Source organism: Papaver somniferum, chromosome 4, assembly GCF_003573695.1.
Source record: "Papaver somniferum cultivar HN1 chromosome 4, ASM357369v1, whole genome shotgun sequence".
Classification (NCBI taxonomy): Eukaryota; Viridiplantae; Streptophyta; class Magnoliopsida; order Ranunculales; family Papaveraceae; genus Papaver; species Papaver somniferum.
Window position 1 is genome coordinate 802,595 of NC_039361.1, and position 72,089 is coordinate 874,683.

The 72,089-nt window shown below is 35.6% G+C and overlaps 2 protein-coding genes and 2 long non-coding RNA genes across 7 annotated transcripts; 2 read left to right on the forward strand and 2 right to left on the reverse strand.

Annotated features, from left to right (window-relative positions):
• Positions 1-1,094: 1,094 nt before the first annotated feature.
• LOC113273405 lies at positions 1,095-2,430 on the forward strand. Its single transcript, XR_003322382.1, has 3 exons — positions 1,095-1,234; positions 1,738-1,902; positions 2,221-2,430. It is a non-coding gene; the product is annotated as an uncharacterized LOC113273405 (long non-coding RNA).
• A 1,524-nt stretch (positions 2,431-3,954) lies between these two features.
• Positions 3,955-7,030, reverse strand: LOC113274542 (hsp70 nucleotide exchange factor fes1-like). The gene is made up of 6 exons (XM_026523916.1): positions 6,883-7,030; positions 5,540-5,682; positions 5,383-5,433; positions 5,068-5,289; positions 4,819-4,921; positions 3,955-4,589 (listed from the first exon to the last, which is right to left on the reverse strand). The coding sequence occupies exons 1-6, from the start codon at positions 6,972-6,974 to the stop codon at positions 4,238-4,240; spliced, it is 963 nt and encodes a 320-aa protein (XP_026379701.1). The 5' UTR covers positions 6,975-7,030; the 3' UTR covers positions 3,955-4,237.
• Positions 7,031-7,111: 81 nt separating this feature from the next.
• LOC113274541 (pentatricopeptide repeat-containing protein At1g11290, chloroplastic-like) lies at positions 7,112-11,143 on the reverse strand. Of its 4 annotated transcripts, none has more exons than XM_026523914.1 (6): positions 8,951-9,368; positions 8,537-8,620; positions 8,392-8,457; positions 8,148-8,289; positions 7,937-8,063; positions 7,112-7,741 (listed from the first exon to the last, which is right to left on the reverse strand). In XM_026523914.1, exons 1-6 carry the CDS (start codon positions 8,955-8,957, stop codon positions 7,580-7,582), a joined length of 588 nt encoding a protein of 195 aa, XP_026379699.1. In that variant the 5' UTR covers positions 8,958-9,368; the 3' UTR covers positions 7,112-7,579. The 4 variants fall into 4 exon arrangements, 3 of the variants coding, with proteins under 3 accessions (XP_026379699.1, XP_026379700.1, XP_026379698.1); XM_026523915.1 differs by having other exon boundaries at positions 7,112-7,767; XR_003323059.1 differs by lacking the exons at positions 7,112-7,741; positions 7,937-8,063; positions 8,537-8,620 and having other exon boundaries at positions 8,213-8,289; positions 8,951-11,143.
• Positions 11,144-23,286: 12,143 nt separating this feature from the next.
• LOC113274543 lies at positions 23,287-28,959 on the forward strand. The gene is made up of 3 exons (XR_003323060.1): positions 23,287-23,403; positions 23,489-25,867; positions 25,950-28,959. It is a non-coding gene; the product is annotated as an uncharacterized LOC113274543 (long non-coding RNA).
• The last annotated feature ends 43,130 nt before the right edge of the window (positions 28,960-72,089 follow it).

Below are 72,089 nucleotides of genomic sequence, written 5' to 3' on the forward strand. Positions count from 1 at the left end.
TTGCGAACAAACCGAACTCTATTGGCTAAGTTCGGTTATTTTGGAACTCAATGGCCACAACAACACAGTTCGGTTAGACTGGATTTTTTTTTTTACGGTTCTAAGGGTGGAGTTTGGTTACTTTGTAATTTTAATTTTTTTTGCGAAAAAACCGAACAGAGAGTTCGGTGACTTAGTTTTAAATCCAATAGAACCGAACTGTTCTTCGTGTTCTTCATTTTCAAGAAGTTCGGTTAGTAAACTAGGGTTTTTTAGAAAATCGACCTAACCGAACATGGCTCTGTAACTCCTATTAAAATCCTATTTTGATGATTTCTATTCGATTGAAGCAATAAAAATCACATTAAAGCGAAGGGTTTGTTGGAAAATACCTCAGGAGTGGTCCCATGGCAGAATCAGGTTGCGGCTGGCGTCTTTTATACTCGATAAAATTATTATGTAACCGAACTTAATTGTGATTGCATTGATGTTGTTACATTTCTTAAATAGGCGGTGGTGGTGGGAGGAGGTGGTGGTGGTAATTGGTGGTTGGTGGTGGTGATAATCGGAGGAGGTGGTGGTGGTAATCGGCGGTGATGGGCGGTGGTGGTAATCGGTGGTTGGTGGTGGTGATAATCGGAGGAGGTGGTGGTGGTAATCGACGGTGGTGGGCGGTGGTGGTGGGAGGAGGTGGTGGTTATATATATAGGTGGTTATTAGGTTGGTTTTAAATTAAATTAGGTTAAGGGTAGGTTAGTCATTTCAACGTTTTAGGACACCCCTTATCATTATAGGGAAGGTGTCCTAATAAAACCATGGTCCCCTCAAAAAAACCATGGTTCCTAAAAAAACTCATTCTTTTTAAAGTCTATCACATGGGCCAAAATCTAAATCGTGAACTAAAATCTGTACCATAGCCCAAGATAAATCCCTCAACGCAAAACGTAAAGTGAAAACTACGGTCACACCCATTTTTCATTCTTTTTCCACTGTCAAACCCACCGTCCCAAATGTTCACGGGCGCACCCATTTTCTTTCACAAAATTTTTCTCACGCCTAGAATTTATAAAATTATATTTTGGTATTTGTTTTAGCCGAGTTACTTCTCAATTCTTCTTCTTCCTCTCAACTCTAATGAAACACCAAAAGAATTCGCAAACGTATCACTGAAGCCTTCTCTAAATTGGAGAGATCATATGAAAATCTTCATCAGTGATGGTGTAATTATGGCTTAACAAGGAGAGATGTGAAATTGGTAAGATTTCTTATCTAGATCTCTTGATAAAAAAAGTAAATTTCAGATTTGATGGATGAAATTGGGGTTGAGGTTTCTATATGATTTCCGCCTCAAAAACAAAGTTACATCAAGGATCAACCTTAAAAGGATGAACCCCCTTCTCTTTCCTTGATTTTTCTTTTGAAGTAGTCAGATCCGGTGATTTTTGAAGACAAATTTTAGAAAAATATTTCATGAAAACCCAGATCCTGTTTTACATCAAAATTTGATTTTCTCTCAAAACAAATTTCAATTAGAGATTTATGATTAGCCAAACTGGATTTACAAACCCGTGTATTTAATCTCAGAAAAACTTAGATATTGAGATTTGCAAATTTACCCTGAATAACGGGAAATCTGAAATTTTCGGTAGCTTGCATGTTTGTTTTTTTCATTTTTTTTTATAAAATATGCAAAATGCAATGCAAGTACTATTCAAATATCAATACATGACTCACGAGACTTCATAAATGATTCTTTAGGATGGGGTGCGCTCCTTCGTTAATGTTGTGCAGGTGCTGTTACAAGACCATTACCACTCTGGAATCATCAACTACAGCTCTCGGTTCATCATTATTCGAGGAAATGCAGTGAATAGTATTTCAATGGAATCATCGTCCAACCATAATTAGCTACCTGCAACTAATGTGAGGATCTGAAATATCAAGTTAGAATTTAATTATTAGCTATCAATAAGCAGCGTGTACTTCTTTTGGTTGTCTTTAATTAAGCATGTAGGCGGTGTCTACTGGACATCGTTGATTAGTCTCTGCACTATTTGTATCGACGTATCGATTGAGACTGATATGTACTACGTACGTGTGTGTTGTTGCAATGTTTTTCAATTTAAGAATTTGGATGAGTCATATTCTTAATTAACCTTGGTTCAGTGACGTTTGGGTCAGTTAATATATCCAAAATTCTGTTGTGTGTCTAAAGAAATGATTGCATGATTTGTTTTGCAGATACAAAAGTGACTACATAATCTATCATGGAGCTGAAAAATGGTTGCATAACCTATTATAGTAAGGTGGAGTGTCATCTCAACCGAGAAACAACACAGCAATAACTGACTTTTGGTGGGTCTATAATGTGTCTGCTGGTGTAAGAGAGATTATGAAGAGTTGTCATGCTCCTCAATAATATATGTATAACCTGTCATGCAGTCGAGAAAATGTGCATTACTTGTTATGCAGTCGTCCAAATGGATGCATAACCTATTATGCATCTACAAAATTTGTTGCATAACTTGTTATGCAGTCCAGAAAATCGTTGTTTAGCATGTTATGCATCAACTTTTTTGTCACTATCGAAACCAACAAAAACAAAGACTGCATAACTTGTCATGCACCAATAATAATATCTGCATAACATGTTATGCAGTCGTGAAAATGGATGCATAACCTGTTATGCATCCGAAAATATGGCTGCATAATGCATTATGCATCAATTTTTTATGTACGCACTAAAATCAACTAAAACAGTGGCTACATAACTTGTTATAAATGCATAACTTTGTTATGCAGTCGAGAAAATGGTTGGATAATTCGTTATGCGCCTGCAGAATGTGTTATGCATCTTTTTTGGTGGCTGCATAACATGTTATGCATTCGTGAAAATGGATGCATAACCTGTTATGCATCTACAAAATTTGTTGTATAATTTGTTGCATAACTTGTTATGCAGTCCAGAAAACATGCATAACCTGTTATGCGTCCGAAAATATGGCTACATAATGCATTATGCATTGAGAAAATAGATGCATAACCTGATATGCATCCGTAAATATGGATGCATACTGCATTATGCATCAATTTTTATATGTACGGATAAAATCAACCAAAAAAATGGTAATATAACTTGTTATAGATGCATAATTTTGTTATCCAAATGCATAATTTGTTATGCAGTGGAAATGGTTGCATAATTCGTTATGCGTCTGCAGAATGTGTTATGCATCGTTTTTGGTGACTGCATAATGGTTAAGTATCAAGTTTTCAAAAAATTTCCCTAAAATGAGGATCACCTCCGATTTTTTCGTTAAAAACAAAAATTTGATATTCTTGTTTGTACTCGTTGCGTAGCTCTTTTAAAAAGATTTCCAACGATATAGAATTTGTAAAATTCTAAGGCGCGGATTTTTAGATATGTTATGTCCAAGTTGCCCTGTCAATTATACCCCTGAAAAATTAGGCTGCATAACGAGTTATGTCTGAAAAGATAGTATGCATAACCAGTTATGTATTGATTCATATAATAATTTCATATAATTATGGGTGTCACGGTATACAAAATTAATTGTGGGTCTGAGAATGAGAATATTATTTTTTTTGGGTCTCCCCCTAATTTCCCCAAACGTAAATCATGACAAAATATTCTACGCCTTAACCCAAAATGTACCGCTGTAAATAATGGAACTAGTTGAGGGCACACACACAGTATTACAATGTAAGTCATGGTTAGGATCAAACGTGGTAGGATTGATGGATCGATATTTTCAACCTAAATGTTAACTGGTTTGAAAGCTTCAATAGAAGGTCTTGGTCAAAGGGTCAGACCAAGCCTTGATTTAGTTATCCACCCAGGTACCAACCAGACGATCTGATTTTTTCTATAGAAAATCAACAAAATGTGCAAAAAATATACTGGGCTAATCCAGTCGTGTTTAGGTCCCAAAAATGTGACCAGAGCATGAGAAGTATGCAAAGTTGGTTGCATGGTTTCTTTTTTCTTTTTAAATTAAGGCAAAAGGTTACAGGATACTGGGATTACATTCTTTAATATCAGTAATACCAGAAAAAACCCATGACCCCAAAGCAAACTGTAACTGTTCTACAGCAGAGGCGGTTTATCTTCTTATCTTGTTTCCTCTGACCTGTGCTTTTAGTATCTACAGTCAAGGCTTGCAGGGGGAGGTTGGAAGAAGTTGCTGGCAACATCAGGTGGTGAAGCATCTTCACCTGGAAGAACGAGTAAACCCTTCTACCGAAGAGAGGATGGCTGGTTATAACAAACGCTCCATAACAAGTCAATTAGGCGTCTTTCTTCAGTGACTGCACCGAGCTCTTCCTTTGCCATTGCACTGATGTCTTTAACTCTATGCTCAAGTATTTGTTTCAACATTTCACTGTCTCTGCTGGCGACACTGCTGGTGCTGGTCCGAGATTGTTCATCTTTAGCAAGCTCAAGAAGACCCCCGAGTGCTGCTTCTCTTACCTCTACATCTTCACTGGACACAAGTTGCATCATTGTACGAGGAAATCCTAGTTCTGTTATCACATTGCAATCTGAACTGTTCTCTTGTAGCAGGTACTCAACCAAGTTGAGAGCTTTCCTGGTTGATTATATTCAATTAGGTTAGTTTTAAGTTTAGCATACCGATAAAGAGTCAATTAACGGGTTAACTGCAACGATCTTACATACCCAAAAAAGAAGACATGGTTAAAAGATATCCAAATGTAAATATGGGATTTCTAATGCGCAGGCAACAAAATGAAATGGAAGGGTTTGTTCCGGCTAGTAAGGATTATGAATGAGATTAATCAAGTGTCAGTGCAAAATACCTTTGTAATCTAACATTATCTGAATCCAATGCATCCCTCAACGCTCCATAACCATTTGCCAGCCTGAATGCAGTAACTCCAGGTTTGTTGTGTTGAATCAAAGCTGAGAGACATCCATAGCAAACACATCGGAAGTCAAAATTCTTTCAACTGACGCCAGTTGACATCAACCACACTCAGTATAGTCAACAAATAAATATATCAAAACCCTATGGGATGAATAGAAAACAGACAATATATATTACTTACAAGATATTGCACCAAGAGCTTTGGTTCGAGCAGTCACATCGGGATCTGAGGTAAGATTAACGAGCAGAGGTTCTAGACCGTTCACTTCCATTACAAGTTGCTGACTCTTAGGATTGTTTTGAACTATGGTCGTTACAACCTCGGCAGCCTTTGCTCGAATGCCTGCACTCGAGTGCTTCAGGTGTTTAAGAAGGGGGACTAAACCACCAATTGTATGCAAATCTGGGATTACATTCTTTAATATCAGTAAGCCATTAACTTACATAACAACACAAATCACATATCACTAAGTTCTACAAAGGCATCAAAACTTACCATTTGCCATGTCAATGGATTCAACATGCTCTTGCAATTCATCCAACATATCTGCCAAACCAACAAACCATAAGCAAAGTAGTGAATAACTAGACCGACACAAGGATAACAAAATAAAATCCAAAACGATACACATCTCATGGTAAAATTAGTATACCTTCTATCTCTGCAGAAGTAACACCTTGTTCTTCCAATACATTCTCAGGAGTCTTCATAACAAGAGTAATCTGTTTCATTCTTTTGACCACATCAACTGTCTGAGACTGCATAGCTTCCATGAACCATCTTTTATCCTCCTCACTGCAGATTCAACAAAGAATAAATTTCAGCCAATGCAAATTTACACATCAACATGAAACCACACATCAGTTTCTAAGTTAGAGAACATGAGGTTCAGAAAGATCACTGACACACATTGGGTGCTCTTTTAAGATTCATTCCCAGCTTCGAAATCTGACTCATATTCTTCATCAAGAGCTACTATGGAAACTAATGGTCAGTCCACGCACTTGCAAGTTTCTATTGGCTAAATAATTCCTCGTATCAAATCAATTTCAAATTACTTCAACGATGGAGGACAAAGCTATTGCCTGTTTGGACCATAAGCATAATTGGTAGCAATACTTTCAAAGACTCATATAAGGCTCTTTGCAAATAAGTGAAACAGTTCTTTGGTGGCGCTTGCCTCGGGGGGCTGAGCCTGGATGCCAACTGTGCAAGTCAGCTCCTAAAGACACTTCTTGCCAATTCTTAGACTACTCAACATCAATTCTTCCAACTAGGCTCCCGGAAGTAAATAGTGTCTTGATAACTACAATTCTTAGACTACTCAACATCAGTTCTTCCAACTAGGCTCCCAGAAGTAAATGGTGTCTTGATAACTATAAAGGCGATAAAGATGTTCTCCTTATCAAGAAGCTCTCACTCTAAATTGCTGCTCGTATAATATTCTGATTGAAGAGGTATAAAACTCGTCCTTAGCTTGACTGAACTTATCCTAAAACTAGCTTCTTGTAGTCTAAATGTGGCAGACACTAATTTTGATCACCAATTACTGCACAAATGGGGTCTCACAGGTGCATTTTCCTACAAAATCCTATTCTGAGAAAACTGTCAAACACTGATGACGCATATAACAGCTAGCAAACGATGCTAAACCCCAAGTTCTGAGTAATAGAAAAACTTTCTTCTACAAGAATTACGGCAATGGATTATTCAAATTTTGGTAGAATCTGAAATTCCTATACAGTGCCTTCTCAGAACTAACACTACCACTTAAAGCATTCCTACAGAAAAATTCTGTCTTCGAAGAGAATGTTTAATTTTCAACTCCTGCCATGAACACAATACAGAATTTTCATAAGGTGGTGGTTGTCTATGGTAATGGTGCAAGGTGGTGGATTACAAAAAGATAAAATTTGTATTTGACCACCAAAAAACCTAAAAACTTTCCATTGAAACTACCAACAAAATTGAATCAAAATAGAGTGAGAAACAGACCTTATATCACGAGAAGGACGAGTCCCATCACTGTGAGCTAAACTCCATTTCAGTATCCCCTCCAAATTCTTTGACCCTCCTTCGTTTGCCATCAAATCTGTTAAACCCTAATTTTTTTTTTGAAAGAAAAAAAACTCCCTCCCCTTGATTTCTGAGACCCGGAAGGAATATCTGGGCCACCTAAAATACTCATGGAGGTTTGATGTGGAAATCATTTAATAGACGGTTGAGATTATGTAACTAATTGGGAAGTGCATAATTCCAAACAGAGTGGACTTTGGAAGGTCTTGGTCAAAGTGTTTGACTTTGGAAGGTCTTGGTCAATGGGTCAAACCAAGCCCAAAGACAGGCCTCAGGTCAACTTGTAGGCTAAGGGATTGTTTCACAAGGCCAGGTCTAGATTAGGGCCTCAATCTTCATTTCTAGCCATCAACCATGTGACAGAATCAACCTGCAGGTAAGTATTATTTCTCCCAGGTGAAGGTTGAGGGAATCAATTTCTTTAAGAATGTAAATAAAACAAAGGAATTGAAACCTTAAAAATTCATTCTTATTGAAATCATTCGATGACATTGATATAACAATGGGAGTTTCATTATAAAGCAAGAAGATTCCTCTAAAAGAGGTCATGCAGTCTGCATTTCTAGGTATAGTATTCTGAAGGACCTGGCAAGATGAAGATCAATACTCCGTCCTACTACTGTTTCTTGATATCTGTTGCATTTGATTTCTGACGGAGAAAGAAAAATTTCCATCTTTGGCATATCCATAAACTTACTATTGTTTTGACCATCGACCTTAGCGATTTCTTCTCGTGGACAAGGTTGACACATTCTCTGGTCGTTGTTTGCACATCGCCCTCCAAAAATCAAGACCATTCCATATCTTAAAAGGTAAAGAAAACAGAAATAAAAACAAAAAATCGAAACTGAAACTGGGTACGTTCAGAAACTGAGGTATTTAATAATCAATAACTTTCTTTTGGTCGGGTAAGTTCACAACCGAACCCATGGATGAGGACACGATTTATGTGCATGGAGTGAGATTTACGTACAAGTTTATTGAACTTGAGGCCAATCTTGATCTCGCCCTTATATCTGTCGTCTTCAAGCACGACTTTATATCGAGATGGTTTCAGTTCTATAAACCCTTTATCAGTTATTACTCCTCCAAGATGAATTCTGTAAAATAAATCATAATGGTGAAGACAAACTTGGTTAAAGTGGTATATTCTTACTAATTACTAGTAATGGAGCAATACATACCTGGTTTCACCAATGAAATTGCCATCATTGGAGAATTTTGATGTATCCATGATTTTGAGCTTAAGGTGAGCCATGTTTTCCAGATCTGAGAGCGGGAATCTGAGAACCAATTTCTCATTCCATACAGCCTTTTTGTGATCACCTGTGCAAGAAAACATGTTATGTTCCTTGAGCAAATATTATAGTGGTCCATGAAACTTTGAGGGTGAAGAAACTGATGCGAGATATTGGTGAGCAAACTGACCTGAAACAGTTTTGCTTCTGACCTCTTGCTTACCACAATGAGCAATCACATAATAGCATGGTTTTCCTACAAAACATTGTAAATATTAAGTATGTTCTATAAACCATATGCATTATACATTAGGAACCCGCGAGATAGAAAGTACCTATAAAGTTCGGGTTCCTAATGTCCTGTGCACTGACAAGAAGAATTTCAACGATTCCTTCCTTATTCATTTCTAAAGATAGGCCTGAGAGGACATGAAGCATGAAACCTGGATTTATATAATGTGATCAAGAGAAGTGTGTAATGGTGGGGGTTATAATATTTGGTTTTATTTGAGAGTTACACTTAAACAAGTTTCAGAAAACAATAAAAACTCTACGATTTGCATGCAATGTTAAATAGCATTAATTCTAATCTCACTCAGCAGTTACACCTTTAACTGAAACATTTTTTTGAAATTCATGCAAAATTTCATTTACTGGAAGCAAAATTTGAGTTCCAGAACTATTTAGATTTTCCGTAATCGTTCACAATATATGTTGAACAAAGTTAAAAATTTCGATTTCAGCTGTACCTGCCATATGCTTTCAACTTCCAATCATGCTAAATCCAACCGTCTTTCTCAATTTCTTCTCTGTCAGCACTCTTCTGAGTCTCTCGGCATCCTTCCATTGGCCCACATCAGCATATATATTGGATAAATTCACATAATAGCTTGTATTCTCTGGATCCAATGTTGAAAGCCGGTCTGCCGCGAACTCTGCAATTTCGACATACCCTCTAACCGTTTTGCAACCAGCAAGTAAAGATCCCCAAATGCTTGCATCTGGCTGTAATGGCATCTCTTTTATGAACCTGAATGCTTCTTCAATTTTTCCTGTACGACTAAGCAAATCCACCATACAAGAATAATGAGAAAGAGCAGGGATTATACCAAAGTGTTCTTTCATATGATTAAACCACTTCCAGCCTTCATCTTTTAATCCACAGTGACTACAAGCAGATAGAACAGAAGTGAAGACAACTCCGTTCGGCTTTAACCCAGTATCTAACATCTTAGAGAAAGTTTCAAGAGCCTTATTACCACACCCATTAACCCCATACCCGTTAATCATTGAACTCCAACAAATTATATCTTTGTAAGGAAGAGAATTGAACAGCACTTCTCCTTGAGCTAACTGCCCAAATTTACAGTATAAATCAATCAAAGCTGAAGTTATGAACACATTTGATGAGTACCCATTTCTCATCACATTACCATGAATGACCTTCCCAAATTCTTGAGATTTCATTGAAGAACAAGCTTGTAACAAACTAACCAAAGTTGCCTCATTTGGCTCTTCTTTTGCTGATTGCATTTGACTGAACAATTCAAATGCCAAAAATGAATGTCCAGTTTGAGCATAGACTGAAATCATCGCACTCCATGCAATCATATCCTTCCGAGGAAGACAACCAAATAGAATTCTCGAGGATACAATGTCACCAAAATCTGCATACATTTTGAGTAGTGCAGTTCCAAGAGAAACAGAACCTTCTAGCCTGGATTTTATTGAATAGCAATGCAATCCATATCCAAATTTAACTTCTTCTGCCTGTGAACAAGCTGTTAAGGCATTCCTTATAGTTGTTTTATCTGGTTGAAAACCAGATTTCAACATTTCATGAAAAAAGCTCAATGCTTCTTTTGGATACCCATTTTCCACAGACCCACAGATCATAGTATTCCATGAGATTAAATCCTTACTCCGTAATCTATCAAAACTTAGAATTGAACATTCAAAAACCCCACATTTTGCATACATATCCATTAACGAATTCTGAATATTAGTAACTGTATACAATCCCCTTACTATACAAAACCCATGGATTTGCTTCCCAAGCGATAATACACCAAGATCAGCACAAGCAGGTAAGATACTCAAAATACTTACATAATTTGGTTTGAAACCCGAAACTTGCATATCTCTAAAAACATTAAGGGCATCAGCAAATTTACCATTTTTCATACAAGCATTAACCAATGCACTCCAAAGAACTAAATCCTTAACTTCTGCACCATAAAAACTCTGCCAAACCATTATCATATCATTATGTAGAGAATACAACCCAAGAAGAGCAGTAACAATCGAAACTTCTGATCCAACCCCAAGTTTAAAAGCAAATGCATGAACGACCCCAGTCATTTCTTCCCGATCCAAAGCACCCACGGCACGTATCACACTTAAAATCGTCACGTAATTCGGTCTCTGGTCATGTAAAAGCAGCATTGATTTAAACACACCAATAGCTTGTTCAGGTTGCTTAGTTTTAAGTTTTAACAAAGCTAGAAATACCATTATTCCAAGAAAAAAAATCATAAAAAACTTGTCCACAAGTTTCTAATTCCACAAATCTTCCAGGAGAGAAACTACGTTTCGAATTCAGTAAGCTACAACTTCTCTGAGGAATTTCATCAAACAGTTTACCGGTTCCATAAAAAATAGGATTTAGACAAAACAAATGAGAATTGGAAATGCAAGAGTTTGATCTTTGGATAAGATTCTTAATATACATCAAATTTTTGACCACGGGTTTGAAAGAATTATTATGCAAAATCATCAAAACTTTTTTGGGTTTTTGACCACGGGTTTGAAAGAAGAACTGAATGTAGTTAAAAACTTAGAGATCAAGGATTAGGGTTGGGTTTTGATTTGATTCGGAAAATGGAGTTTGTGAGAGATTAAGCACTTCTCTGCTCGTCTCTTCTGGTTTTGGGGGTTTTGAGAAGTTTAGGAGAGTGCACCAAATATCATAGCTTCGCTTGATTGCGAGCTGCCAGCCAACCAAAATGGTTCAAGTATTTCTCGAAGGGGGCTCGTGCTTAACCCCGTGCCTACACCAACATGGAATGTGTCGAGGGCCTTGAGGCCGTGTGTTTAGGCCACCCCTTCGACAAACTTAAGGGCAATTCCTATGACAATGTCCAAAACTATTTTTTTGTTGAGCTAGGTGGATGGTCAAACGCGAAAGCGCATTATGGAAAAAAAATGGGCGGTTGAACGACAAGCGTCAGGACGAAGCGTTGTCGCTGGCGTGCGTATGTAGAACGCTGGTGTTTGAACCAATGTCGTCAATGGCTACTTTTAAAAGGTTACCGGAACGGCTATTTTTTACCTCCATAAATACAACTCGAGTTTGATCTCACAAATTCACAACAATCTTTCATCCGATCAATCTTTTCTTAATTTCAATTGCTTTTGATTTTCAACCATGAATCCTGATTTAGGTTTTTCTGAGGAAGATATGGAGATGGATGAGATGTTGTATGAAGAAGAGGAAGAAATGTGTATGGAGTTTTTGCGTTAAATGAATGAAGATGCAATTCAAGATAGAAGGAGGCGAAATTTTATGTTGCAATTACAAATCGGGATCATATCAAAGCCTTTAGAGCCATATGAAGTTACGACTCGAAGATGGACGCTGTGAGATCGACATTTTTACCACGTCAAGATGATGCATGATTATTTTAATCATGATTGTGTCTATTCCGATGAGGATTTTCAGCGACGATTCTGCATGGGACGCAACTTGATGCAAAGGATTATTACCGAGCTTTGTGATCAGGTACAACCTTTATTTAATTATCAGTATGATGCACGACATGTATGAGGCTTTAGTCTCGAAAAAAGGTCACTGCGGCCCTCTGTATACTATGTTACGAGGTACCAGCAGATTCCACAGATGATTACATCCGTATTGGGAAAACAACCGCCTTTAGGTATCTCAAATTCTTTTGCGAAACAATAGTCGAGCATTTTGGTCCAACCTTTTTAAGAAAGCCTACTCAGGAATATGTTCAAAGAATAACTTCAGAAAACACCGCATGGGGTTTTCCAGGAATGCTAGGTAGTCTTGACTGCATGCGCTGGACGTGGCATGCGTGTCCGGTTGAATGGGCAGGCCAATATAAGGGTCATTATATTTTGGAATCTTTAATTACTTATGATTGTTGGTTTTGGCATGCTTTTTTTGGACTCCCGGGTTCAAATAACGATCTAAACGTTTTGTATAAGTCACCATTGTTTGAATATCTTAGGCATGGGATCGCGTCGCACTGTAATTTCACCATCAACGGTCATCACTACACTCAGGGTTATTATCTAACAGACGGAATCTATCCAGAATGGTCAACTATGGTTCAAGCTTATAGTTAGGTAGGTTTTGGAGCGACGACGTCTTGGGAAATGAAGTACTTTAACACCCAACAAATGAAATGCAGAAAGGATATTGAACGCGCTTTTGGCATACTGAAAAGGAAGTTCGCCATCATAGCTGGGCCGACACGCTTTTTTTATCTTCAAGAAATGAATAAAATTATGCTGACTTGTATCATTCTGCATAACAAGGTCACTGAAGAAACCAGACGTGACCCAACCTGGACTATTTTTCCAGATGAAGATTTGAGATCGAAACTTGTGGTGCAACATGGGCGTCCGGCAAGAGAATATAGAATTTCCACTGACAGAATCCAAAGCCGGGGAATCTATAGACAACTAAGAGACTAAGAGAAGATCTAACTAAGCACCTTTGGGTTTTAAAAGGAGCAAAACACGATGCGCGGGGGCGAGGCAGAGGCAGGGGCAGAGGCAGATAGATGTTATTTTTCAATTTAGTGTTGTTTATTTTAATTAATGTGTTTTTTAATTTAAAGTTGTTTGTTTTTAACTTAACGATTACACTTAAAATTAAGGCAATTATATTAAAAGTAATTTTAATTAAATGATTACATTTAAATTAAATTTAACTACTAAACAAAAATTAAAATCAGTTATCAAGACTATATTCATCTTCGTTTTCTTCTGAGGCATCATCTTCGTCTTCTTCAACATTCTCATACTGGCCAGTTTGTTGAGGGGATTATTGTTCCTCCATACCGAAAGTTGTCGTTCATTCATTGTTGAAGTGTTCAAGGAGAGTAGCTTGTTTAGCTTACAATCCATGTAGTACTGTTCTCGCGAAAGACGACTTTTTCGTTGTTGCTTTATAGCAATGCCACGGTCCCTGGCTCTATCTGCTTCTATCTTCAACTCGAATTCCTTGTGCTCAGCATAGTTGAACTCGTTTGAACCTCCTTCTAATAATGCTTGTTGGTTGCGTCTCTCGCTGCTTTTCCAGCTTTCTGACCCCCTCCTCTTATTAACATTATGTTGGTGTTAACGTCTAGATTGGAGTTGTGTTGTTCCTGACTGCTTGGAGACCCGTTATATGGAGATCCAGTTCCTTCAGGTGAGGAAGCAAGCCCACCATTCTGAAAATCCTGCGAGATTAGATCATATGGTGATCTTGCAGGCACTTGATTACCTTCCATCAAGTATGGATTAAACTTGTTAAGCACACTCAAAATGGTGAAACAAGTTTCATGTTGGAAACTCGTTTTGTGAGATCTTTGCCACTCTTCCTGACATCTTCGTTCCACTTCATGTTCACCTTCACTACTTTTTTTGTTGCGCCACATTTGAATGATCAAAGATACATATTCAGTAATGGATGCTGAAATTGTGTGAAAACGATGAGACAATCCTTCGGCATCACGTTTATTGATATTACCGGTTTCTTCACAAAATTTTGGTAAAAACATTTCATAAAAAGTTTATTTTTCTTGATAAATACCATTGACTTGATCTAATGTATATAATACATAATTCCTACAAATTGACCCGTCTTCATCCAACATATACTTGACACCACGAATTCTTTTGTTTCTTGGTTGTGATTGTGGTGTATCTTGTTGTGTATCTTGTTGTTTTTCTTGTTGTGATTGTTTTTGTGATCGTTGTTCTGATCGGTGCGATGAGGATGCCATATTTTTTAGAAATGAAATTTATAGAGATTTTTACTGGTAGATTGAGTTGATATGAGCAGTTGTGTTTTGAAATAAAGGAAAAGTGAGTATTGAGATGGTATAAAATTGTGAAATTTTTAGGTAGAGATGAAGAAGGTGTGAGTTTTAAGTTTTGAGATGAGGTGAATTTATAGGGAAACAAAAGAAATAACAGTCGTTGGCGGTTTTGGGTAAAACGCTCGAGAGTTAAGTTCAAACGCTGACGTGTGAAGGAAAACCGGGCGATTCTGGGACACACGCCAACGTTTGTGGTTCCAACGCCAGCGTGTTTTCCACAACCGCCCGGTGTTTCATCAAGCGTGTGCATGCTCTTCCATCTCACTCAACAAACCAACAATTTTGTTGGTTTGCCCATCCGTTTTTCATGTTTGTTGAGTCCATAGTGGGAGAAAAATGAACAAATCTCATGTTTTTTGAGTCCATAGAACTGCTCTAAGGATGTTCTAATTGCAGGAAATGACTTAGTTATTCTTTAATGAGGGAAGATCCACTCACATGGTTATATTCGCATTATTTCACATTTTCGGCGACATGGTTTTTAATAAAACCTAAACCTTAACGAATTTGAAGTTAGTATTTCAGGGATATGTTTCTCTTACAAATTTATACATACCTACCAAAAATGAGGACGTTTCGAAATATCGAACCTCAGTATCGATCGATCATTTCAATGGTGAAAATTCGTCAACGTAGTAGATGGTAGTGTTATACGTCTCGGAATGTGCTCATTTTTAGCAGGAACGTAGATCTTAAGAGGAACATATCCACCAAATATCAGTTTCAAATCCATCACCGTTAAAATTTTTAAGAAAAATGTCACTGAAAGATTGAGATAGTGTTAATATAAGAGTGTGAGAGAATCCTCACTACGAGAAAAACATCGATCAACTACACCAGAAAAGAGTTTTCATACGATATAAGGCGACAGATATCTATAGGTTGCACAAGGGGGGTTGTAGAAGGTCTTCAATTCTTTGCAACTCTTCAATAATAGTCGTAAACATAGTTGTCTTTTAGTTTTGTACAACACCTGCTTCAGTTGTGAATGTCTTTCGAAATTTCCTCTTAATGCCTAACACAAGTCTTACCTAGGTTGTGAAAATAACTCTTACACTACACTTGTTGGGATTGTAGAAAATTATTTGACAACTATGGTTAAAGTTGTATGTCATCTCTTTGAAAACTTTTGTTTGAGTTGTAAGTCATCATTAAAGGAAAAATTATACATTCTTTCACAACCTTTGTCTAGTGTAGTCATAATCTCTAACACAACATCATTAAAGGTTGTAATATTTGAAGTAGCAACTTCTGCTTTCAGTAGATGAATGTGTAACTACAACTTTTGTTAGGAGTTGTACATAAAATTATTTTGGAAAAAAATAGAGCTGAAATCGAATTGCCGAAAGTAATTCACATTCACATTGACCTGCTAGTGTAACAATTTACATTCATTCAAATGACCATTTAAATTATAATGAAATGAAACATGCATTCATAAATCCAAATGACCATTTATTTAAAAATCAATATTCATTGTACAATTCATAACTTAATTCATCAGTTAGACACTTAACTTTAGAAAAATATCCAAGTCTACAAGTCCTAGCTTAATAGGTTCTAATGTGTCTTAGCTAAAAGTGTAAAGCAAACCAACAAATCCTGAATCTCCACAACTTGTAGTCTGCTTTTTGCCCAGATTGGATAGATGCAGTTGGAGGTTACTTGGTAATTAACACCTGTGGAATTTCCAAGAGATTCAAACAAGTTGGTTTTCACGAGAAACACAAAGAGATGAGATTGATATCATGAACAGCAGAAGAAAAAAAATGAACCAGAATAACAAAAAGGGAAATGCATAGTTTGATTTTCAAACTATAACCAGGCCCTTGCATGGTATACCCCTCTCACCCATTGAACTTAAGGTATCTCAAAAACAACTCAAATTTCTAGAACACTTGTAGCATCAGGGACCAAAAAAACCACTCTAAAACAGGCACATGTTGCGGTGCAATTACACTTACTAGGCCTCGTATTCTCGAAAGCTTTAACCATTATGTCAAAGTGTGTGTCATTATGCTTTAACCTAGACCCCACTCTAAAATAGGCACATGTTGCGGTGCAATGACGAGGGTACCCAAGTACACCACAATGTTTTCGTTTGATCAAAACCTATTCAACATCCACTGTGTATAAACCTCTTTAAGCAACAATCACTAAAGAAATATTTCAACACGGTGTCCACTTGGAACAGGGTTAGTCCGAACTGGCCTAACAATGTGAGAAATCAAATCCAAGTGTCGAATCACAATATACCTAGTGTGATCGTCTATGGATACAAGATTGAGGCAACAACAAGATATTAACTTTGTGTGATCGTCTATGCATACCGGATCGAGACAATACAACAACAAGATGTTGACTTGATAATAGTTATGGTACAAGACCAAATCACTCTAGAATCAATATCAAGTGCCTAATTAACGTACAAGTGTATTTAATTTAATTATAATATTAAGATAATTATAATGCGGAAATAAAGTAAAGCACACACCAAAATTTTGAGTAATCAATGAATTAAGACGCTAAAAAAAGTAAACCCACAACTTCGTGTAGCCAAGACCAAGCAATCTAAATTCCTAGTTACTCAGCTTCAGCAGTATTCTTGTTTTAATAACATCTAGGAGAACCTAAGTTCTCATTAGACGTTAGAATACTAGACATCCTAGCAGAACATACGTTCTCTTTAGGACTAGATCTAGTAGATCTTCTAAATGGTTCACAATAGATTATTCTACCAATCTTTCAACTGGTTAGACAAGATTCATTTGGATCGTATTCCAAACAGTAAAGGATGAAAACTGTTTGGTTACCAAACCCACTTTCTAATCACAATACCGAAATATATGATAAAAACACAGTTACAAATTCTCTGTTTGTAGTATCTGTTACCAGATATGAAGATCCTAGGTTACGAGATCAAACAAGACAAAGATTACTGAAATAATCAATCTTGATTTCAAGTTTTATGATAAAATCACAAACAACTTGTAGATCTTAAAAGGCTTGTGTTTATCAAAATAAACAACCTTTTAATCCTGGAGAAATCAAGTCACAGAAAGTCACACCAAGACCAAAACACAAGAACAAATTCTTCAAATCTTCAAAGTCTTCAATCTTCAAAGTAACAAACTACCAAAAAAAACTTGATTCCTTACTGATTTGTCGCACAGGACGGAGTCTGTTAACAATGGAAAATCAATGATCATCTATCGTATAGATCTAGAATAATTTAAATGTGTAGAAACGTTAAATTTTTGATCTAGTTTGAGTGTCTTATATCAGAAGACAAGGATCATGGAATAAACAAGCTACGTGCAATCAAAGATTTAACAATCGTTAGTCAATCAAATCAATAATCGAAAACCAAAATAATACTGCAATTATCAAATTTCTCACCAATGGTGCTCTTAGAGCTTCTTGATCCCACAGAAGTCTTTAAAACGAGCGGTCGTAAGAGATTTCGCCTAATTAGGGCACTTTCCTCTCCGGATAGACGACTCCACCAGAAACAACACAAATGAAGTTTTCCTGACTCTTAGGATAGTTTGCAAGAAATGCAAACTCAAGTATTTATAGACCATGTTGTTTGGACAACAAGGAAATTACAAAACCGAAAGATTCTCAGGATATGCAATAAGTACTAATTTCGGTTTTCCTATATATTTCCAATTAACGTCAAACAATATTTACGAAATCTCTCATAAAAATTTCTATTATTAGTTTAGCATATTAACTGATAATCCTTTTATAGAGTATATGCTTTAATTGTTGGTAATTAAAACATATAAAATCAAAAATTATAATTAAATATTTTTCAATTATTTCTGTTTGGGATCACCTTGAGCATCAAGGAATATCTTTGAACAATTAATGATAAGAATTATGCACATGTTTAAATAATGTTGACATCTAGAAGTTTCCTATATTAGCAAACCCTAATTCCAAATTCACACACAACATAAAGAAATATGTGAATACTGGAAACTCTGTTTTGCTCTTGGGACCGGTTCTACCATGACTCCGAAACTAAGTTAGGATCGGTTATACCATGGCTCCCAATATAGGTTATGACCGGTTAACCTTGCTTTCCAATACTAGTTAGGATCTATTATACCATGTCACTAGATATAGGTTATGACCGGTTCTACCTTGTCTCCCAATACTAGTAAGGATCGATTATACCTTGTCACACAATATAGGCTATGACAGGTTCTACCTTGACTCTCAACATAAGTTAAGATCGGTTGTACCTTGTCACCTTGTATTAGTCATCCATATATTCTTCAATGAAAAACCCGACGAACACACTTATTGATTTCCTTTTCGATTATGAAACAAGTTCACACATCTACTTCCTTAAACCAATGTAATAATACATAGTTTCCTAGGATAAAATCACAGCTACATCCCACACATAATCAAATAACTAAATACATAGATTATGTTGATGTCGTTTTACGAAGTTCAAAAGATAAGTGTTATCCATCGTAATTCAATATAATTCCTTGATACTTTGATCATAATGCTATGACCAAGTCTAATAACTAGAGTGTTATAAATATAGCTTCTCATGTTATGTTTTCAATCTAAATGACTTGAATGAAAGAAGATAGAAATGGAACAAGTCAAGTCCTTAGTTACTAACCTCAAGCTGAAGGGTAATGTCTTCATTGTATTCAATCCATCTTCATATCTTTGTGAGTAACTGGAGCACAATATTTCTATCGTTCCTAGTCTGACCTACCTAAGTTGACTCTAGTTCACTTATCAAGCGACTCGAGTTTTAGAACTAAATATGACAACCAAACTTGACATACCAACGCTTGGTGGGTTCAACCGAGCAGTGCTCTAACACTTCTCCTTTCAGATTTGATCCTCTATCTCGTGGATGGTCTTCGTTGTTGGTTTGCAGCAGGAGATGATTCAAGATGATCCGACGAAGTTTTTTCCCTCCGTGGTTAGTGGTAAACGTATTCCGACTTAAGTTTCAACTTCAGTGTTTACTAAGGAAGTCAATCACTCTGAAAATTTGGTGGTTGGGTTCTTTGTTAGTAGGATATTTCCATATTATACGGTCAGGAATGATGTGAACAACGCGTGGAAACCTAAAGGTAATGTTAATATCACTATTAATGATGAAATTATGATTATCTTTGATTTAAATGATGCAGATGATCGTCGATCTTCTATTGAATATGGTGTTATTTCTATTGCAAATCATTTATTCTCTGTTCGTCCTTAGTATAAGAATGTTGAAAAGGATGTTACTGAGTTGTGTTCTATTCCTATTTGGATGAATATGAGACATGTACCTTTATATATATGGAACTCAAAGGGGTTAAGTATGATTGCAAGTAATGTTGGTAAGCCGATTATGATGGATAAACAAACTTTATAAAAACTCGCATGAATTATGCTAGGGTTTGTGTTGAAGTGACTGCAAATTGTGATTTTCCTACTTCAATTCCTTTAGTTATTAATGGTAAGGATACTATTGAGGCTAAAGTGGAGTACAAATGGAAACCCTCAAGATGTATTAAGTGCAGGGTCTTTGGTCATGCTATATCTCATTGTCCTAAGACAGTTAAGGTTCCTAAAGTGGTTGAGAAATAGGTTCCTAAGAAGGCCCTTGTTACAGTTGATGAAGATGGTTGGATTTCTAAATTTCATAAAAAAGGAAGGGATCCTAAGGAGACTGGATCTTACAGTTCTAAGGAGGAGGTTATTATTAAAGACATTGCTAAAGTCTCTCCTGATATTATGGAGGATGTTAAAGCTGTAAAGGTCAATCTTGAAAGATCATTTTTGCATGAAGTTCTTAGTGCTCAATTAAAAGAGAATAGTGACATGTTGGCTAACAACAAATTCATAATTATGGATAGACTGTCAGTTTTAAATCATAATGTTGTTTCTGAGCAAAATAAGGAGAATTTGGGTGCTTCTAGTTATGATTCTTTGGCCCAGGAGGATGGATCTGGTTCTAGAGTGCATTTCCAAAATAAGTCTTTTCTCAATTCCTCTATTGCTTTAAATATTCTTGCAAAGGGTGTAAATCTTAAGAAATCGGCTAGAGGTGCCTCAATTTCCTCCAAATTTAAATGATGTTTTCTATTGGTAGCTGGAATATAAGAGGGCTTAACGACTCTCTTAAACAAGTAGAAGTTAAAAATTTAATTAGAGATAATTATCTTTATATTGTAGGTTTTATTGAAACTCATGTTCAGGGAGTGAATAAATGTAGGATTATGAATGATATTTCTCTTTCTTGGAGATTTTTAAATAATGATCCTTCTGTTTCTTTTGGTGTAAATTGGGTGGGATGGGACCCTGGGTCTGTTCAAATTTCTCAGATTCATTATAGTGTTGAAGCCCCGTTTTTGGAGGTTTCTTCTAGTTCTTATATGTATTTTGTGTTTATCCTTGTTTATGGAAATAACTACTATGTGGATAGTGTTCCTTTATGGAGGTCTATAGTTGATTTTGCTGTTGTTAATACGAGGCCTTGGATTATTGTTGGTGACTTCAATTCTTCGCTCTATCCTTATGATGAAATTGGTGGTGCTCAAATGATGCCTTTCCACTATATAGAGATTTTTCAGATTGTGTGCATAATGCTCATTTGTTTGATTCGCCTTTTTCTGGTGATTTTTATAGTTAGACTAATTGTCAGCACGATGAGAATATTATAATATCTAAAATAGATAAAGCCATGGTGAACATTGAGTGGATTTATCAATTCCAACTCTCCAAAGATGACTTCTTTTTTCCTAGTATATCTGACCACTCTCTTAGTGTTAGTACTGTTTTTGAACAAAGAAAAAGACATTGACCTTCCCCATTTAGATTCTTTAATTTCTTAATTTGGGAGGAGTATTTCTTGAGGTTAGTTAGGAAGATTTGGGTGGAACCTGTAAAGGGTAATCCTACGTTTAAATTTGTTACTAAACTTAAAAGAATGAAGAAGAAAATTCAGTTATGTATAAAATTGAGATTTAGGAAGAATTCTGAGCAGGTGTTCGAGGCTAAGGATTGGATGAGTTCGGCTCAAAGTCAACTTCAAGATGATCCTTTAAGTCAAGACTTGGCTTTTAGGGAAAGATGTTATGTTTCTGAGTATATTAAGCTTGCTAAATATGAAGAATCGACTACAAAATAACAATCTAGAATTACTTGGTTGGATTTAGGGGATTCAAATTCTTCTTTCTTCCATAATTCCTTGAAGGAGAGAAGATCTAGAAATAACTTTCTCTCTTTATTATCTGATTCTAACGAGAAGTTAGTAGAGGATAAGGACGCTGCAAAGGAGTGTGTTCTTTTTACTTTAATTTATTTTGGGCTAGTGGGCTAGACGATCTTAATCAAGACTCTTTTATTAGGTTGAAATTTAATACTTTTATTTAACAGGATGATGTGGATGATTTAATCAAGACTATTACTAGACATGAGGTGGTGATGGCCTTAGCCACTATTGGCTCTAGTAAGGCTCCATGCCCTCATGGGTTCTCTAGTCATTTTTCAAGCTAGTTGGGAGGTGGTTTGTGATGACTTTTTTGTTGCAGTTATTAATTTCTTTGACAAGTATACTCTTCTGAAAGAACTGAATAGTATTTTTATTATACTTGTAGCTAATAATGATAATCCCAGGATTGTTGTTGTTGATTTCAGGTCAATCTCTTGTTGCAATGTACTTTAGAAATTCATCACTAAAATTATACTCCCTCCGTCTCACTATTAGTTGACCTATTTATTTTTAGTTTTTGTCCCATAATAGATGACCTATATCAGTGAACATGAAGATATTTCTAAAATTACCCTTCTAATTGATTATTATTAGTATAAGAAATATGCATAATTTGATAGGCATATTTATATTCATTACATAAATGTTTTAAAATGCTTTTCAATGGTATAAAGTTTGCGAACATTCATGGTGTAGTTTGAGAGATAAATCATTTCTAAATTTTACTAGTTATTATCCGTAAGGGTACAGTTGTAAAAATTAAAATACTCTTTTTCCTTCCTTGCTTTAATAATTGTGCAAACTTGAACTAGGTCATCTAATAGTGGGACGGAGGGAGTATCTCTTAGAATGGATAAGGTGTTGGGTGATCTCATTAGTGCAAATCAGTCAGCTTTTATATCAGTAAGATCTATTCAAGATAATATAACGGTGGCCCATGAGATTGCTAGAAACTATCCTAGGAAAAAGGGCACAATTAAATGTGTTCTAAAAATTGATTTGAAGAAGGCATATGACACTATAAGATGGGAGGCAGTTTATTTTGTATTTCAGAATATGGGTTTTTCTGCCAAGTTTATTAAGTGGATTAAATTAGAATTTGTTTTGCCAAATTTTATATTCTTGTTAATGGTTCTCCCTATGGATTTTTTGGAGCTAGTAGAAGATTAAGACAGGGCTACTCTCTTTCACCCTACTTATTTGTTCTAGTTATGAATATATTTAGTGCTTCTCTTTTCCAACAAGTTCAGATGCATAAGTTTGGGTTTCATCCAAGATGCAAGCTTACCAACTTAACACATCTCTGCTTTGTAGATGATGTGCTTGTCTTCTTCAAAGGTAATTATAGCACCCAAAGAAATTTTATTTAGGTTTTGGGCAATGAGCCCAACCCATTTGTGTAGTGTTGGGATTGTGCAATGTGGAAGCACTAATCCTAATATTTTTGGTGCATTGCATGTTGAACGCTAGGTGAGCCTTGAGTTCCTAGGAGTGTGCCATTAATAAATTTTGCCACTCCTTATTGCAAGGGAATAGCCGAATAGTCAATTTAGTGTTTCATGGAGTTGACTAAGAGCCCCTATTGGACCACCATCCATTTGGGCACATGTGGTGCTTTTATTTGAGTACATGGTGCACACATGTCATGAGGGGTATTTTCGTATTTTGCATCAAAAGCCTGATTTTAATAGAAAGTAAAAACCTCATTCATTTGTTCATTTCCATCGTTTTTATCTTCTTCATCTTCTACTTCTTCTTTTTCACATCAAGAGCAAATAAGGAGCTTTGGAGTTTTCAAACGCAATTTAAAACGTGCACCCCTTGGATTTTGGCATGCACTAAGGTAGGGGGCTTTTCTTCCCTTTGATTTACCTGTTTTTCTATGTGGTAACCAACTGATTTTGGTTGGCTTTGATTTAAATTTTCAGAAAATCCTCACTGGCTCTTACAAAAGATAGTGCTTTGATTCTCAATGGATTGTGCTACTTTTTGTTTCAAAGGTAGGGGTTTTTCTTCTTTGAATCTCTTGTTTTTGTTTGTGCTATTTGGACTTTAATTCCTTCCAGTTTCTTTGATTTGTGAATTCGTTAAATGGGTATTTCATATGCTGGTAAATCCTAAAGGTAATGATTTTACACAAGGCGCATGCATGGTTTGAAATGTCATATTTACTCTTTGTTTAATCTTTGCATAATGAGTTGCATATAAAATTTGAATGCCTATGAATGATTTTTGAATATTAAAAATGTATTTAGTTCATTCAAGTTCTGATTTTTATGAAAAATCAAGTCTTCAATTGAGTTTCTAAAATAGCCCATCAAGTGTTTGTGAAAAGAACCTTAAATTCCTGCGAAGGTACTTCTGGCCTGTTTTATTGAGACTTTTCGACACTGCTACATAACCCATTTGCTTTGCTTATCATTTTTAACTTGAATAGGGATTTCTTAGCTTTTCAAAGAGACCAAAATCTCTGAATTCCATCACTAAATGATTTTTGTACGAATGTTTGATCGGAGCCTGCCGAAACTACAAGTTTTCTGAAAACATGTTTCTGGCCTATTTTATTAAGACTTTTCGAAACAGCTATACAACTGGTTACTCTGGTTTATAATTTTTAAGTTAAAGAGAGATCTCTCAGCTTTTCAACAAGACCAAACTTGCCCATTTCCATCGCCTAATGAATTTTCTATTGTACACTACCAAAAACAACAATTTTTTGGAAACAAAGTTACTGTCCTGTTTTTTCGAAACTTTTACGCACAGCTGTGCATATTATTGCTACTGCTCATCATTTTTAAGTTAAAGAGGATTTTCTCATCTTTCAAAAGAGACCAAATTCGTCAAATTCCATTGCATAACGAATTTTGTGTGATTTTTTGATTATAGACTATCAAAACTGCAATTTTGCTGAAACCGCAATCCCTGTCCTGTTTTGTCGATACTGTTACGCATAACTATGCATCTCATTGCTACTTCTTATAATTTTTATGTTAAAGAGTGCTTTCTTAGCTTTCCATCAATGTGACACTGGCCGAGTTCCGTCGCTTAATGAATTGTATACGGATTTTCGATTAAAGATGGTCAAAACTGGAGATTTTATGAATATTCATCTCATGTTTATATTCCTTACTGTTTATGCTCAATGATTTGAGAAGTTGCATTCCTTTAAGTTATCTGATGATTGAAATGTTCTCTTGTAAACTTTGCTATTAAGCTTTGATGGATTAAGTTTGTTGATTTATAAACATGACTCTCAGTAGATGTATGCTTAATCGAATTTTGAGGATGCTGCCAATACTTACTTTTGTGTAAGTTTTAGTTATGGATTTACGATATTTTCATAACTTGGTTTTATGGATGTTTCCTTGACGAATACGGATTTGATTTGGAAACTAGTGTACTCTACTATAGGACCGTCAGGCCTTAATTGTCAACCCATCTACGGATGGCAACCCAGAAGACCGTTTGTTTGATAACGGTGGCTGGTATCGGACTACCCTGACGTTGGCGCTGGCCTTGTAAATAGTGGAGTAAATATTTATTTGAAACGAAGTGAATGGCAGCTTGCAAATGTTTGGGAAAGAATGCTTTACAAGGTTCGTGGCGTACAACATGGAAGATCAGATTTTACAAGCTCAACAAGGGAGACTGAGACTCAAGATTGGCAAACAGTTTCGAGGAAAAAAAATTCGAAGAGCGAGCATGTTCACTCAGGGAAAGAGATCATGATTGATTGTAAGTTTAAATTTTTTAGTATTTCATCGAGATCTAGTGGTGTTTTTTTGATGAGAAAACAAGGGATACAAAGAAGGTTCTTCAAGTTTTGATCAGTAATGAAGGAGTTATTTGGCTGAGTAATATAATGAAAAGGGAGTCAAAAAAGAATTTCTATGGCAAATGGTATTGGATCTTTCACAGAGGTAACGAACATATACTTTTTTCCAGGGATCAAAACAAGTATGGAGAGTTTCTCCGTGTTTCTTATTCATGTGAAAAGATAAAGCATTAGATGTGTTTTCCAGCTGAAAATGATTCATCCAGATGGATGCCTTTTGTTTATGGCTTTTCTGATATTTTTTTTGCAAAAGAAGGTTCCATCTTCACAGATTGAACCACAATCTGAGGCTGCACTGACCGAGTCACAATCTGCTGAAGATGTTTCACATGTGCAGATTGAGTCGCAATCTGTTCATCAAGTCGAATTAGTTGCATAGTTTGAGTCGCAATTTGCTGTTACTGATTTCTCACTTGAGAAATCAACACAAGAGAGTTGGAATCAGGCTATTATCATAGAAACATCTATTGAGGTATCTTCATGGAATTCAATTGGTTTGGAAATTGCGAAAAGATTTGCAATGGATGTTGGCTTTGATATTTTTCCTCTTGCAGCTAAGAAGGCCTTTTTCCTTCTTATTTGGACAATAAAAAGGTTCTGTTAAACAATGGTCATTGGGATTTTGATGGTATTTTCATTAGATTGATACCTTGGTGGAATGCAACTGTTGCTCTACCCTCTATTTCCTCAGAAGGTTTTTGGATGGAGGTTAAAGGTGTTCCGTTTGATTTATGGGGAAATAAATTTTATCAAGAATTAGGTATGATGTTTGGAGGTTTAATGGAGGTTCATGCTTCAACACTGTCGTGGAGCGACGCCTCAGCCATTAGAGTCAAGGTCAGGAATTTCAATGGGCTTAGTATTTCATTCGTTTTTTGATTTGAAGGTTCTTTCTTTCCCATTCGGATCTCTTCATTTAAGATCTTTGATGGTATTTTTGATCAAACAAACCAAAAAGTTATGGTTCAGAATTTGGAGTGCATCTCTGTAGATTCTCCAATTGATTCGGTTCCAGCTATGTCATTCAATGTAAATTGGCCGAAAAAACCTCGAAATATTCTTAGACCACGTGATTCTCGCCGGAAAAATATGTTTCGGAAATTTTCTTTCGCTGAAAAAGAAAAGGCAGTTAATGATAATTCGAATTTTGAATTTACCTACAATAAAAATGGAAAAAGGATACGGACTTCAGATTCGGATTCGGGTACTAATACTTTAAATTCGGAATCATCTGATTAGGTTAATGGTATGATTTTGACACGTGTGGAAGATTCAAACTCAGCAACTTCTTCAGTTTCAAAAGAAACTTCGACAATGGCTATATTACCCATTTTTCAAAATGAAGATGAAGTTAATGAGTATCTAAAAATATCAGTCTCTATTTCTTACCTACAAATGATAGATTCTTCAGGAACTTCTTTACCTGTTCCCCCATCTACTAGTCTCTTCCACAGTAAGAATTTTGATTCTCCAAGAAGATTTGATTTCTTTCTGAGTAGTAATGAAAAATGGAGTACTTTGAAATTAAAAGTTGATCCTCTTCTGAGACAAGATTTCGAGAAGGTTCTAATGCAAATGGTTTGTATTTGTCCAAAATTGGATATACACTTTAAAGGATCGCAAGTGGAGATTGATGATGCGATGATTGACACTTTAGGGGATTCATCTGTTCAACTTCAATGTGGAGCATAAGAAATTTTGCTAGTTTTTTTCGGTGCTGGTATTCTGGTTTATGGATTTCAAAACAATTTTTTGGAATGTTAGGTGTCTTAATGATCTGAATCGCAGAGACATTATAAAAAAGTAAATTGGTGATTGGAAGCCAAGTATAGTTTTACTTCAGGAGACAAAGATTCAGCAATGTTATGATTTTATAGTTTGGTAATGTTGGAGTAATAAAAATGTTAAATGGTTGGGTTCTCCTTCTCAAGGAAGTTCAAGTGGAATTTTATGTATGTGGGAGTCTTCTAAGGTTGAAGTTATTGATTCTCTTATTGGGCCTTATTCAATTAGATTGAATTACAAAACAATCTCAAATTATTTTGAGTGGATGTTTACAAGTGTGTATGCACCTTGTGCTTCTAATGTTGAAGAAGTTATACTCTTTTAGAGAGAAATTGAGGAATTTAGATGCTTTTGGCAACTTCCTTGACTTGTGGGTGGAGATTTTAATGAAATAAAGTTTACTCATGAAAGAACCTCAGATGGAGATTATACTGCTGGTATATATGCAAAGATTTAACAAGTTCATTTCCAAACATCACTTGATTGATCTTCCTATGCATGGTGCTACTTATACCTGGACAAATAATCAGACTCAGAGTATAAGAAGTCGTATTGATATAATCCTAATTTATGTTTCATGGGAGAATTTCTACCCTCAAGTTATGCAATAAGCATTAGCAAGACCCTGCTCTGACCATAATCCAATTTCTTTAATTTGTAAAGGAGTGAAGCATGGACCCTATCCTTTTCGCTGTGAGTTTTTCTGGTTTTCTCATCCCAATTTTTTTCCTTTTGTAAAGGAACTATGGTTGTCTTTCTCTGTTAAAGGAAGTGTTGTCTTTGTTTTTTGTAAGAAGTTGTAGTTGTTAAAGCCAAAATTGAAGGAATCGAGCAAGGAGCATTTTGGTGATCTGGAAAAAAGGCTAGAAGAATTAGAAGATGTTTTTGTGGAATTGGATGCTTTGGAAAATGTCAACAGTGGTCTCACAGAAACTCAATGGGAGGAGAGAGCTAATGTTAGACAAGAGTATTGCAAATTAACAATTCTAAGAGCTGAAAAATTGAGGAGTAGGGCAAGAGTAATTCACACTAAAGATTTTGAACATAATACTAAATATTTGCATAGAATTGTTAATGACAGGAGAAGGAGAAACTACATTGGCTCAATAAAAGTTAATGGCAACATGACTTCAGATGAGGATGAAATAAAGAATGGCATTCTGGATTTCCTCAAGAATATTTTTCAGACTCAACCTCAAAGAACAGTTAATATGGAGGGCATGAATTTTTCAACCATTTCTGAAGATTTGAGCTCTTGGTTAGAAACGGACATTGATGAGGAAGAATGTGTGGCAACTATAAAAAGTCTTGGAAAAAATAAAGCCACAGGAAGAATGTGTGGCTTTCCTGTAAGCTTCTATCTTTTGTGTTGGGATTTCATTAAACATGAATTCTTATAGTTAGTCTTATGGGCTAAATTGGAGGTGCTAGATTAGCACTTAAGTGTTACAATTCAAAAAAAAAAGTGTGGCAAAAACGTCAACACTAGTTCTCTCTCCTACGAGTTGCTAGCATGTGAACTAGCATGCTAGATAGATACGTCGTATGATTCAGCGCCTGAAAAACCACCTTTTCGCGGAATGGTTCAGCGCTGAGAGATTTATTTTTGAAATGACGGCTGAGATTTAAAGCGCTGAACCATTCATCGCTTGGCGCTGAGTGGTTCATCGATGGTCGCTGAATGATTCATCGCTGGGATGACGTGGACTGCTAATCTAGCTGCTAGATTAGCACTCCCAAAAGACTTAGGAGGTAGCCCTGACTGCTAATCTAGCTGCTAGACTAGCACCCCATAAGACTAAGGAATTGCAGGAGAAATCTTTTCTTGATTGGAGATTAAAAAACACTTTCATTGCTTTAATTCTTAAAAAAGACTCCATTGAGGAAATATAAGATCTGAGACCAATTAGTCTTATTCATGGGGTTTACAAAATAGTTTCTAAAGTTCTTGCTGAAAGATTCAAGCAAACTCTGCTTACTATAATCTCTCAGCATCAGACTGCTTTTGTCAAGAACAGACAAATCCTAGATGGTGTTTTGATAGCTAATGAGCTTATTGATTCTAGGTTTAGAAGTGGGAAGCCAGGTATTCTTTGTAAGGTGGATTTTGAAAAAGCATTTGATCATGTCAATTGGGACTTTTTGGATGAAATTTTTCAACAAATGGGCTTTGGTATTAAATGGAGGCAATGGATTAGATGCTGTGTTGAATTCACAAATTTTTTTTTTCTTATTAATGGGAGTGCAACAGGTTATTTCAAGAGCAAGATAGGAATTAGGCAAGGTGACAATTTCACCTTTCTTATTTCTTTTAGTAGGAGAAGCACTCACTTTTATGATTAAAAGAGCTCAAGAGCAGGGTATTCTTTCTGGTTTTCAAGTAAAGGATGGTGGTTTATTGGTTAGTCACTTGCAGTTTGCAGATGACACTCTCATTTTTCTTGATGCTGACATTGAACAAGTTATAAATTTAAGACTTATCCTTCTTTCTTTTGAGATGCCCACAGGTCTAAAAATCAATTTTGCCAAAAGTCAGATCTTTGGTGTGGGTTATGATGGAGATCTTAATGTTTTTTCTTCTCTTCTTGGTTGTTATAATGGTGTCTTTCCTACTATATATCTTGGTTTGCCTTTTGGACATAAATGTGGTGGAGTGGCTAAATGGGACAAAGTGGTGGACAAGTTTATTGCTAGATTGTCTGGTTGGAATAAACCTCTTTTGTCAAGAGCAGGTAAGATAACTCTCACAAATAGTGTGCTTGCTAGTCTTCCAGTTTACTACATGTCACTTTTTGAGGTTCGTGCTTCTGTTCTAAGGAAACTTGAGAAAATGATGAGAGATTTTTTATGGTGTGATAACAAAGGAAAGAAGAAAATTCATCATGTTAAATGTAATGCTTTGTGTAAGAAGAAGAAGTATGGAGGCTTAGGAATTAAGAATTTGAAGTTGGTTAATCAAGCACTTCTTTCTAAATGGTCCTGGAGATATGCTACCGAGAAAGATGTTATGTGGAAAATAATTATTGATGAAAAGTATGGTTAAAATGATGTAAGATGGTCTCCTAAGTTTCCAATGTGTACTTATGGTAGATCTTTGTGGTAGTCTATTATGAAGAGTAATTCCTTTTTTTTGAAGTTTGTCAGATTCAAGGTTAATAATGGTGTTCTGGTGAAATTTTAGCAGGATAATTGGTTGTATGCTCATCCAATTAAAAATTGTTATCCAAACTTGTTTGCTGTCTCTAGAGCAAAAGATCTTTCTGTTGCTGAAATGTGTGTGTCCACTGGCAACACAGTTACTTGGAATCTTCAAACTCCTAGGAGACTAAATGCAGCAGCAAGTGTGGAGTTCAACTTGCTTATGATTGATCTTCAACCTATTCAGCTCAATCTCAGTAAAGAAGATGAGCTGTTCTGGCCTTTCACATCAAACAATTGCTTTTCTGTGAAATCAATTTATGATAAACTTTCCTTAAAAGATGAAAATATGTAGGAGTCAGCTGTTTTTAAGTACATTTGGAGCCTGAAATGCCCTCCTAAGATTGGATTTTTCTTTGGTTTATTGCTCATGAAAGGCTCCTACCAGAGATTTCTTATTAAGAAGAAGAATTGATGTGCATGTTACTTGTGTTTTCTGTCCTTCCTCAGAAACAACTTCTCATTTGCTTTTCATTGTGATTTTGCAAGAAAAGTTTGGGATGCTTTGACTGTCAAGTTAAAATGGCTTTTTGCAATGCCTAAAGATGTGATTCCTGCTTTGCAAGCATGGAAACTTTCTCTATATGACAAGGTAAAGAATGATATCTGGAAACTTGTGCATGTTGCTATTATTTGGTGTGTGTGGAAGGAAAGAAACCTTAGAGTTTTTAGTGACATTCATAATTCTGCCACTGCAGTTGGTAATAAGGCAATATATGTTCTTTTCACTTGGTCTCTAGCGTTCAAGGAGTTTGAAGAAATTGATTCGAAGGAGGAGATAAAGCATTGGTGTAAAATTTATTTTGACATTGTCTAGGTGCTCTTAGCTTGTTTAGAGCACCTTCTTTTTTCCTTTTTTCTTTTTTCTTGTCTTTGGCTAGAGTGGCATAGTCTTGTATGCCCTATATTTTTTGATCAATAAATCTTCTCTTTGCCGATCAAAAAAAAAAAACACATGTTTACAACCATCACTCCGGATTTTTTTTTGATCACGCACGTGCACAAGCAAAAATGAGCGAGCATTTTTTCCACCGTCGGATGATTAAGCGAGCACCTCTTTCACCGTCGGATGATTAAGATGTGATGTTAAAAATGAGTTGGAGTAAGGTCATCATGTTAGATGACATCACATCTTAATCATCCGACGGTGGAAGAGGTGCTCGCTTAATCATCGGACGGTGGAAGAGGTGCTCGCTCATTTTTTCTTGCGCAGGTGGGCGATCAAAAAATTTTCCTTCAATTTGTATTACTGATTTAATTTGGATCTCGAAAAAAAAATATGATGTGATTTATTTATTCTTTTTCCTTCGTACCTGATTTCATTTCAGTATTGTATATGTATATGAGAAAAATAACAGTCTGATGCTAGCACTTTTCCTTCCAAACTCAAAAGAGGATATTGACTACACGGGAAAAGAAAGTTTGTCCAATGGTATCTAAGTTTTCAAATCTTCAATTGGCGCAATATGAGACAACTAAGCCACATTTTAAATACACTTCTTTGTGGGATTTCATAAAATATTACCTAGTACTTGGTTATAATTTTTTAAGCAATTTCCATTTGTAAATTTGTAGATGAAGAAATTCGAGACATTAATAGCATACTTAGATACCACTTTAGAAGTTGTGTTTGACTTCTGGAAACAAAAAGATCAGAAGTTAATTTAGGTATACAATTACAGAATAATTTTTAGAACAAAAAAAAATTACTAATTTTTAATAAGTACTCCTTCCGTTCCTTATTAATAGGCTGGTTTTGTTTTTATAGAAATTTAAGGAAATTAAGAGAACTAATCATTGAAAGTGGTCCTCATGACACTTGTTAATAAAAGAAGTGAAGTGAAATGGTACCCATGACAATTGTCAGCAAAAGAAGTTAAGTTAAATGGTCGCCATGACACTTGTCATCAAAAGAAGTTAAGAAAAAAATGGTCCCAGAAAAATAAAGTAACATTTGACTTTCCCAATTAGGAAACCAGCCTATTTTTTTGAAACGTTTATTTATAAAAACCAGCCTATTAAAAAGGAACGGAGGGAGTAAAATATAAGGAATACAAAATATGATTGTATTTATATTTAAGGGTAATTTTTGTCTTTTATAAAATAAAATAGGGATAGAAAAGATAAATCAAGCATTAAAATTAGGTTGGATCAAAGCTTATGTTTTTGTAGCCTTTAAGAGCTCCTCTTTCCAGCTTTTAAAGTTTGAGAATTATGAAAGTGCTTCGGATAAAAAACACTTTAAAGATCCTTTACCAAACTTCGGATAAAAAAAACTTTAAAGATCCTTTTCCAAACACCAATGTCAAAAAATATTACCATAGATACGTCTTGAAAGTGCCATTTGAAAAAAAAAAAACATTACCAAACCCTGCCTATGTATAATATGTATATATTATTGCCTTTTCTTACCATGACCATACATGTTATTACTTAGTAAACGTTATTGCCAAATAAATATATTTGTACGACCTTCATGAGAGCCAAGTTTTAGTCGATTATGCATGGGGAATATAAGAAAATAAATAAATAAATAAATAATTATAATTAAGATTGGTAGATGGTGAAGTTTAGTATCTCTGAATCTGCCCATTTTTTATGGCTATGTAGACTTTTATTAGACAAGCAAATTTCCAAAATATTAGGTTCAGATACTCTATCGTTTAAGTTTTATTACGAAAAATATTTTCAAAGCTCGAAATAGTGTGATTTTTTTTTTTTGAAGGAACAAGAGCAAAAGATCCCAATTTCATATAATGGTAAGAATGTTTACAAGAATCAAATATATCATAATTGGAATACATGAACAAATACAAGATCTATGTATCCTAAAATACAACAAAAGTACTAAACTCATGTAGTTCGTTGAGGAAATCGATGTTATTTGAGGATGGTGTCATTCTGATTCCACCATTTGAATTGTTGTTCTTCATTGAGAACAAATTTATCTTCTTCTTTAAGATTTGATGCTCCTATAAAAGATGAGTAATGTGCACTGTATATCGAAAACAGAATCACATCCGGTAGCCATGAATCTTCATAGAAATGGAGATCTACGTCCAGCTATTGTAATTCGCCCTCGAAGATGAATTTGAAACGATTGTAACAATCAATAGAACCGCCTTGAAGGCTATATGAAATTATTATACAAACATATAATAAGAAATCAAGATAACATACATAAGCCATCTGATTGATAAGAAAAATAAAAAGAACCCTAAAAATTGTTGGAACAACAATTTGTTTTATTGGATACTATACAAACTAGAAAGACCAACCTTGATTTTCCCGGAAGATCTAAAAAACCAGACCAAATCCGGGCAGATCAAGATAAAAATCGAAGAAGATGGAAGTTTTCTTTTCTTTGGCGGTTTTTGGAGGAGAAGAGAGGGAATAATTTTGTTCAACTTAATGCCAATTGAAATAGTGTGAAATTAGGAGTGTGAGGGAATCCTCCTTCAATAACTAAAGCACAATTAAAATATTCATACTTTAAGAAATAAACCAGTCACCTTAGTCGCTAGTCATGCTATATACACCATAATTGATCATTCCAAATTGATGAATCCATTGGAAATCAAAATATTTCCCGATGTATGACGCGTGTATTCTTAAGTATATACATCGAAGAGATATAGTTTATCACTAAGGGGTTCTTGCTTCACAACTGAAAAAATAAAAACAAAAAAATCTTGATTTTATATTTAAGAAAAGAACAAATCGTAATGTTTGTAGTTGCAGGAAATCCTACACTACACCCTTCATATGATTTCATTGTTGATCAGCTCATTTTTAGGTTTACACTCTCAATTTTATTGATTAAATTTTGAATGTTCTTACAAGAAAGATAAAGAAGTCAAGAATGATCTCTACTCTGAACTTTCTCTCTCCTATTTACTTGTTTCTTACTCAAAAAAGATCTCTCCCTCCTTTACAACTCGAATGACTATTTGTAAGGAAATACATGGTGGATGACAGCTAATCTTTCCTTTATTTTCGGATATGGTTTGCGACATTCTCGCAACCTTACAAATGTTAATTTCGTAAGCTCTCTAATTTTCGCAGGACTATCACATCTTTCTCATGATCCTTGGTGATGTCGTTTCTGAAATTGTTCTGCGACGCTATTGTGTTGTACCATTGATAACTTCGCTGAGACATAATTGTTGCGAGATTCTGATCCTACAATGTTAGACATCAATTTTGTTAAAGAGGTGAGACGATGGAGAAAACCAACATACAACTGTGAGGATTTGGTAGACTTTAGGGAAACAAATTCTATTGACGAATCCAACATCCTACTCATGTCATTTAAATTTTTTAAAGCACGACGTTCTTCAGACAATTTTGGTTTTACTTATCCTTTTTGTAAAGAAAACATTGTTATAGTGACAAATCAACGTAAAAATGTTTCTGAACCAATAAGACGATAAATTGGCATCTAGTCCAGTCCAGTTCGTCGGCCTGAGGATGTCCCGTGGTTGCACATTATTTTGGAGATTTTTATGGTTGATTTGTTCGGATAATTTCACATTTTCCTTTCCAACTATAGCTCTTTAAATTTTCCCAATGATTATTGAGCAAGGTAACCTTGTCATCCACAAAATGGTATGAACCAAATATACGGTACACAAATGTAGCACTTTTTTATTTCGAATTCTTATATCAAAGAAGATTTGGAATAAAAGTATAAATAAGTTAAAGAAAAACATGCAAGGAGTAGGCAAGCAAGACAAGAGCCATAAGACTGCTACAAAACTTGAAAAACGTGTGAAACATCATTTTATAATGTTGAGATTTGTGGTGAATGTGTACCCCGATTCATTCATAAGAGGTATGTCGCAATCTTTTCAGTCGACTATTTTGAACCTTTAGCCGTCCATATGACCAAAAACTGAAATTCCATTGGAGCCAAGCTTAAGTCATAAGGGTCTATGGCAGCCACCGTAACTAGTTTTCAGACTTGCTAGTCATGCTAATATGTACACCTTGATCATTCATTTGAACTCGATGATGTCATTGGAATCGGATTCTTCACCAATTTATGTTTGTATTCTTGAATTAAATGCCTGGCGTCCTTGAGAGGTGAAATTGATTACTGATGCGCTGCACTTCACAATAATAAGAAAGAAAAATAAAATTGTTCTTTTTCATCAAGTTATTGTATCCTGGCTAAATTGGGACATATGCCACTTAATTGGGCCCTATGTATTTTTTCATCCACCCCGTAAAGAATGATAAGGGGTGTCTAAGTTTGATGAAACTACCATTTTACCCTCTATCAAAAATTAATACTACTAATTTGTCCCCATCAAATCCTAATCATAAAATTAAAAACTAAAATCAAAATCATAAAACTAAAATCATAAAATTTAAAAACTAAAATCAAAATCATAAAAAACTAAAATCATAAAATTAAAAACTAAAATCAAAATCAAATTCATTTCCATCCCCACTTCAACTGATTCTTCTTCTTTTCTTCTCAATCCAATCTTATAAACTAGGTTTTAGTAACATAAAATTGCTCAAAAATTGAAAATTTTGAAATCAAATTTTTCCTGGTTTATCAGAATCGGTTAACTTTTTTTTTTTTTTTTTTTTTTTTTTTATAAGCAAAGAAAAAACAAACAAAAACTTACAGGACTTCAGTTTGTCCCTCGTTGAAGTCGCCACACGGTGCAGGGAAGAGCCAAATTGGTGGCATAGACCAAGCCTGTAGGATCAGAATCTCGCAGCAATAATGCCTCAACGAAATTATTAACAACACAACACATCAGTGTCGCAGAACAACTTCATAAACGAAATAATAAACGGTGTCAGCTAAATCATGAGAAAAATGTAATGGTCCTGCGAAAATTAGAGAGTTTGCGAGATTAACATTTGTAAGGTTGCGAGAATGTCGCAAGCCATATCCGAAAATAAGGGACAAATTAGCTGTCATCCATTATGTAATTCCCTATAAATAGCCGTTCAGTTGTAAAGGAAAAGAGAGAGATCTTTTATGAGTGAAAAGCAAGTAAATAGGAGAGACAAAATCTAGAGAGTGGTTATTCTTGATTCCTTTATCTTTTCTTGTAAGATTGTTCAAAGATTCATCAATAAAATTAAGATTGTTAATCTAAAATGAGTTGAATGTTAATGAAATCTTATGAGAGGTGTAGTGTAGGATTTCCGGCAACTACATAATGGCGCTAGAAACAATGAGAGATTGAAGATTATTCTAGAAAAAATTGAATATTAATATTGAGATTTGTGAAGATTTAGAGTAATTGGTTAAGAATTTTATATAATCTCTTGCAATTCGTTAACATTGAAGAAATGTCTAGAAGAAGAAATACATCAGAACAACCAACTATTGTTAGAAGAAGCAAGAGAATTGCTGGAAGGGAAAGAAGTGAAATGAGAGAATCTACTAGAATGAGAAATAATGGAGAAAATCAAATTAAACCACCAATTCAACAAACACTAATACAAGGAAGGAATAAAGATTATGATAGGGTGAGTATACACACTTGGCAATCAAATTCAGCATAAGAAGTAGATGAAGAGCAGCAAACCAGAAACAATAGACAAGTAGAGAGAAATCAAAAAGCAGATGAAGGAATAATTCATGGAGATGAGGAAACTGGATCGTTAGAAAAGTTGAGACGAAGAATACATGAAGAAAGAAGAGCTGAGGCAGAAGAACGTGCAAATCTAACAAGGCAAAATCACAATTTGAGGATGGAAAATATGAGACTACAGAGTAGAAGATCGAGAAGTACTACAAAATCATATTCAAGATCGACTAGAAGAGAGATGAGGCGAAACTCACCCACAATTAATGCTGGAAATAATATTCGAGAAGTAATATCAAATCCTAATAAAGAACATCGCAAAGATAGAGAAAGGACTGATGATCGTTACGTTCCACAAAATGAAACTTTTGATGATAGGCAAAATGATAGAAATCAAGAGAATGGACAACGTCGGGGACGAAATAATCAAGATGACGAAGGGAATCGAGAGGAAGGAAGGAGAATTTTACATAAGAGAGAAGCTCAAAGAAATCAACAAACGATTGAAGAAGAAATTTAAAGACTTTATGCTGAACAAGCACGTTTAATTTGCGAACGTGAAAGATTTATAGCGGAAATGGAAGAACAAGAGCTTCAGGAGACAATTCGCCAGAACAATCACGACAATCGAGAAAGAAGGCGTACACAAAACCGGAATAATGGTAATATCAATGAAGAGTATGATAGAGTACAGAGGATGGCTGAAAGACAGTGAATGAAATTTATAAGAAATGAACAAAATCATGGAGGGGAAAATGAGAGACATCATCATATGCGAATTCAAGATAGAGATGAGGAAGAGAATCGGAGAAGAAGACGAGATGAGGATGATGAAGAAGAAATGAAAAATTTCGCGAGAGAAGAAATACATGGACGTAGAAGAAGGGAGGCGAAATCAAAAAGACCAATGGATCAAAATTCAGGTGTAAATAGACAAATCTTAAAAGAATTAGAAGAAATGAGAGGAATGCTAAACAATAGAGGAGAAGTAGGAAGAAGACAATTAGATGAATCTATAGAAGAATCTGCGAAAACTCCATTTACAAGGGAAGTACAACTAGGAGGAATACCTCCGAAATGCAATTTGCCCGCATTAACCAGCATTTTTGATGGAACAACTTGTGCAATTCAACACATTAAAACCTACGTGAGGTGCATGTTGCAATGGGAAAATCATGATATCGTATTATGAAAGTATTTTGCATCCATCTTAACAGGGGAGGCGTTAAAATGGTTCGAAGCTATACCAAAGAATACATTAACATCATTCAATCATTTGCAGACTACATTCCTGGGGGCATATATAAGTAATAATTCTTCGCGACCCGGTATTGAAGACGTGTTTGGATTAAAACAAAGGATTGGCGAAAGTTTGAAGTACCTAACTAAAAGATGGAGGACTATGTGTAGCGAAATGGCTGGACGTGTGGATGAGAGATATCCTATCTTATCATTTATCAATGCTATGTTTGCAACCAACCTATTGTATATCCAAATTTTCAGAGTCAAGAATACGATCACAATGACCGAATTGCGAGAACTTCAGGAAGAATATATTGCTCTAGAGGAAAGGCAAAATGAAATGGAATCATACCCAGTTGCGAACACCAGTTCACAAACAGCGAATGCAAGATTATTACCCAAACTAATAAACACAGTGGCGAGCACTTCTCAAGTACAACAAGAGAAGGTGACGGGCAACAATCAACAGAAACTGGTGGCTATGGGAAGCCGAGATCAATAGGAGTATGAAAGAGAAAGAAATTTCTACAATCGTGGTGGAAATAACAAGATTCAAAGGCTCGATCAGCCGCAAGAAACTTATGGAGGTCAAAAACAAAACTATAATTGAGGACAAGGAGGTCACAAGGTAGTATGGGAAGAAATCAAGATGCCACCTCTAAATGCAAGTGTGGAGAAAATATGTGAAGCTATAATTTTGATGGAGAATATACCAACACCATGGAACATGGGAACGGAACCACCTCCAAACCACAGAAGTCATGAGTTCTATTCTTATCATCATTTTCATGGACATACTACAAATGATTGCAGAAATGTAAAAAGAATTATTCTGAGAATAATAGATCAAGGAAAACTAAACCACTTTTTGGTAGGGCACTCACAATCTCAACCATTGCCACCACCACCAGAGCATCACAAAGTAAACACGATGAAAAAGAAGGAAACATTCTTCATAGAAGTTGGTGCAAAAGCAAAGAATCTATTCTGTCACTCTATCGTACATTCATACAAGACGATTGAAGATTTTCATGACAATGTTTTGAGTAGAATGTTCGAAAGAGATAATGATGGAAGAGAAATCATGAATATTGCGAAAATCTCGCCACTAGAGGAATGTCAGAAACATATTATTTATTTTACCGCAGAAGAAATCCCCGAAGGTGAAGAGGTACATGATAATCCATTGGTAGTAAAATTAGAAATTAATCCAAAACCGAAAGAAGATGGGGATGATGAAGCTGAAGATTCATGGGCAATTAATAGGATTCTAATCGATATTGGAAGCTCTGTGAACATCTTATTTTATCATACTTATAAAACTATGGGAGGAAGAGATGATGATCTTATACCATCAACATATAAGATATATGGTTTTAATGGTACTGCCAACAAACCTAAAGGGGAGGTTACTATGCGAATTCCATTGAAGAGAATATCTTTTGAAATCCTATTATGTGTCATTGACGTAGAGTCACCCTACAATGCATTAATTGGTCGACCTTGGCTACATGGGATTCTAGGTGTAGCTTCAACTTTCGATCAGTGCATCAAATTCCCTCAACCCAGCGGTGTAGGAATCATAAAGGGAAATTGGGTTGAAGGAAAGAGGTGTTACGAAACTGAGGTGGAATCCTGCGAAGGAAGAGCAAACAAGAAGGAAAGTTGGCGACACAAAATCAAAGAGACACAAAGAAGTGAGAGATTGATGGTGGATGCAATTGAACGAAAAGAAGAAGAGATGTTGAGAAACTAATGCTAGCTCAGAATAAAAAATGGTGAACATACCACTACCAAGGAAGCAGTAGCAGAAAATAACAAAGAAGCAAAGAATGACAAAGGTAATAAAAATAAGAAATGTATGAATGATTGATTTGTTGCGACACTCTCGCAATAAATAAAATTTTCAAAAATACATTATATTGAATGACAAAATTGAGATTGCGAAATGCAAATACGATATGATGATGTGCGAGAATCTCGCAGAGATGATGAATTCTACAAAAGACAATCATAGAACACTGACAAAAGAGAAAGGGGCGAACCTTTATGGCATACACCCTAGTTCGCGATACAATTTCGCAAGAGGCAAATGTAAGACCTAAAGTACGTCATATAAGGGGGTACCTGTTGCATGGCTCACGGAAAGGCTACACCTCCACCGGAACCTGAGTCATGGAGATTTGGGGTCAATAAAGCCCATCCGGGAGAGGCACCTTGGATTCTCAGCTTAAGCATATGACTTAGGTTGGGAGACTAAGGTAATAAGGACTCTCCCAAGGAGTGCAGAATCTGACAAAGGCGCCGAGGTACACGGTTGAGTCAATAGTTCCAGGGGGGTCTGGAGCGTACTTTTCCATTCTTGAAAAGTCTTGTCTTATACTGCACTCGGCCCGAAGAAAACCCCACTTAGGGTGCAGTCTCGTAACCATAAACCCTATAGGTAAAAGGGATAGGAGGCTGCGAAAACAACTGGTTGTTGTTAAGAATGGATGGGAGGAGCCAACCTTGTATGGTAGAGGTACGCCTCCTTGAAGGGGCAACCAGGGGGAAGATAAGGGAGACACCCTCCATTAGTGAGCTAATAAGTGTCTTAAGACGCAAATGTCATGAGGCTTTTTACTCGCAAGGGTATTAAGGCTTGTCATATTTGTGCGACAATCCTGAAGAGGCAATAATACAAAAGAAAAAGATAAAACGAGATCAATGGGTTTTCGCATGAAAGTGCGAAGACGTCTTGCGATTTCGTCCCAAGACGACAATGTAATGGGGCTTTATTTTTGCAAGAATATTTAGGCCTGTCATATTGTCGCAACATTCCTGAAGAGGCCATAATACAAAAGAAAAAGTTAAGGCAAGATCAATGGGTTTTTGCATGAAAGTGCAAGGACGTCCTGAGATTTTTTCGCAATGACAAGAGGTGGCATAATAAGACCTTTAACTAGGAAGGAAAAATAAGACCACACAGGGATGATATTTTGAAAAGAATCAAAATTCACTTCGCATATGATTGCATTTGGATACAAATAAGAAAAATAAGAAAAATCTGTAAAACATTTCATTTGGATACAAATAACAGAGGCAAGTATGGGAATGAATGAAATTAGAAAATGTTATTTGTCTCCACATGATAAATTTACGCAAAAATTAAAAAATTAATGATTATGTTGATTAACCGTATTGCAAGGAAGAATTGTTTTCATGAATGCAGGTCAAAATGAAAGAAACTCATATATTAAGGAATATGGAGAACCAAAAGAATTCACAAATATACAGAAAGAAGGAATAAATGTACGAGTATTACAGAAGATCAAAGAAAGAAACAAAGACTACTTCTTAGTTGATCCTTCATCATCTTCATCAGACTTGTTCCCTTCTTCGTCTGCATCAGAACTTTTATCTCCATCAGAACCTTCATCACCATCAGATTCTTCATCATCAGCTTCGCTATCAGAGATGGTCAGACTAGGAATGTTCTTTGGGATCTCCTCCAAGAGACAAGGATAATCAGAGTGAGGAATACTATGGTCATCACAAACCATTTGAATAGTTTGATTGAGAAAATGCAGAGCATCGTTCTTAAAGTTCGCAACAGTGATCTTGATTCGATTCTTTAATGTAGAATACTTATCGTTGCGAGAAGAAAGATTCTTTGCGAGTTCCTCTTTTTCAGCTTCAAGTTCCTTAATTCTTTCGCGATATCTACTTTCAGAATATGCGAGCAAAAGGCAATCAATTAATAACTTGATGAAAATTCATAAGAAACAAAAGATTAGTGAAGAAGAACAGTTAATAACCTTCTCTGTCAGAAATTATATCTCTAATCAAGGCTGTATGCTCAACTTGGAGACTAACATTTACACCTAAATCTTTTCTGGCATCGTCTAAGATTTTCGCAGCCCAAGCGAATTCATCCTCATTATTTATAAGAAGACGAGAACGAATTTGGTTTTCTCTCTCATTAAGCACGGCATTTTGGCGGTTAGCTTCATCCCGTTCAAGTTGAACTTCAAGAAGAATTTCTTGGAATTTCTCCAAAGTCTCAGCACCTTGGTTAGAAATGCGAACCTTATCATCTATGAGACCGCTAATTTTGGTTCTTAGCTCATTGATTTTCTCTTTAGAATTAAGAAAGAAACGCTTATATTGGTTGGCTAAGCCTAAACTAGATCTATGGTCAATCTCTAAGAGGCGAAATTTGGATCTCAGTTCATCCAGAGAAAGAGATGAAATTTTATCATTTGAGAAACTATTTACAGATTTATTAAGATGCTCAAGAAGGGTGTCATTATCCAAGGCATTAGGAAATGAACGAAGAATGGTAGCTTCATCAGAAAGACCATAAATGTCTGCAAAAAGGATCAATCAAATAAGATAAAATAACAGGATGAATGAATGAAGGGAAAGGAGAAAAGTAACATACCATAGAGTTGATTATTAGCTTGTTGAAGATTAGAGATTTTATTCTTGTGCGAAGAAGAATCAATTTCTAGTTGTTTGTTCTTCTCGCGAAGAAATTTGACTTCAGCTTCCAGTTCCTCATTCTTTGTACGAAATTGAAGATTCTTCTTTTCAAGAATTTCGCGTCTCCTCTCCAGATCTGAGGCAACAGTGAAAGAAGCTTTTCCAGCCTGCGAGAAAATGTAAAAAGTATTAAAATAGAAAGAGATTTTGAGTTACAATAATGAAGAAGTAAAAGGACGAAAGCATACCAGACTATTAAGAGAATGCAGGAAGTTGGGAGTCACCGATCTAGAAACTCCACGAAGAGAATTATCACCATCCAATAAAGGAACATCGCAAATCGTAGCGAGATCTTTGCAGGTATTAGCAAATTAACTATCTCCCATTCCTTGCAAAGAGTCAGAAAAGAGGCCAGAGAGCTTAGCCATCAGATGGAGAATCTTCATTTGCAGCAAGGTCATCATTATCCTCATCATCCTCATCACTCTCGGAGTTTTCATGAGAAGGAATATTTGAAGGAGAGGAAGAACGGATTTTTCTCTTCTTTGAAGGAGGAGCAGTTGGTTTTTCCCTGCGAAGAGCACCTTTGCCTTTATCACCAGTCTTCGCAACATTGACAGGCTCTTCTATTTCAGAAATAATCTTCACACACAGATAGAAATAAGAAATAGAGGCAACAGTATACTGTTTAGAATCATAAGAGAATATTTCTTACCTCATCTGTGTATGAGCGAAGAGCTAACAAGGTACTAGCCTTCCCAGTCCTGTGATAGCTATCTTTCAGTTTCTGGAACTGTAGAATGTCGCAAGAATCAGCGAACAAAAGAATAAAGACAAATAAAGAAATATAAAGTAGGTGAAACTGGAAGAGACATACCTCTTTCTCCTTCTCGGTCCAAGAGAATACCCAAGGTTGATAAGAAGCGAGATTCTCAGGAAGAACATTTGACCCAACAATGTAAGGTCCTTTCAGCATCAAGGGAAAAACACACCATTTATCATCTTTGGATTGGCGAGGAGTTGCGTTCTTACCAGAGTGCCAATCAATGTCTTGCATGAGTAGTTTATCTTCATCAATATTATCTTTCCTTTTCAAGCGAATACCCCAGCGAGTATTCTCTTGCTTCATGGATATTAATCCATAGTTTTCGAAGAAATTCGCTAATGTATATTTCTCAGCGACTATCTCTAGATCTACGAATTTAGGATCCCTAAGCTCTTTGGAATAAAGAGATCCTTTACCAGCACCACGATTAGCGAACTCCAGCATCAGACGGATGCAATCCCCACTCAATTGGAAGATAGCTCGCGAAAATCCCGAGTGAGCGAGAATTTCATAGAACAGAGGAATATCTGGGTCATAAAGAGGAATGGGGAGACCTGCGAGAATTTGACCTAGCGAAACTATGATTGATTGATCATCACAATGTTGATCAGAGAAAAGTTTGATAGAAAGAATTGACTTGGCACTTTCACCAGGAATGGTGGAAAGTGTGAAACCTTTCTCAACAAGATATTTTTGGACGTCTTTTAAGGTTTTCTCATGTTTTTGGCCACTTGGAGGCATATCTGAATATAGAGTATGGGAATGGATGAAAAGTAAGAAAATTGAAGAGGGAAGAATACAGTAGCAGAACTTACGGAAGAAGAATAGAGTTCTAGGAGATGAGAGAGTAAAAAGAGAAGAGAAAGTAAAAAGAAAATGGAAAGAAGAGTAAGAAGAATATATAAAGAATATTTTTTTTACTCGAAGAAATAAACACCATTAATGCGAAAAGACGTGAGCGGTTGAAAAGCAGCGGTTACAGAAGACATGTCAAGAAATAGATGGAAGAAAGGATACGTGTGAAAAATGCAGAATATGAAAAGATGGACAGCTGCGGCATTTCTCACATCATTCTCTACTTCGCAGAGAAGATATGAGAAGAGGCAAGATGTAGGATCAAAATCTCGCAGCAATGATGCCTCAGCGAAATTATTAACAACACAACACAGCAGTGTCGCAGAACAACTTCAGAAACGAAATAATAAACGACGTCAGCTAAATCATGAGAAAAATGTAATGGTCCTGCGAAAATTAGAGAGTTTGCGAGATTAACATTTGTAAGGTTGCGAGAATGTCGCAAGCCATATCCGAAAATAAAGGACAGATTAGCTGTCATCCACTATGTAATTCCCTATAAATAGTCGTTCGGTTGTAAAGGAAAAGAGAGAGATCTTTTCTGAGTGAGTAGCAAGTAAATAGGAGAGAGAAAATCTAGAGCAGTGGTTATTCTTGATTCCTTTATCTTTTCTTGTAAGATTGTTCAAAGATTCATCAATAAAATTAAGATTGTTAATCTAAAATGAGTTGAATGTAAATGAAATCTTGTGAGGGGTGTAGTGTAGGATTTTCTGCAACTGCAAAGCCATTTGGGTTACATTGTTTTTACCCCATTTGGCTAACTCATGTGAATCCCAATTACAAGTCCGATACACATGATTAAACAATATCGATTGAAAGTTACATATTAGGGATTTGATATCCTGAAACATGTTATGTGTTCTTAAATCTCCCAAAAAGAACTTTCTATTTATCTTCTCTATCACTTCCGAGGCATCATCTTCGATTATAATTCGATCCTTCTTCATCTCCTTCGCTACTCTTAAAGCGTCTCTTATCCCACACACTTCTGCTTCTTCCGCTGAAAAGCAAATCAAATTATTCGATTCTGCATAGATAAATTGATGAGAAGAATCTCTTATCAAAAAACCCATTCCCCCAATTTCTGAATTAAGATTCCAAGCACCATCTGTGTTAATCTTCAACCAATTTCTAGGTGGGCACCTCCAAAAAGAGGGTATTGATTGATTTTGTGGTATTGCTGAGATTCGACTGATGATGGAGATTTTAGAGATGTTCAGCATCATGGCCTTGGCTCTTGATATTATAGCCATTGGTTCTTCCTGTTTATCATTGTGTACTATGTCATTTCTGTTTGTCCAAATAGACCATATGACACAAGCAATCAACGGAAATTTCTCCGCTCTTTAGGATTGATCTTGGTAAGGATGCAGCTGCAGCCAAAATTTCGTCCAATGTGTAAAGGTAGGATCTTGAAATTGAGTGCTTTGGATGTTAATAAGTTTCTATACCTTTGTTAATTTTTTACAGGTGACCAGAGCATGCATTATTGTTTATGTCTTCAATTTACATTTTGGACAAATGTAGTCAAATATATGCATTCTTTTGTGTAGAATTTCATTCACTGGTAATTCCCCTTTTAGAGCCTTCCATACAAAAAGTTGGATTCTTGCAGGGACTTTAAGTTTCCAAACTGCAATCCATAGAGCGGAATCAGAGTCATCCCCCCTTACACTTAAGGTTGAATATGCAGACTTTGTTGTAAATACCCCATCTTTAGTTGGAGTCCAAATTCTTCTGTCAATAGAAGATTCAGAGCTCAGAGGGATTTTTCAATCATCTCTTTTGAAGATTGATCAAAAACAACACTTAATTTTGTTGTATCCCATGTTCTTGTGTCATGATTAATAAGATCACTTACTTTTAAGTTCTTATCAGGAATTGAGTTGGCTTTTAGTATTGCAACTCCTTTTCCATGTATCCAGTTATCAAACCATGGGTCTATCAAATTCCCTTCCCCTAATACCCATGAGATAAATGGTTTTATTTTGTTCATTGTGGTATGAAGACATTTCCAAACCCATGAAGCTTTATCATGATATTGAGAGTTCAAGATATCACAATTTACATAATATTTTGCTTTTAGAACTTGTGCCAGAAGAGATGCTGGATTTTCTATTAATCTCCAAACACTTCTAGTCATCATAGCTAAATTATTTATCTCACTGATTCTAAATCCCAATCCACCTTCTTTCTTGGTTTTGCAGATATTTTCCCAAGCAATAAGATGTAAGTTTCTTTTCTTTGTGTTCAAATTCTCCCCCCACTAGTATCTATTGAGGTGAGAATCAATTTTATTGCACATGCTTTTGGGAATTAAGAATGTAGCCATTTGGTAAAGTGACATTGCTTTCTCTACATGCTTTACCAGTGTAGACTTGCCAACCTGAGCCAAGAATTGGGTTAACCAATTATTCACCATTTCTCCATTGCATTCAACAGAGATAGATGGGTTTGGGTTTTAGATTTTAGGATGGTAATTGGAGTTCCCAAGTATTTCTCTCCTAGATCGAGAGTAGTGATGTTTAAAATTTTGTCTAACAATTTTTTATGCCTTGGATGAACTTTAGGACTAAAAAAAATCTCTGATTTGTTGAAATTAATCTCTTGACCACTTGCATTGCAATACCTTTGCAGGTAGTTTTTGATAGCATGGAAATCAGGAATGGTTTCCTTAGTGAAGAGGAGGTTGTCATCCGCAAACAGAATGTGGCTAATTGAAGGACCAGTCTTACCACATTTTATACCATGTACCAGGTTAGTATCCTCCAGGTGTTTGATATAAGAAGTAAGGGATTCAACACATATGATGTATAGATAAGGGGACATAGGGTCCCCTTGTCTTAAACCTCTTTCAGGTTTGAATTTACGAATAAGACTTCCATTTAGCAGAATTGAGTAAGAAACAGTACTTATACAATTCATAATTAGTCTAATCCATTTTGGGTTGAACCCCAATTTTGCCATAGTTTTGGCTAAAAAAGACCATTCCAATCTATCATAAGCCTTGGACATGTCCATCTTAATAGCAAACCAAAAAAACACTTCCCATGTTTATTTTTTTTTTATAGAATCTATGAGCTCATGAGCTAGAATAACATTATCATATATTTGCCTCTTGGGGATGAAGGCACTTTGGTTAGGTGAAATAACCTTATCCATTAAAGGTTTCATTCTATTTTCCAGAGTCTTTGATATCACTTTGTAGACAAAATTGCATAGACCAATTGGTATAAATTGATCAGCTTTATCAGCCATATGATTCGTTGGTATTAAAGCTAAATTAGTGTGGTTGAACAGAGACAGAAGGTGTTCAGTCTCAAAAAATTGTTTAACCATTTGAGTGACACTAACCCCCACAATATCCCAGTAAGATTGGAAGAAAAGACCAGTGAAGCCATCTGGCCCTGGTGTTTTTTTCCCCCATTTGGAAGGCTGCCACTCTTATTTCCTCATCAGTTAAACAGGTCTCCAGGATATCATTGTCTATTCTAGACAATTTTGGTTTGATAGTATCTAAAACCACATCCTGATCATCAGGATTCGAAGTGCTATATAATTGGTTGAAGTATGAGATGAACTCGTCTCCAATGGCTTCTCTTGTAGTGAGCCAGTTTCCATTTCTAGACTTTAACCAGGAAATATTATTTCTTTTCCTTCGAAATAAAATGCATTTGTGGAAGTAAAGCATATTTTTATCACCTTCATTTAACTATAAATCGCTAGACTTATCTTTCCATAAGATTTATTCCAAAGAATACAAGTATGTCAGCTTATCAGTTAGATTTGCAATTTTCCTTGTATCTCCTGGATTGTTTGTTTGGACCATATGTATTTCGGCTTTAGTATCCTGCAGAGATACATTTAAATTTCCAAAAGAAACTTTATTCCATAATCTCAATTTGATTTTTGCATGATTCAGTTTTTGTTTGAGTTGATAATCTTTTGAACCTGTTACATGTAATGCCCAAGCTTTTTCTATAACTGTTTTACATGAACTATCCTTAGTCCACATTGACATAAAATGATATGGTTTTTGCATCCTTTCATCCTCAGGGCTTAAGGAGACTAAAATAGGAGCATGATCTGAGCTAATCCTAGGAAGTGTTGTGTGTGAGTATGTGGGAAATCATCTTCCCAAACCCCATTCACTAAGGCTCTATCAATACGTTCCATAACTAAATTTTCTCCTACTTTTTTATTAGTCCATGTAAAGTCTGGACCAGAGAAGGGCAGATCTCTCAAATCTCACCCTTTCATAAGATTTTTCAATTTTTTTGTATCTTGTTCAGAGACTGGTATCTTCCCCCACTTGTCTTGGGCTAAAAGAATGCAATTTAAATCCCCTACTACAATAGTAGGAATATATGGATCATATTGTTGGGACATAAAACTCTCCCAAAAATGGTTTCTTAAATTTCTGTTTGGTTCACCGTAAACAAAGAACATGTTACATACCTTATCAGCTTTGATAGATTTGGTTGAGCATGTAAACCCCTGTTGACTGGAATGCTTAATATCAATGTCAAATCCATCCTTCCAAGCAAGAGCCACGCCTCCCTTCTTTCCTATTGAGGGTACCACAGAAGAATTGTGATAGCCTAGAGATCTCAATTTAGAAGTTGTAGTACTGATATTACTCATAGTTTCGCATAAAAAAATTATGTCAGGAGCTTTCAATTTAACCAGATCACGCAATTCACGCATTGCTTCAGGTTTTCCAAAACCACGGCAGTTCCAGTTCAGAATGCTCATGATTGAAGAAAGAAAAAAAAATAGTTCAAATTTATTATAGTTAGCAACCATTAAGAACAGTCTTCGGATTTTGCCCTGGTCAAAATAGCAAACAGGTACCGAGCAAACAGATAGAAGGCTTAAAATCCAGTCATAAGATAAATGCTTCAAATGGGTTTAAACACAACTCAAGCACACAAGAAAAGTAAATATGGGATAAAAAGTAAGAGAAGTAAACAGGTTGAAAAGTTGCAGGTATAAGAATCTGAAGAAATGTGTTATCTTCACAGAATAGCAAAGAAGGGTTTTAGTGTCTTCAAAGGTTTCTAAGTAATCTTCCGAGTTTTGCAGTGTCGTCGGTGGTTGTGGCTTTAGTGGCTTCAGTATCATCAGTGGCTTCAGTATCCTTGTAACCTTAGAATCTTCGGAGTCTTAGAACGTGGTGTCTTAGAACCAGCAGAGAAAGATAAAGGAAGGTACTTATCACCCTAGGAAATCAGGGGATATTACTCCAAAACTTATATAAATAGATACAGATAGGAGATAACTAACAGTGGGTTATGGATAAATCCCGGTTTAATGTTAGAATCGGTTAACATTAACATTAATGTATATGTGATCCGATTGAAAATAAAAACAGTTTATATTCATGCCCACAAAGATCGATTGTCCTTGATATGTTTTCTGGTTCGAGAAATTTGAACCAGAATCGGATTACATTAGCACTTATAAAAATCGATTGTTGATGTATAATGTTATAATCGGATTTTATATGTGTGTCGAGTAAACCGATTGTTGTTCTCGATTTTTCTGTATTTTTTTTTGTTAGAATCGGATTACATAAGCATTCTTATAAACCGATTCCTGTTGTGCAATGTCAGGAATCAGTTTTTACATATGTATCGTGTAAACCGATTCTGGTTAACCCATCTTTTTTTCAGTTAATACTCGATCATAAAATGAGTATAAGTATGAAATCATACTCGATTTCATTTCGATTACCCAATTTGAAAACGAGTATAAATTTATACTTGAATCGAAAGCGAGTATAACTTCATACGCGAATTGAAAGCTAGTATAACATCTTAAACGATCTGAGATTGAGTATGAAGTCATACTCATTCTTAACTCGGGTATAAAATGAATTTTGATTTTATTTGATGTTTAGCAATACATAATTCACAGATAAAAAAGAAAAAATTTACCCACAATCGGTTATGTTCATGCCCATATAAACCGATTCTGGATAATCGGTTGATACCAATGAAAACATATACCTATTCTGAGTTGGTGTTCTTCAAAAAATTTCAAATTTTCAAATTTTTTCATGTTCAAATGATTCATTAACACACGTTAATTTCACATCTAACACTATATTTTACCACTAATCACCGAATTAACACTAATTAATGAGGGAGTAAATTTATCATTGAAAAAATATTTGGTTAAGGGGCTTTTCGTTTTACTTCAAAATGTTTCTATTTTGTCACGTATTGATAGGCCCCAATTTAGCCACGTTATTGTATCTTTAGATATTGACGAGTAAATAGTGAGACAGTGGAGAAAACTATAATGAAAGACTAGTGATTCGACATTTCTCTTTACCACTAATATTTGGTGAATCAGGCTCATGACCAATAGGTATGACATTGACATCTTTATCTAAATTTTTAAATAAAATGCGCTAAAACGAAAAGCCCCCATACATGGATTAGGGTAATAAAGCAGTCACCTAGGGTCTTTTGCTGCTTATCACAGTCTTACCCCTTATTCGTTCATTTTAACTTGATGAAGCCGATGGATCAAGTTTTTTCACCAATTTGTAATGTGTGTATTCTTGTATTGATATAACTAACATGACATTTACTATTGATGAGCTGCACTTCTAACATGACAAATTCTTTTTAAATTTGTAAGAAATGTGCGTACTCTTTTTTGACGCAAAGGGCAATGTATTAAAGGAAAAATACAGTTCATCCACCAAGTAGGTGGTTGACTGTAAAGAGAAAACTTGCGCTCAATCGTGATAGAGCAACAAGGTTACAAGACAAACTAATGCCAAGGACATCAGCAGGCAAAGAAAACTACCAAACAAAACCTAAAATAGATTACAACCTTTCCCAGCACAATTAATATTGGACCTAATACCCCATCCCAATTATGTATAACATCATTCACTGTGTAACCTTCAAATATATTGGTTCCCACACACCAGTTGAATATGTTAACTTTTACATTGTCCAAGATGACATGTAACTTGTTGTAACTTCCATTGTAATGCCTGTTATTTCTCTCTATTCAAACTGTCCACCAAATTGCAAATGGTATGATATCACATATTTTCCATTTCAAAGACAAATTAGAACCCTTCTTTCTTTTCCATTCCCATAATATCTGTCTAACTGATCCTTGTAGTACCCACTGCAGCTTGTATCTATTCATAAAGTAATTCCAAATTGCAGTAGTTAACTCACAGTGTGGAAAAATATGTTGTTTTGATTCTGCACTCTTCTGACATTAACAAACCAGTGGGTAAGAGTTTGTGGACTGGGATTGTAAAGAGCAAAAGTCATGTGGAAGCTAGTTTTGTTCTTCAGATAAATAGAGGTGATAGATGTCTGCTATGGCAGGACAAGTGGGTGAATGGTTATTCTTTGAGGTCTCTTTTTCCTGCTTTGTACAAGATTAGCAGATTAAAAGATGCTACTATTCAAGAGTGTCATGGAGCAGATGGGAACTGGAATTTGGGATTTAGTAGAGCTTTGAAGGAATCTGAAGTTGATGAAGTGCCTCAGTTAATTCCTTTGCTGTCTACCATTACTTCCAATAATCAGGATCAAAGAATATGTAAATATGGCAGTAATTTTACAGTAGCAGGGTGTTACAAGTCCTTGGAAGATGATGGTCTTATTTCCTTTACTCATAGATGTTTATGGAATCCTAAGATACCACAAAAAGTCATATTCTTTGTTTGGACTTTGTGTTACAATGCAGCTCCAACAATGGATACATAATGTGTGTGCTCTTAGATATTATATTATCGAGAAAGTAGCGAGGCAGTGGAGAAAACTAAGATGTAAGGCTCGGATATAAGCTTTTTGGCATTAGAATTTGGGGGACTAAATTTTAACATGTACCCAAGAGTGAAGAAATTTATCTTGTCTGTGTTGTTGTAACTTATAACCTCATTAGATTGTTAGTTGATCTATTTTTGTTTACATTTTTATACGAAAGTTAGGCAGAGATTAAGAGATTACATGTTACTCACTGTAATGTTTTGAACAACCTCCAATAAGGAGTTAGAGCTATACGGTGCTGGAGCATGAAAGTTTTGATCTATCTTTATTGAATAAGAATTTCAATGAAAAAGCAAATACACCTATATTTTTTAAAGAATACGTGGAAATAACAATTTGACACATCATCCTTTTTTGTTTAAACAAATTCAAAAGATATTATGAATAATTGATTGCGAAAGAAAAGTATTGTAGAGTCCGGGATCATAAGGCTTAATCTTTCAATAATAACTCAAAAAAATATATTAAATAAATCCATAAAATAGCAGCCGAAAATTGTCACTATCCATTGCTTTTCACTTCTCGGTAGATTTTTTATAGACAAGAAGTCGGGGTTGCTGCTTTTATGGCCTTTATAATGAACGATTTTTTTGGGATCAACCCATCTTTGAGGGGACCCTTCCCATATTTTGAAGTAGGTCATTATAAAGTAAAATAAAATGTTCCTTATCCAAATATTTTACTTAATGACCTAAATATATTTTATTCATTAGCGGTTATTCAGTTGGTTTAGTTAACAAATTATTAAAATTAGGTTATATATACTAAGTTAGGATTAGTGTTAGCAGATTAAGATGAATAATTATTTGAAAAAGAAGAAGGAGAAGAAGAAGAGGAAAATTAGATTTTCAGATTTAAAATCAAAACCAAAAAAATAAGGAGCATAATGTTAGGGATACTCAGGTATACTTGACAATAAGTTACAATAAGTTTTTATTGCTTGGATTTCCTAAAATGTGGTCGGAATGAATAAGGTATAACGATGTTTTTGGACTAAGTTCGGTGAGGAAAATGAAGAACAAGTAGACAAACTTAGGTTGAGTGGAGTATTTGGACTAAGAGCCGGACTTGTGTTTCATCCAAAAAATCGTTATTTTCAAACCTTTTCAAGCCCTGGGATTCTAACTGAACTAAGTTAACTGAAACATCATAAGAAGTTCGTTTAGAAGACTAATTATGTCTCCTAGCGGAACTAAAACTAAGTCTTCTTCAACCTAAGAGTTCGGTGATCGAAATTTTGATAGTGGTAAAAGGTTGTCGTTCACTCGGACTTGATGAGATTGTTTTTAAGAATTAATAAACTAAAATAAACGAAAAATATATATACAAAATATTGTCATAAGATGAAGATATGACCGGGACTTAGAATTCCACCAGACTTCAATTTCATGCAGTTTAAATACCAATTCTAAACAATAATAGCTCATGATATAAAGTTTCATTGACTCTAATTCGTTGCCTAAAATAGATTTCGAAAGTAATGGATGTAAATATAAAGCATGGGATATCAAAACATTTAATCAAGCATAACCCATCAATTGAAATGACAACCATTCAATGATAATCATGATTCAATTAAATACTGTACAATTAGTCATAAAAAGAATTACTATAATTACCACATTAGTGAAATTTGGCTTCCTTCTTTATCCGGTGATGGGATCTAGCTCCACATGTTGGAAACACGCTCAAAATATTTTTTTATTGCTCAATGGTTGTTTACAAAGATGAAAAGGGAGGAAAAATTATTAAACCGGGTTGTAACACTTATTTTTGTTACAAACAAAACTGTTACGGAGAACGATAGAAGCAATGTGTCCCTGTCACTGTATCTATACGACTGCCACGTCTTTGTCGCTGTCACTGTAGCTTCAACGACTGTTTTTAGCAGCAGTTGTTCTTCATGTTCTTCCTCCTTACGCAGCAGCAGAAAGATATTCTCTGCAGTTCTGATTTTCACTATGTACTGCTCCCCAAACTCTTTATCCCCCTTGTATGCGTCCCCAGAAGCCTATATATACTCGACAGGACCCCTCATAACTCCAAAATATCTCCCATAACTCAACAATAAAGAGAATTATTCTCAGGAATAATTTCTTTCCTTTCAAGCCTTTTCACGCGTCTGTTGTACAGAAAAAATCACTTCAGCACGCTCCAAACATGTCGGTACACGCATATAATTGAGTTAACACACTGTAGAAACACACAGACTTTCCAAAAAACACAGAATCCATGAAATATTTCTCCCATGCACGAGCTGCCCTGTTTTCTTGCTCGATGAATTATCCCTCTTTTCTTAAGATTCTGGGAGACTTACCATTCCTGTTAAGCCTCAATAACTCATCTGCAATCAATCTGCTGAAGGAAATCACGAGAAAATCTTCCAAAACTCATGAGATCCCGTGAAGTATTTCTCCCATGCACGAACTGCCATGATTTCATCTGTTGGATTATCTAGCCAAATTCAATGGAAACGAACATTTATTCCACGCCTGTTACACTCAATCAAGCTATCCCGAAGAAACTCATCCATTGAACTTCTCTAAAACAGCTCCAAAATCAAAACCCTAATCATGTTCTTCCGGTGTAATTATTTCCCGCCAAAAACAAATTTCAAATAAAGAAGAAAGGGCTTCCCCTTATCCAACAGCCGGGGTGCGAATATCACTCGGTTCTATGGTGTGCAAATAGTAAACAGGGTGCCCCTTATCCAAAGCAGGGGTTCGTTTAGCAAATGTCCTCCGAGGGTTCCTTTATCAACTTTTCGAGCCGAATTTTCCCAAAAATATTTATTGCCCAAAAATACCTACAAACACACAAAACACCAAAATTAGTACAAAATCGAGTGCTAACAATATATAGTATTGAGATCAAATTAGACACAAAAATGTGTCTATCAAATACCCCCAAACTTATTATTTGCTAGTCCTCGAGCAAATTTATTCTAGAAAATACAAAGACTACACTTAGCACGTGCAGCAAGCCGTTAAACCTATAGGTGGCCCTAATGGCGGAGTGTTGTCTCCGGAGGGTTTACCAGAGGTGTACCCACAAAACCTCACTCCAGACCCCAGCTATCTACGCAGAACCTTGGAAGGCACTAAAGAATCTCCTTGGTTGGCATACTTATTGACTACAGGAGGAAGTACCCTGATGCGAAATTCCAGTTGATGTACACGAGTTTGCACTCAAGCATACTAAAATTCATATAAAGTGACAGAGCTCTACTCAGATAGTTTCTGGACATCATAAACCAGAGTCAACCAATCACATGGATAGATTAAGAAGATGGATGTAGATAAAAACGTGGATGATGTTGACTAAGGTGAACCTATCCTAATGGACTGAGATACTGGTCTGGACTAATATCGACACACTGGCGTATACAAGGGAACCAATGGTTGATAATCCTAACTCTAGGTCAACTTAGCTCGCATATACAAGGGTACCAGTGGTCGACTTTATTGTATTTATTCCGGTTGGTCTGGTCTCAATTTTTTTTTATCTCAGTCACTCTATTTCACTCTAGCAATGGTAAGAAAAAAAAAGAAAAAAGAAGTGATCAGGATTCTTTCGATGTTTCCATCACGAGGATATGGAAAAACTACCATGTTTTCTTTTTTTTTCTAACACCTGAGCTCTGTGATTTTATGAATAGACTGTTCTAGATGTTTCCATCTAATCAGATTGGTTCCTCAACTCCTACAACCAAAATGTTCCTATCAACTTAGATTAGTTAGTGCCGACCTTAATAAGCATAAATTTCTAGGCTCTGGAGTTTATTTATTGCAACTAAAAAGTTTCTCCCACACCCCCAAACTTAAATCTAACATAGTCCTCAATGTTCTAAAGATAAAATTAAAAGCATGAACAAGGAGAAACTGTTACCACTTGAATCAAAAGAGTAAAGGAAAGATATTACCGTGTTGCAAGAGCATGGGTTACCTCCCAAGAAGTGCTAAGTTTAAAGTCTTCAGCCAGACATCAGAAGGAATTAGTCACCTCATAGAATCATAAATTAATAGCCGGAATAACTGCGGATCACCAAAACCAAATAGGGTTATCACAAGTAAAAGGAATCTACAACATCCCAAGAAAATTAGCAAATAAAGCACACCCTTGTCTAGTTTCATGTTTAAGACAACTACAAATAGCTGTGGTTCATGTTCAGGTTCTATAACTGGGTCTAGATAACATATTTTCATGGGTTGCATTTTCTCAAAAGTTAGATCTGAATGTGCAGGTCCTAGAGTCTGGAAAAACTCGAATAAGAACTTAGAAGAACATTACATTAACCTGAATAACTGGGGATCCTCTAAGTCAATCAGATTTGACTCACACAGTTGACCATGGTGGTGGTCATTCTTAGAAAAATGTGTCGACCCTAATCCCCTAAAGTAATTAGGTTTAGTCTCAAAACTTAATAACTGACACATTTGTAACTCATATGTCCCACAATTGGAAGAAAAGTTTTTGGTGGGAAAACAAAGTTAATCTTGGTATCATAGCCTGGGTTAACCACATCAACCAGAGGATGGGTTTCTAACAACTGAGCTTCTTTCTGGATATCATTAGGTTCGGGAAAAGGTGTATGAAGATAATCTTGTAAGATGTTGAGGCACAAATGTCAAGTCCTACACGAGGGAACTTTCTAATAGTTAAAGGTAAAGCACACGGAGAATGATAATTACCCCCAAACTTAGAGTTTTCTGGGTCTCTAGAAAAACTAGTCACAAGTTCCATAATTTCTAGGTCAACAAATTCCTGAAAATGGTCAATTGATTCTTCTAAGTCCGGTTCATCCTCACTCATCTCTATGAGTTTATGGTCTTCTAAGATTATTGTTTCTAATTCGCTAGACTCTAAAACATTATTCTCAGGGTAAAATTTTTCCTCTAAACCATCATCACAATCATATAAAGGATTATCAGCGAAAGTTTCTAGTAAAGGCTCATTAACTAAGGTAATCATAGTTACTTCCTCTGATTCACTAATAGACAGATCAAATAATGGATTATTTAACACACTGCAAGCTAAAGGATCATGAACTACATCATCTAAAACGATGGTATCTATAATAAAATCCTCATCCTTTTGAATAGGTGAATAATTATTAAAATTATTTGTATTTGTACTAGAAACAACACTATCATTATAAAGCTCAATCGGGGTAACAAATTCCTGATCACTATGCCTACATATTTCATGTTCTTCATCAATACTATCCTCATCATAATCATCTTTATAATAACATGAAAAAGATCGAACCTCATCAAAACAAGTAGTGTTACCAATTCTAACCTCGTCATCTTGATTATGTGAATAAAAACTATCCTTATTTTCAAGGGTGGTATTGGGAACACTATCCTGAGAAAGTTTTTCCACAATCCTATTTGTACTCTCAGTAAATTGCTTGAGGGAGTCTTCTAGAGACATCTTAGTTGACTGCTCTACGGACTCTTCTGGGGGAAGAATATTATAAGTCTCTTTCATAAATAAGTGAAACTTCCGTGTTGACTCATTGAAACTCTTGAGAGACTCTTCTAGAGAAATAGAAGGATTGTTTTGCTCGTATGACCTGTGGGTATGTGGATAATAATTGGGATCACCATAGTATGGACCATAAACTTCAAAATCTTGGCGTTCCCAACCACTATTCACATTATTCTCATAAAAAGAGTGATGTCCATATTTTTCAGTTGGATAATCATATTCATTCTGATGGCTATTATAATACCAGTTTGACATCCTAACTGCAAGGGAATTCTAAACAAGCACAAAAAAGAAGGCTGACTCGACCACAACAAGCCTATTTTATCTAGCAAACAAAAAGAATGATGGATCCCTTAGATTGTTTCTAGACCAGCTTCTATTCTTTCGAAAAGGAATTCGTTACAATCTGAGCAAACCTTTCTGGAATCAATCCGAGTTAAAGTAAGTTGAATTGAGACGAGGGAAGCTGCGTGGAGCTTTAATACCCAAGGCCTCACCGGCGTTACAAGGCGGCGTATTCAACTCACAGAAACCATCATGAACTTCGAAGTATACTTAATAGAGCAACCAATATTTTTCGAACGACTTTCCTATTAAGATCGTTACCCTATCGGTCTCGCTCTAGTCCAAATTTTAAGGCTTAGGTTCGCGTAGGTTACGTGTTCCTAAGGCGGGCAAGAAGGAAACGGTGATGAAATCCGAGTCCTTATCTTGATTTGGCCAGGCCTTTCCCTTTACTATAAAATTAAATCCGATTTCAGGTCCTCAACATATATGCATACAAAATCATCCAGTAAACCTGCTGACAGGGGATTCACGGGTGTTTAGAATTCTTACCTCCCGTTCCAGACGGGGGAGGAACCGTTGAAGTCGACTCGGGCCACAGACTCCGATGCCAGTATACGAACCCGAGGGGCCGAGACAGTATCGTAACTGTCGTCCTTCCATGTCCAGTTTATATTTAAATTAACCCTTCCTTAGGGTTTTTAAAAATAGAATAAAGTCTAATGTCCAAAAATAAAGTCCAAAAAAAAAAAAAAAAAAAAAAGGTCCAAAGATAAAAGATTACAAAAATAAAAACCTTAATTACAATTTCTAAAAAAAAATAAAATAAAATTATTTACAAAATGTTCGTCTTCACTCCTTTTGGATTTCTCTTTTCTTTCCTTTTTTGGGCCTTGCTTTTCTTTTCAGCACTCTCCCCTTTTCTTTAGCTTAGCTCCAAATCTGAAAGCAAACAAAAATACCAAAACGCGTAAAAAAGAACAAATAAAATAAAACCTAAAAACAAATCTATAAAAAAATCCGCGTCGGCGGCGCCAAAAATTGATCGAAATTTTGATAGTGGTAAAAGGTTGTCGTTCACTCGGACTTGATGAGATTGTTTTTAATAATTAATAAACTAAAATAAACGAAAAATATATATACAAAATATTGTCACAAGATGAAGATATGACCGGGACTCAGAATTCCACCAGACTTCAATTTCATGCAGTTTAAATACCAATTCTAAACAATAATAGCTCATGATATAAAGTTTCATTGACTCTAATTCATTGCCTAAAATAGATTTCGAAAGTAATGTATGTAAATCTAAAGCATGGGATATCAAAACATTTAAGCAAGCATAACCCATCAATTGAAATGACAACCATTCAATGATAATCATGATTCAATTAAGTACTGTGCAATTAGTCATAAAAAGAATTACTATAATTACCGCATTAGTAAAACTTGGCTTCCTTCATTATCCCGGTGATGGGGTCTAGCTCCACATGTTGGAAACACGCTCAAAATTCATTTTTATTGCTCAATGGGTGTTTACAAAGATGAAAAGGGAGGAAAAATTATTAATCCGGGTTGTAACACTTATTTTTGTTACAAACAAAACTGTTACGGAGAACGATATAAGCAATGTGTCACTGTCACTGCATATATACGACTTCCACGTCTTTGTCGCTGTCACTGTGGCTTCGGCGACTGTTTTTAGCAGCAGTTGTTCTTCATGTTCTTCCTCCTCACGCAGCAGTAGAAAGATATTCTCTACAGTTCTGATTTTCACTATGTACTGCTCCCCAAACTCTCCGTCCCCCTTGTATGTGTCCCCAGAAGCCTATATATACTCGACATGACCCCTCATAACTCATAAATATCTCCCAAAACTCGACAGTAAAGAGAATTATTCTCGGGGAATAATTTCTTTCCTTTCTAGCCTTTTCACGTGTATGTTGTACAGAACATCACTTCAGCATGCTCCAAATATGCCGGTACACGCATATAATTGAGTCAACACACTGTAGAAACACACAGACTTTCCAAAAACCACAGAATCCGTGAAATATTTCTCCCATGCACGAGCTGCCATGTTTTCTTGCTCGGTGAATTATCCCTTTTTTCTTAAGATTCTGGGAGACTTACCATTCCTGTTAATCCTCAATAACTCATCTACAATCAATTTGCTGAAGGAAATCACGAGAAAATCTTTCAAAACTCATGCGATCACGTGAAGTATTTCTCCCATGCACGAACTGCCATGATTTCATTTGTTGGATTATCTAGCCAAATTCAATGGAAACGAACATTCATACCACGCCTGTTACACTCAATCAAGCTATCCCGAAGAAAGTCAGCCATTGAATCTCTCTAAAACAGCTTCAAAATCCAAACCCTAATCATGTTCTTCCGGTGTAATTATTTCCCACCAAAAACAAATTTCAAACGAAGAAGAAAGGGTTTCCCCTTATCCAACAGCCGGGGTGCGAATATCACTCGGTTCTCTGGGGCGCAAATAATAAACAGGGTGCCCCTTAGTAAATGAGGTTCCCCTTATCCAAAGCAGGGGTCCATTTAGCAAATGTCCTCCGAGGGTGCCTTTATCAACTTTTCGAGCCGAATTTCCCAAAAATACATACAAACACACAAAACACCAAAATTAGTACAAAATCGAGTGCCAACAATATAGAGTATTGAGATCAAATTAGATACAAAAATGTGTTTATCATTCGATCAGGAGAAAAATCAACAATATATGCCTCACCGAATTGTTCTTGGTGTTCTCTGGAATGAACCAAACTTTATGATCTAACTAAAAAGTGTTTGGGTTAGGATGAAGAAACATCTACAACTGAGTTCAAGAGATGCATGAAGTATAGAACTAGACAGTTCAACATTAGTACTCTGATGGATATGTTCAAGGGAACCAAGGAAAAAGAAGAGAAATGAACTTTAACCGATGAGCAAGTCAACCACGCGGCCACCGCATATCTCCTATGTGTATTGGGATGTGTCATTTTCCCCAATACCAGTGGCAATCGGGTAGACGCCAACCTTTTACAACTTCTGGATCCTCTCGAGAAAGTGCATGAGTACTCTTGGGGAACGGCATGCCATGCGTGGTTAATAGAAGAGTTGAGAAAGGCATCGAGGGTTGGAATTAGCCAAGTGGCCGGGAACGTGAGTCTACTACAAGTATTATTTATTAACTCTACATAGTTGTTTTTTTTTTTTTTTGGTTTTTCAACCATTGAAGATTCAATTTCCTAATACTTGTAAAAATGACAATATAGGCATGGATCTACGACCACTTCCCTATCTTGAAATTGGTCATTGAAAACCCGGTGTGGAAGAAAGGCGATCCTAGAGGAACAAAGTACGTCTTCGATGACAACCATTCTAGGACGAAGGAGCAGCAGCTGATTTGTTTGAGGGAGGTTTTGGACTCACTGACATCCCAAGACGTATGCTTTGATCCGTATAAAGAAGACCGAGCTGGTGGACATATCGCGGGTCGATCCGATTTGGCCCTTTATTTTGGACCGTTGTGGCACCCCATAGGATATGTGATGTATAATGCCTCAAGGGTGATGCGACAACACGGTTTTGTACAAGGTATACCAAAGGAGGAAATCCATGGAAATTTCTTTTTGGTTCTAGAGGAGTGCACGTCTGATAAGGATTCTATCACGGTCATTCACAAGAATAAACCATCCTGTAAATTGCATTGGGATAGAAGGGCGCATTACTTGATCAACCTAGGAAGGCCAGCCAACAAAGGTTTTGAAAATGCTCTCAACTATATGGAATGGTACCTGAGTGTTTCTCACATTCGTGTAATCCGTGATCTTAAACCAAAGCCAGCTTCGTACAAGAGTATCCTCAAAGACAAACCTGTGAGTTATGAAAGATTGGTACATATTTTTTTCTTAGTTTAGTTTAATATTATGGGTCAAAATAGAGTAATAACCGTTTGATGGTATGCTATGTTTTAAAACAGAAGGGCAGGTTCAAGAGTTTGTCCAAATGGTGCACTAATTGCATAAAAGCCGGAGAGCCTTTGCCACTTGATAAGATAAGAAATCACCAAGAGTTGATTGATAACATTGACAATGAATATTATGCATCTTAGTTTGGGGAAAAAACCAAGCAACCTAAAAAGATTGTGAAAAAAAGAACTCGGGCGTCATCGAGCACTCAAGTTGATGAAACCAATGATAATGTTGGTCCAACCGTCGCAAAGTCAAAGGAAAGAAATAGTAAACTCTCGATGTTGTAAACTCTCGATGTTTTTCGTTCACTTTATGGATAACTTTGTTTATGTCGGATTGTGTCGTTTTCAAACAATGTGTCGGATTATGTCGTTTTCAAACAATGTGTCGGATTTTTAGTTGTTACATTAAGTTTATGGATTGTGAATGGTTCCTTGTATGGATTATGAATGATTATGTTGCTATGTTTATGCATTTAACGATGATTCGCAAGCGAATCACATGAAGAGACGTGAAACTGTTGAATTTTGGAACACAATCGGAAACTAAGTTTATATATTAACCTACCGATTCTGGGGATTTTGCATTTTGTTGGTCAGAATCAGAAGCTTTATATATTATTAACCTACCGATTCTGTGGATTTTTCAAAATATTTGTCAGAATCGGAGTTTTTTAATATACTTTGCCTTCCGATTTTTCAGTGTAAAAAAATTTGTTTCCTGGAAGCAAATAGTAATAATCGGTAGGTTTATTTTTTATTACCCTATTGATTATTATATGTAAAAAAACTTTGTTTCCTGGAACCAAACAACACCACAATCGGAATGTAAATGTGCACCTTGACTTCCGAATAATAATAATCGGTAGGTTTAGTTTTTATTACCCTCTCGATTATTCTATGTAAAAAAATTGCTTCATGGAACCAAACAACACCATAATCGGAAAGAAAGTTGACTCATAACATAACCGAATATTACAATCGGTAGGTTGTTTAACAAAATAATCTACCGATTTCGTATAGTCGGTAGGTATTGTATTTAACATATCTACCGATTATGGTAGCTTTCAAAATTTGAATTTGGGGCAACTTATAATCGGTAGGTTTTGTAATATATTTAACTCCCGATTAACGCTGCATCCAAAACACGAACCAAGTGGTTATGGCTGGATGTGTACACTCAAAACCTATGTAATGTGGCAAGGGTTCGATCTGTGGCTCCTTATAATCGGTAGGTTGTTAAGTTGTATTCCCTTCCGATTATAGCAGGTTCAAAATTCAATACATGAAGGATTTTATAAAAAACTCATTTTGGGGAAACTTATAATCGGTAGGTTTTGTAATATATTTAACTCCCTATTAACGTTGCATCCAAAACACGAACCAAGTGGTTATGGCTGGCTGTGTACACTCAAAACCTATGGAATATGGTAAGGGTTCGATCTGTGGCTCCTTATAATCGATAGGTTGTTAAGTTGTATTCCCTTCCGATTATAACAGGTTTCAAAATTCAATACATGAAGGACTTTAGAAAAAGCTCATTTTGGGGCAACTTATAATCGGTAGGTTTTGTAATATATTTAACTCCCGATTAACGCTGCATCCAAAATACGAACCAAGTGGTTATGGCTGGTTGTGTACACTCAAAACCTATGGAATATGGCAAGGGTCCGATCTGGGACTCCTTATAATCGGTAGGTTGTTAAGTTGTATTCCCTTCCGATTATAGCAGGTTTCAAAATTCAATACATGAAGGATTTTAGAAAAAAACTCATTTTGAGGCAACTTATAATCAGTAGGTTTTGTAATATATTTAACTCCCGATTAATGTTGCATCCAAAAAACGAACCAAGTGGTTATGGCTGGCTGTGTACACTCAAAACCTATGGAATATGGCAAGGGTCCGATCTGGGACTCCTTATAATCGGTAGGTTGTTAATTTGTATTCCCTTCCGATTATACCATGTTTCAAAATTCAATACATGAAGGATTTTAGAAAAAAACTCATTTTGGGGCAACTTATAATCGGTAGTCATATATGTTGGATAACCTACCGATTATAAAAGGGATTATTAGCCGAAATATCTACACTATAATCGGTAGGTACAGTTTCAGTTTAACCTACCGATTCACCTCTAACCTACCGATTATGGTGTAGGCTCACGATTATATAAGGCATATTGGCCATTTCGAAAAATCAGAGATAAGAGGTAGCTTAGAATTACGTTTGGGTGACCTTTTTTGTTTTTTAGTGTCGCTCCTAATTCCTTTTGGATCGCCCTAAAAATACCAGGCATTATATGTGGTTTATTTAAGATTATTTTTCTTTTCTCATCTTTTGTTATATTTAGTTTCATTTTGGTACAAGAGGAAAACTAAAATAAATGAAACATTACCATCTTAAATTTGAGCGAACTCAAAACAATTTAATAATAAAAGCCATCTCCGGATTCGGAAACCAAAATTAGCAGAAGTCTGTTCCATAAGTCATAAACAAAATAGATTCACTAAAATCTAATTATTTTGTTGCTAAAAGTCGTTTTCAAATATTTATCCAACTTCTGACATTATGTTTTTAGAAATCAAACAGTTACTTTTTAAATGCATCCAAACACTTTCTTAGTACTTTTTAAATGTATCCAAACACTTCTTAGTCGTTCCATTCCTAATTCATAGTAAAGTGAGATGCAGCAGTATAAAGTTGGGTCAGGCAGGACTGACATGGGAAAAAACAACACAAAATTGGTTAAAAAGACCAAAATCAACAATTCCTGGGTGAAATGGACAGTTAGATTTTGATATTGTTTAAATGGACAAAAATGTAAAAATAGGCAGGATGTAACCAGTTTCATCATGTCCATTTTCAAATATTTTTTCTTATTTTTAATTTACACAGGATGTATCCAGTTTCATCTTTGCTATTTTTTAAATTTAAGCTACGATGAAACCAGTTTCATCCTTACTATTTCTTTTTTGCCATTTCACCCAAACTATTATTTACTCGTCCATTTGAACCGTGATTTAAAAATATTTGGACAAATGACCCATTTTCCGAAAAAACAAGTATTGTAGACGATGTTTCTCTTTCATTAAAAAAAAAAAAAGATAAAGATAATTTCTCCATGGATAGAAAAACGTAAGTCTCCTTAGTTGTTGGTCAATGGTCATGCAATTGTACATTCGTTTATTTGAACTTGATGTGAAGTTATTAGGATCCATTTTCTCCCAAATATTTGCATGTGTTCTTGTGTTAATACACATAAGAGATGAAATTTATTACAATGAGTTGTGCACTGTCGGGTCAGAAGAAAAAGAAAAAATTGTTCTAGTTGAATCAGTAAGAATTGTATCTTCAGATACCATTGATGGTTAAAAGTAGCGAGATGATGGAGAAAACTGAAATGAAAGGCTCGCTACAGGGATTCCTCTCCACACGCTTACACCAGGTTTCCACATGCATGACACTGGTAATGTATTTGTTGTTGCAGACTACATAATTTCCATTCTCGGTTTAACAAGTTTAAGTTTATTTTCATTCGATCCGTGGTTTTAAAGTTTAGTTCCATGATTAATGCGATTGAATTTATCTTATTGAATTTGAATTTCTAAACATTTACTTTTTTTTTTTTTTTTTTTTTTTCTCTTTTGTTATATTTACACTGGTTTCATTTGATTGGTACACAAGAAAAACTTACTATTCACTATCATCCTATATTCAGTAATCAATTACAAGACGCCAAGATGATTATCTAGCAAAGCAGCAGTACAACTAATCATCTAAATATTGGCCCGAAAATGTTGGACATTCCACTCTAATAATGCAGAATAAGCAGTGATACACTGGAGAAAACGTAAATTTGAAGCTTGGGATATGTTTCATATGATTGGTTATTTTCTGTGTGGCTACCATTTGATCCGTCTTAATTGAGTTTTCGTCTGGCATTAGATTCATCTTTCTGATGGACTGTGATCTAATAATACTTTTTGTGAATGTTTTGGCCAGTGTGTTTGAGCTAAAAACCTTAGGGGGTTTGTTGTTGCTTGTATTTTTTAGGCTGGCTTCTCTTAAATATAGCCCACACTTTTATTAACCATATCCCATTTTAACCGTAACTCACAATATATTTCAATTTATTAACCACGGCCCATATCATAGCCCATACCGAGTTAGCAGAAATCGGTAGCTAGTCAGAGGCGAGTTGAGTTGAGTTGTCAATTAACCGATCCAACTGAGTTGATTCAGTTATTAAAGCTAAACTAGATAAGGGACGAATGAGTAAAGTTGTGATACTTACTAACCTCTGTTACTTACTAACGTGTACAGTTTCGGAGAATTCATAGAGGATACTAGGAATTGATCCAATGTCAAATGTGTATAGGGGTTTGGAGAAATCCCCTGGTTTCGCTAGATTGACTTTACCTAAACATAGAAATCATCAATATGGCTGCAAAACTAGATAAGAGACGAATGAGTAAAGCTTTAATTTTTTTGTAAACATGGATGTTTCACTTCTTGTTGATCATTTTACACTAAGGATGACATATGTGGCGTCATGGATCTTTCGGATGTTGTACAGTTTCTTGATTTTCATCTAACCACGACACTTACTAGTGAAACTTTTAGCAATTCTTATCACATAATCCCTAACAATCTGCAAATTATTATATTCAAGACCTTGTTTTATCAGTATGTCAAACTACAAGGTGTAACCCAAATCTGACCCTGTAACTCAACTTCAAAACTAATTTGACCATCTACTGGTACGTGGTGTCACCCAAACCTAAACCTGCAACCCTCTTCAAAACCAAATTCAAGGAAACAACTAACTGATAAATACAAATCAAACGTCCCACTATAATTTTCATTCAAAGTAGATGTTTTAAAAACATTTACTCCATTTTTCCATTCGATGAGTTCTCGACCACTATTGGTTCCTTGAGTTCTCAAAGTCAGGGGAAAACAAAACTCATGGTGGGTCTGGTATACGAGAATTCAATTAATTCTCGACCACCAGGGAGACCGTGAGTTCTCAAAGTCAGGGGAAATGAAAAACCACGGTGGGTCTAGTATACGAGGTTCGATGAGTTCTCGGCCACCAAGGAGACTGTGAGTTCTCAAAGTCCGGGGAAAAGAAAAATCACAATGGGTATGGTATATGAGAATTCGATGAGTTCTCGACCACCAGAAGGTCCGTGAGTTCTCAAAGTCAGGGGAAAAGAAAAATCACGTTGTGGAAAAAAAAGATTAAAACGAAATTGAAAATAAAAACACGTAATACAAAAAGATCAAACTTAAATAACCTTATGATATCCAAAACAAAAATGAAATTTTTAAAGTAACGCAACAAAAAAGTTCAATACTCGAATCATAATAGAACTTGAATCAGAAATTTAAGCATTTAACTAAGGTCTATGGTTTGAGTAGAGCCATCTTGGACTTGTGATGGGACAAACTGTTTCTACCCTTGATGCATTTTTACATAATGAGGATTCCACAAAAGTGCCGCTTCTTTGCATGCGTATTCCCATCCGGGATACACCGGTGGAATGGGAGCTCCTGGTTTGAGGATTGCCTTCACAAAATATCGATTATCTATATTGAAGATTGATACATTTTTGACATCTCTAGGGGGGCCGATAGTCAAGGGTAAGAAGCAGTTGTTCCCTTTGTCCGAAATAACTGTAAAGATACCGTTGAATGCCGAAGCAAAAATATATCCCATCTCAGGCAAGGTCATCCATTAAAACTGTGTTGCAATACTGTAAGTGTATTTAAGTGCTTTAGTTACTTTACTATAACTTTCTTCTCCACCCATTTGTGGGACATGCAGGTCGCAGTTCTTCTCTAGTTCATTCAGCATGCGTCTCTTGACAGTTCTCCAACCAACCACCGGAAATTAATCCATACACTTCGGCACAAGCATGAAATCCACAATGAATACATTTTCCAATCTATGGTTACATTGATAAAACCAGTGTCAAGAGGTTGGATTGGAGTTGGCTCTGACCCTATTAGTTGTTGTTCATGATTTGGTACATCATTTTCATTCTGTAATAGCATATGAATGATTTTAATTATGTATATCAAGGTATAATCATAATAAAATAGTACAAATAATAATTATAAGTACAACATGTAGTTAAATAATAAGATAAAAGATTTGTTGTATTACCTCATTATAAGAAATCAAAGTATTAGTAGAATTGTTAGTACCAATATGATTTTCCAGTAAATTTACAATTGATTTTTCTAGGGTTTCAGATGGTGTAGACAACGACCTTGATGAATTTTCTTCCATTTTAATAACAAATATTAAATAATGATTATATAAACCTTATATCTAGTAACAACTAGGGTTCTAAGGTTAATATATTTTTTTTTCTCATGCATATAAACTCTCGTTGAAAAAAGAAAAACCAAAACAAAACAAAAAACCCTAAAATGTTTTTTATAAAGGTTTTTTATTGATTCACCGAGTCACTGATTTGTCAACTCACTCTCTCACTTATTCGCTGATTTGTTAGCCTAGTTTATGGGCTATGAATAATAATAAAAAACGTCAAACTTCGAATTTTAGTTAAAACAAATTGGTCAAAGTCAAATGGGCTATGGTTAATAAAAGTATGGGCTATATTTAAGAGAAGCCTTTTTTTCAATAGGACAAGCAGAATGCTAAAGAGGATCGTACCCAAGATATTTTAATGAATAAACAACCATATTAATTCATTTTTACTATAGAAGAGTCACATTTCTCAGTAAATTTTTTTTATCGGCAAAGAAAAGAATTATTGATCAGAAAAAGAGGGTATAAAATACTTATACCACCCTAAACCAATTACAAACAAAGTAAAAGGAAGAGAGAAAAAGGAAAAGCAAAAACCCACAAACAGGCTTATGCTTAAAAAAGAGCAAAAGACAACAGCCAAAGAGAACATCAAACTGACACCTTAAAGTCTGAAGTTATCTCTCAAAAAAAGTTGTAAGCCATTGACCAGGAATGCATCACCTCTGTGGAAGAATGATTCTCAAAAACTTTGATAGCTAGAGACCAAGAATACAAGCAGTACACTGCCTTGTTTGTGACTGCAATTTCAGTATAATTCTTATCAGTAAACACTCTTGCATTCCTTTCCTTCCAAATGGACCAAAGGATTGTTGCAGGAATTAATTTCCAAACTGAAGCTATAGTTGAAGAAGAGTGATTCAAGTGCCAAGATTGTAGCACAATATATTGGTATGTTATTAGGCATTGAGAAGAACCAATTAAGATTCTCTAGAAAATTGCTCCAAACCTTCTTAGCAAAGTTACAATGCAGCAACAAATGAGAAGTACTTTCATCTTCATCACAGAAAAGGCATTCAGCTGGGACATCCAGACCTTTCCTTATCAAGGAATCTCTTGTTGGCAATCTTCCATGAGCAAGCAACCAAATGAAAAACCCTATTTTAGGAGGATATTTCTGCTTCCAGATGAAAGAAAAGATTGCATCTTCTTCCTGAATTGAGTCAATCACTGTAAGAAAATCATAAAGAGACTTAACAGAATACACTTTCTTAGGACATAAAAACCATTGCAACTCATCTTCAAGACCAGGAATGAAAGAAAAATTGTTGAGGTTAGAAATAAGGATGGAGTGTTCAACAACAACAGCACCAAAAAGTCTTCTAGGAGCATTTAAATTCCAAGTAACACCAGACTCATAGGCACACCAACTTCAGCTATTTTTCAATTTTTTTGATCTTGAAACCAGGAAAAGATTTAGATAAGAATCTTTAATCGGAATAACATACAATCAACAATCTTCCCAAAATCTTGCAGTTGAACCAGAATTAACCTTAAATCTGACATGTTTGTGGAAAAAAAATTGCAATTCATAATTGCTTTCCACACTGACCTTCCATAAGCACAATTGGGAGTTTTATCTTGCAAACTTACCTCTCCTACCCCATATTTCTCAGCAACAATCTTTCTCCAAAGAGCATCCTCCTCAATGGCAAATCTCCAAGACCATTTGCATAAAAGAGCTTGATTAATCTTCTTTAAATTTTTAATCCCCAAACCTCCATATTTCTTCTTCCTAGTAAGAGCAGTCCACTTAACATGATGCATTTTCTTCCTTCCATCCTTTTCATGCCATAAAAAATCCTTCATAATCTTCTCAAGTTTTTTACAAACTGAACTAGGAATTTCAAACAAGCTCATGAAATAAACAGGTAAGCTAGCTAAGACACTGTTTATCAGAGTGATCATACCAGGTCTTGTGAGAAGCACTTTTTTCCAACCAGCAAGCCTTGCAATGAACTTTTCAATCACCTTATCCCATTTAGCAACACCTCTATATTTATCACCAAGAGGAACGCCTAAGTAAGTTGTAGGTAGACTCCCAGAATAACAACCCAAGAAATCACAAAATTGAGCTAAATCACCATCAAAGACAACTCCAAAGATCTAATTTTTACTAAAGTTTATTTTAAGACCTGTTAAGAGCTCAAAGGAGATAAGAATCAACCTGAGATTTTTGACTTGTTCAACATCAGCATCTAAAAAAAAAATTAAGGTATCATCTGCAAACGGCAAATGGCTAATAAGCATTCATGCAACAGTGACTTGAAACCCAGAAATTAAACCTTGAGATTGAGCCTTCTTAATCGTAAAAGTAAGAGTCTCACCAACTAATAAGAAGAGAAAAGGGGATAGTGGGTCTCCCTATCTGATACCTTTACCACTTGTGAAAAATCCAGATGCACTTCCATTGATTAAATTAAACTGAGAATTTCACAAATTATATACAACATCTGATCCAGCTTCTCCATTTGTCTCTATATCCCATAAGCTTTATAATCTCATCAATAAAGTCCCAATTAACATGATCAAAAGCTTTTTCAAAATCCACTTTGCACAATAAACCTGGTTTGCCACTTAAGTCTTGAATCAATAAGTTCATTGGCTATTAAAACTTCATCTAAAATCTGCCTTTTCTTTATGAAAGCAGTTTGGTGTTGAGAAATGACATCAGCGAGAGTAGTTTTGAATCTTTCTACCATCACCTTTGAAATGATTTTATACACACCATGAATCAAACTAATTGGCCTCAGATCTTTAATTTCTTCAATTGTGTCTTTCTTTGGAATTAAAGCAATGAAAGTATTTTTCATTCTCAAATCTAAGAAACTTCTAGTGTGTAAATCCTTCACTACCTTCATAAAATCATCCTTGATAATGTCCTAGCACAACAAATAAAAGCTCACTGGAAACCCATCAGGGCCAGGAGCTTTATTTTGACCCAAAAGCTTTATATCATCTAAACATCCTTACTCCTCAAAATCCCTTTCCAACCAAGAACAAACATCTTCAGAAATAGTGTTGAATTGCATACCCATCATGGAGATATTTCTGTGAGAGTTTTCTGTGAAATATCTTGAAAATAATCCACAATACCTTTTCTAACTTCTTCTTCATTAGCGGTAACAACTCCATTAACCTTAATGGAACCAATATAACTTCTTCTTCTATGATCACTTGCCAATCTGTGGAAGTATTTTGTATTATTCTCATTATTTTTGATGTCATTTACTCTAGCTCTACTCCTCCATTTCTCAGCTCTGATCAAAGTTAATATGCATCATTCTTGTCTAGCAGCAACTCTCTCATCCCATTGAGCAGTAGACAAGCCATCAGGTAAGTTTTCTTCTATATCCAAATTATTGAAAGTTTCTTTTAGTTCCTCCAATCTCCTCTCCAAGTCTCCGTATTCTCTTTTGCTCCATTCTCTTAGCTTTGATTTTAAAAGTTGAAGCTTTTTGCAGAAGATGAAACCAGCATTACCTGAAACATAAAAAGATTCCCACCAATTTTTTTATTAGAGAAACAAAATTAGGATGAGAGAACCAGTAATACTCACAGCTAAAAGGAGGAGGACCACGTTTCAAACCATCACAGACGAGAGTTATAGGGCTATGATTAGAGACTGGTCTAGGAAGAGCTTGCTGAATCACATTAGGATATTCTAATTCCCAAGGAATAGAGACTAAAATTCTATCAATGCGACTTATCACACTCTGCAAATGATTGCTGGTCCAAGTATAAATAGCACCAATGAGAGGAAGATCAATTAATTCATGTTTACAAATGAAATTATTGAGCTTCTTCATACCAATTGTTGAATTGCTACCACTGGACCTTTCATGACCAAAT

Coding starts and splice junctions, on each gene's coding strand:
- LOC113274542 (XM_026523916.1), bottom strand. CDS start 6,974: ATGGCAAACGAAGGAGGGTCAAAGAATTTGGAGGGGATACTGAAATGG. Junction 5,683..6,882: donor CGTCCTTCTCGTGATATAAG/GTCTGTTTCTCA, acceptor TTGAATCTGCAG/TGAGGAGGATAAAAGATGGT. Junction 5,434..5,539: donor TACTTCTGCAGAGATAGAAG/GTATACTAATTT, acceptor TTGGTTTGGCAG/ATATGTTGGATGAATTGCAA.
- LOC113274541 (XM_026523913.1), bottom strand. CDS start 10,736: ATGATTTTTTTTCTTGGAATAATGGTATTTCTAGCTTTGTTAAAACTT.